This window comes from Mixophyes fleayi, chromosome 6, assembly GCF_038048845.1.
Source record: "Mixophyes fleayi isolate aMixFle1 chromosome 6, aMixFle1.hap1, whole genome shotgun sequence".
Lineage (NCBI taxonomy): Eukaryota > Metazoa > Chordata > Amphibia > Anura > Limnodynastidae > Mixophyes > Mixophyes fleayi.
The window spans coordinates 69,723,861-69,795,949 of NC_134407.1; the positions used below are offsets into that span (position 1 = coordinate 69,723,861).

The 72,089-nt window shown below is 42.6% G+C and overlaps 2 protein-coding genes across 5 annotated transcripts; both read left to right on the forward strand.

Annotated features, from left to right (window-relative positions):
• Window positions 1–17,489: 17,489 nt before the first annotated feature.
• PYCR1 (pyrroline-5-carboxylate reductase 1) lies at window positions 17,490–37,870 on the forward strand. Of its 2 annotated transcripts, none has more exons than XM_075216797.1 (8): window positions 17,490–17,656; window positions 23,538–23,649; window positions 23,749–23,819; window positions 25,709–25,888; window positions 28,965–29,186; window positions 29,484–29,576; window positions 29,661–29,824; window positions 37,245–37,870. In XM_075216797.1, exons 2-8 carry the CDS (start codon window positions 23,583–23,585, stop codon window positions 37,408–37,410), a joined length of 963 nt encoding a protein of 320 aa, XP_075072898.1. In that variant the 5' UTR covers window positions 17,490–17,656; window positions 23,538–23,582; the 3' UTR covers window positions 37,411–37,870. The 2 variants fall into 2 exon arrangements, with proteins under 2 accessions (XP_075072898.1, XP_075072897.1); XM_075216796.1 differs by having other exon boundaries at window positions 17,491–17,656; window positions 23,565–23,649.
• Window positions 37,871–41,342: 3,472 nt separating this feature from the next.
• On the forward strand, window positions 41,343–55,150 carry MAFG (MAF bZIP transcription factor G). 3 transcript variants are annotated; one of them, XM_075216800.1, is made up of 3 exons: window positions 41,343–41,761; window positions 48,877–48,940; window positions 49,035–55,150. In XM_075216800.1, the coding sequence occupies exons 2-3, from the start codon at window positions 48,902–48,904 to the stop codon at window positions 49,485–49,487; spliced, it is 492 nt and encodes a 163-aa protein (XP_075072901.1). In that variant the 5' UTR covers window positions 41,343–41,761; window positions 48,877–48,901; the 3' UTR covers window positions 49,488–55,150. The 3 variants fall into 3 exon arrangements, with proteins under 3 accessions (XP_075072901.1, XP_075072900.1, XP_075072899.1); XM_075216799.1 differs by having other exon boundaries at window positions 41,345–41,788; XM_075216798.1 differs by lacking the exon at window positions 41,343–41,761 and adding an exon at window positions 48,593–48,780.
• Window positions 55,151–72,089: the final 16,939 nt, after the last annotated feature.

Genomic DNA, 72,089 nt, shown 5'->3' on the forward strand with positions numbered 1-72,089 from the left:
CATATACAGAAAACAGTGACCGATGACACAACATGATACATAAAGAACAAAATATGGGGCCTGATTCATTAAGGATCTTAAGTTGAGAAACTTCATATTTCAGTCTCCTGGGCAAAACCATGTTACAATGCAAGGGGTGCAAATTAGTATTCTGTTTTGCACATAAGTTAAATACTTACTGTTTTTTCATGTAGCACACAAATATCAACTTTAAATTTCAGAGTACAAATAAGCTATCAAGTATTTGTGTGCTACATGAAAAAACAGTCAGTATTTAACTTATGTGCAAAACAGAATGCTAATTTGCACACCTTGCATTGTAACATGGTTTTGTCCAGGAGACTGAAATAAGAAGTTTCTCAAGTTAAGATCCTTAATGAATCGGGCCTATGAAGAACAAAAATTTATAAATATAAACACACATACATACACACACACACGGTAATGCAAATCAAATTATTTCTGGGACAATGAGTGAAAGTGATGGTAGAAATCAGCGAGAAGTAGGCCGAAGCTTAAGAAAACAGGGCTAGGGAATCAGGCCAAGAGGTAGAGAGAGGGTGATGGAATAGTAGAAGGAGCACACAAGGAAAGAGGGCTCTGCTCCTGAGAGCTTACATCCTAAAGGAAAGGGGTAGACACAAATAGGGTGGTACTAACTGGGAGAGAGCCGGGACAAGGGAGTTAGGAGGATGACTGAAAAACTTGAATAAAGAAATGAGTCTTAAGGGCACACCTGACGCTTTTGAAAGTAGATGCTAACCTGATGGAACGTGGAAGATTGTTCCACAGTTGGTGAGCAGCCCGGGCAAAGTCCTGGAGACGGGAGTGAGAGGAGGTGATCAGTGAAGCAGTGAGGCGGCGGTCACAGGCAGAGCGGAGGGGGTGGGTAGGAGTATAGATAGGGTTGAGATTGGAGATGTAGGGAGGGGAGGATTGATTAAGAGCTTTAAAGGTGAGGGTGAGTAGTTTAAATTTAATTCTGTAGGCCACGGGGAGCCAATGTAGTGACTGTTGGAGGGAAACGGCAGAGATAGAGCGGCGGGAGAGAAAAATGAAGCGGGCAGCAGCATTGAGGATAGATTTAAGAGGGACAAGGTGAGAATCAGGTAGGCCAGAGAGAAGAAGGTTACAGTAATGAAGGCGAGAGATTACAAGCGAGTGAACAAGGGTTTTCGTGGCTTCCGTGGTGAGAAAGGGGCATATCTTGGATATATTCCGAAGATGGAAGTAGCAGGATTTTGAGAGGGACAGAATGTGAGGTTTGAAGGAGAGGCAGAATTCAAGGATAACCCCAAGGCATCCGACTTGAGGGACAGAAACGAGGGTAGTGTTATTAACAGAAAGAGAGAGGAGGTGGGGTGGGAGAGTCCTGGAAGGGGGGAAAATGATAAGTTCAGTCTTGTTAATATTGAGTTTAAGGAAGCGTTGGAACATCCAAGATGAGATGGCCGAGAGACAGCAGACACGAGACAGAAGGGAAGGGGAGAGGTCAGGGGATGAAAGATAAATTTGGGTATCATCAGCATAGAGGTGGTACTGGAGGCCAAAGGAGCAGATGAGGACACCAAGGGAGGAGGTATAGAGGGAGAAAAGCAGGGGGCCAAGAATGGAACCTTGGGGAACGCCAACAGGTAAGGGAAGAGGGGGGGATGTGAAGTCATGTGTAGAGATTGAGAAGGAGCAGTTGGTAAGGTAAGAGGAAAACCAGGAGAGGTCGGTGTTAAAGAGGCCTATAGATTTGAGAGTTTGCAAAAGGAGTGCGTAGTCAACGGTATCGAAGGCAGCAGAGAGGTCAAGAAGGATAAGAAGGAAGTAGTGTCTTTTGGATTTAGCGAGGAGAAGGTCATTAGTGACCTTAGTGAGGGCAGTTTCAGTGGAGTGGAGGGGGCAAAAACTGGATTGGAGCGGGTCAAGGAGTGAGTGAGAAGAGAGAAAGGAGGTGAGACGGTTGTAGACAACCTGTTCAAGGAGTTTGGAGGCAAAAGGAAGAAGCGAAATAGGACGGTAAATAGAGAGAGGCAGGATAAAGGGATGGTTTCTTGAGTATGGGAGAGACAATAGCATGTTTAAGAGAGGAGGGGAAGATTTCAGAGGAGAGGGATAGGTTGAGGAGGTGGGCAAGGTGGGAGCAGGCCTCAAGAGAGTAGGGGCGGGGGAAGTGGGAGGGGATTGGATGCTGTGGGCAAGTGGAGGGGGGTGAGGAAGAGAGAAGGGTCTGCACTTCATCTGCAGATACCGGAGTGAAGGAAGAGAAGGAGGGTGAGTTAGCAAATGGGGAGGGGAGAAAGGCGATAGCAGCTGCAAAGTTGGGTGTGAAGGGGGACAGAGTGGGCATGAGTGGGGAGAGGGTGGGGTAAGAAGGGACTGCTGGGAGATGTCATGATGTATTAACTCAATCTTGGAGGTGACGTGGGTAGCAAAGTCAACAGCAGGGAGCGTGAGGGGGGATTGGGAGAGGAGGGATTTAAAGGTGGCATAAAGCTGACGGGGGTTGGAGAATTGGGAAGAAATAAGAGCCTTAAAGAAGGATTGTTTAGAGAGCGATAGGGCCGAACTATAAGACGCAAACATGAACTTGAAGTGGAGGAAGTCAGCATGAGTGCGTGACTTTCTCCAGAGCTGTTCTGCACTGCGGGAGCATTTTTGAAGATAGCGGGTAGCGGGGACTGACGAAGCTTGATGGTGACAGCCAGTGCAACAGAGTCAAGTGCACTAAGAGTAAGAGTGTGATTGTAAAAGGAGACAGCCTCATGGGGGCAAGAAAGCGTGGTGATGGGGGAGAGGAGCGAGCCCAGGGAGGAGGAGAATGTGGCAGGATCAACTGTGTCAAGATTATGCCTGGTGAGAGTAACCTTGGAGGATGGGGATGGTGAGAGGGGTGGAGAGATGCTAAAAGAGAGGAGATGGTGGTCCGAGAGAGGAAAAGGTGAATTAATGAGGCCGGAGACAGTACCGAGGTGTGAAAAAAACAGATCAAGGGAGTGGCCACTGCGGTGGGAGGGAGAGGAGGTCCATTGAGAGACACCATGGGAGGAGGAGAGGGAGAGAAGTTTTGGAGGCAGCCGGGCCTGACGGATTTTCTATTGGGATATTAAAGTCCCCCAAGATAAGGGAGGGAAGGTCAGAGGAGAGAAAGTGAGAGAGCCAGGTGGAAAAGTGATCAAGAAATTGAGAGACAGGACCAGGAGGACGGTAGATAACAGCAACACGGACGTGGACTGGGTGGAATAGACGGATAGAGTGTACCTCAAAGGAGGAAAAAGAGAGGGAGGAATCAGGGGGAAGGACCCGAAAAGAGCAGCAGGAGGAGAGAAGTATGCCGACGCCACCACCTTGCCGGTCCCCAGGTCTGGGTGTGTGGGAGGACAAGCCCACGAAAGAGAGAGCAGCAAGAGAGGTAGTGTCCTCAGAGGATAGCCAGGTTTCAGTGATGGCAAGCAGGTTGAAGGATCTAGAGATAAAGAGATCATGGATGGAGGTCAATTTGTTACAAACTGACCTGGCATTCCAGAGACCACAGGATAGAGGAAGAGAGGGAAGAGGAGAGATGTGGATGAGATTGTTGGGGTTGCTCTACTGCAAGGGTGAGTATGATATGGTGTGAGGGGCATGACAGGGAGAGAGGGTAGGAATTGGACGAGAAGCAGAAATAAGAGGTGACTTCTCAGCAGACAGGAGACAGGGGCAGGGGAGCAAGAGGTGGGGGAGGAGTGGAGATGGGGCAGATAAGGGGATTTATAAATGGGAGAGGCAGAAGGTAGGAGTGACAAGAGGGAGTAGATTACCTGGGGGAAAGAGAGGGAGGTGGTAGGTAGGAACAGACTGATGCTGAGTGAAGAGCAGCGAAGGGGACAAGAGGGAAAGGGTGTGACTGGGGAAAAGGAGGAGAGAGGGAAAGATGGTGGAGGGGGCAGCGAGTCAGATCAGGGGCACAGAAGAGAAGAGAGGAGCGAAATAGGGAGGGGGGTGGGAAGGAAGAGGGGCGAGTGAGGAGGAGAAAGAATATGGAAAGGTTGGGCAAGAGTAGCAATGGGATAGAGGGAGAGGACAGAAGTGAGAGAGGAGGAAATCACGATAAAGCTAGAGAAGGTGTAGAACAGACAGTTGAAAGTAATACAGAAATCAAGGATGGCAAGAGCTTACAAGTGTAGTGAGGAAATGGTGAGAACAGGAAAGGTGAATAAAGTGAGATAGTGCAGTGGTAGAAGGAGAGAAAAGAGGAAGAAGAGATATACAGTATGAGCCAGGGAATAGGAAGCAGTTAGGACAGTAGAGATACCAAAACAGATTAGACAGTGACAATAGGCATGATTGGAAGGCAATTGTATAATATAAGGCATAATACAAGGTGCACTGAGCTTGTTATGTTAGTCCACAGGACAAGAGAGAGCCAGATAAAAATTCAAGCTAAGTGGAGAAACAGTGTGGTTTAAAGGTGGGAATACAAGAAGCTTAAGTGGAATCAACAAGTCATATTAGAACTGCACCAGCCCAAAATGAGTGTGAGAAACAGATCAGCAGGGAGTGTCCAGGCAGTTGACAATGCAGGTGGTGGAGGACATCAGAGCTCACGCTGATTGTGGAATGTTGTCCTTATGTAGCAGTGTTTGCAGGTAGAAGGTTCACCTCCTGTTCTCCTCTTCTTCATCTCTTGTATATCTCTTACTATATTAAATTTGTTAATATACTTAACAACACTGTTTGTTTATGAGTTTAGGTTTTCCTTTGAGATATTTACTTTATTTTTGCACAGTACAATCGAGTTGTGCTTTTCTTAGTTTTTACAACACTCGTATGTATAAAATCCAGCATTCTGATACTTATTATAAGTAACTTATTACGGTGGGATAATGAGTTCAGGCAAATGCAGTGCAGAGTATGACTGCCCTCAATACTGGGGTGAGGAAAAGAAGTGCAAGTAACAGTGTCAGGTTCAGGAACCTAACAAACCAGTCACTCACCCTATAAATGCCCACCACTGCTCTGGAATCTAGGGGTGCTGCCTCAATAAATGGTCCAAGTAAATTGATTGGGGTCGCTCAGGTCTTCCAGATTTCCACTGTCAGGCGATGGAATGGACATATGTCTGTCTCATATGCCTTGGATATCGGGTATTACTCCTGACAGGTAGTGGAACTCTGGTTCCTTAGCTGGGACACCATATAACGCATACTAGCCCACACTCCTGGAATTTCTGGGACACTCCTGATTCCAGGTAGGTCTCCCGGACTCCCAGAAGGGCAGGCCATTTTCCCACATCCAGTCCACTTCCTAGTGAAGTGGGCAACATGGGGACCTCCATGACTTGATTTGTTGCTAACTATGATATAATTATGATGAAACGGTCCACAAAAGGCCTCTCAGAAATGGTGGGAAGTCAGAACCCCTCACAGCACGGCTGTCTATTGTTTAATATGCCACAGACGGGGAAATGCACAGCATGAGTGGGACAGCTGCCACTGCATAGACAGGTATGTCTGGTCATGACAAAAGCTTGTTGCGATGTGCCATGAAGAATCTGAGCCGTGATTACTGCATTCATGTAGACAAGTGAAGCTTGTACCAGGTAGAATGATTGTTCATGATCTACACCAACTGTATTATGAGGTAGGGTGTAGTACCTCAATGGCTGCCGTTAGGATGATCCCAATCCAATTGATTTAGCAGTTGTTCGTCGTGGTATTAATAGACATCCTCCCTCATAAACTCCTGATAGTAGGACTGAACTCCAGGGTAGTGCAAATTGTCCCCATGCTCACAGATTCCTTATTCCCTTGTTCCTGAAACTGATTAAATTATTTGTTGCTGAGCATAAAAACCAGGAAGACTGGATGTATGTAGTTTTCAAGTTAGAGCATGAAGCGGTTTTAAAATGCATCCATCTTTATTTTTTTTTATCATTGTTAACTTAATAGAGATGAATTGTTTCTTCATATTTTATACACAGATGAACTATTTGCTCTGCGAAAGTTGAAAAACATTATTAAAAATAATATCCTCACAAGCATTCTATATTTATTTCAAGCATTACCCATAAACATCCCTTCTAGGACCTTTGTTACGGTCCAGCAAATGGCCACATTATTTATCTGGTCTGATAAAAATAAATGGGGCTGGCTGGTGGGTTAAGGTGCACCAAATTTCAAGAAATACTTCTACGCTGCACAGCTAGCACAGTGTATTTAATGGCATTCTCCCCCCAGATCTTCAGTCTGGTTGAACATTAGTTTGCTTTACTTTCACCTCATCTACAGCAGGAATCATGTGGCTGCCATACTCTCATTGACTCCAGGGGGTATATTTACTAAACTGCGGGTTTGAAAAAATGGAGATGTTGCTTATAGCAACCAATCAGATTCGAGCTGTAATTTTTGTAGAATGTACTAAATAAATGATAACTAGAATGTGGTTGGTTGCTATAGGCAACATCTCCGCTTTTAAAACCCAGTTTAGTAAATATACCCCTAGAAGTTCCATCTTAATCAGTTATAAATTTATTCCTATGGTCTCATTGTAATAGACTTCACACCCTAGCTCCACCTCCGTCTCCTCTCATACCACTTTGGAATAACCTAGACTTTCCTCCGGGTCTATCAAGCCTTTCTTCACTGGGCTTCAGCTAATGTTAGATTTTTAAATGAACTAACATAAGCAGGAATATTTCCTATGTTTGTAAACCTTCAGGAATATTAAAAACTCCCATCTTCTGTTTTCCATCAGTATCTACAAATAAGACATTTTTTCAGACCTCTGCTACTAAAATTTTGAGCAATCACTCATCCAGATGCCCCATATTATCTCTGTATCGCTCATTGTTGGTATCTAATGAAAACTAGAAATATCCACATGAGTGTAACAGGGAAAAAGATTTTAATAAGGTCCTGAATGCAGAACAATCTTGGAATAAATGGACAGATTTGGCCAAATCCTCTATCAGTGTGCAGATTAATAAAAATGCATACAAATTGCTATGTTGTTGGTCCATACTAGATTACATAAATTGTATTCAAGTGTTTCTCCTTTGTTTTGGAGAGGTTGCCAAGAGCCAGGTTCTTTCCTCCATATCTGTTGGTCCTGTCCAGTCACACGGAAATTTTGATCTGAGGTTTAAACTCTTATTGTAACTATAACAGCTACAGATATTCAGTCTCAGATGAAATACACATTACTCCCTTTGCCGTTCCCTGACCTTCCAGAGCATCTGAATACATATATTAGGCATATTCTAAGTGCAGCCAACTGCTAGCTCTTACAAAAAAACAAAGCACACCAACCATTCAGGCCCTAAGGAAAAAAAGTTTTGTACTTATGAGATGGAACTTATGACTAGAAATTTGAGGAATTCATCCATTCCATTTTATAAAGCTTGGGCTACATGGCCTTAATTTAACATTATTCCACCCCAGTCTTCTAGCCCTAGCTTATCTTATTTTATCCCTTATCTTATCTTATTGTCCACCCTGAGCATAAAGTTCCCTTACACCGCTACACTGTCTGAGAGTGATCCCGTCCCTCTCACTTACTCACTTTCATAAAATAAATACCAGGCATCACAATGTTTTCCTTAGAATTTTTTCTATTTTTATTTATAAATGTTGTATACCAGAATGTTCTTCTGTTTGTCATATTACAAAAGATTGCATTTTGGTTTTATTAAGTGGCTTTAAATTATAATTTGATGTGGTCTGTGTCAGTGATTTTTTTGATCATCATGTATATCAGATCATGGATAACTTTCTCACCAAATATTACATGGATTTCAATAATATATTGTCAAACAATTTATTTTTAAAACAACAATAAAAAAATACATTTATTAACAATCATGTTCTCTTGCAATATTTGATATCACACTGTTAACAACAAAACAGTTAATAACAAGACATAGAAAATAAGTTGCACAAATACGTTTCAGAAATAAAATAGGAAATAAAACCAGAGTCACTAACTTACTAGTTTAAGACTTGGCGTGAGAGAAGTACACTTTGGAAAAAATGGCACACTCCAACCTATGTAGGTCTCCTCATAAACCTACCTACTGGGTAGGCAGCTGATTTTTTTTAACCTCCTCACACTGCTCTCACCCCCACCTTTGGAAATTTACTATGTCAACCCAATGTCAGGACAGACTGGTTCATAGAATGACACCGGGCTTTCGAAATGCATTATCTATTTCCTGAGATATATATGCTTGCTGTTTCAAAGGATAGGATTTCTCACCTCTGCTCTGCCTGGCTGGTCAGACTGTTTACACAAACTCTGTACCGCCTCAGAGATGTTACCTGTCTGGCCAGGTTACTTTCAAAAGACTCTTGACACTTGCACAAGTCAAACTCATATCATTCAACAAAGCACACTTGTTACATACAAAATACACATGGGCATACATGAATATTCAGAGGAAGTAATAATCAGTGATTAGATGCAATACATAACCGCCACAGTAGCATCACCTGATTTAACGCAGCCATTTTGTCACAGACCCAGTAGTGTGGGTGCAGAGTAGTGGCTGTTTGCCGCACACTGCTAGTACTAAGCAGCATCACTACACTTATAATATACAAAAACAAATGTAATGTATTAAGGTTATTTGCGACATTGCCATACATATTAACATTGCTATTAAAAATTAAGGATTACAACCAGTTTTCCACTATGAAAAGAATATAGGAATTAATATTATTTGCCCCTGGAATAGAAATAAGCTAAAATACCATTGTCAATATGGAATGAGACAATAAATTAATCATCATAGTGGTTTTTAAGACACTAATTATTCCAAGTGGTTCACACTTTCCTACCAACAGGAACACAGGCATAGATTTGCATGAAAATGGGAACAATCACAGAGCCTTTTTTTCTCACTTTTCTAAGATAAAAACAAATCTTTAGTAAAAGTGATACTTTTCTTTTGTTACATATATAAACAATAACATAGGTGTGAATGGTGATCATTATTTAATTTTGTTTCCACTGTCTAAGATTAATTTTGAATTTCTAATGAACCAATGAAAACACTTGTGATATGTGTGAACAAGATATATGAAGTACAGATACAATATATGTAAATAATGCGTGCTATCTGAATAATAAAAAAACTATACAAAGAATTCATGTATTATTGGAAAGAGGTATAATCCAACTATCAAATTGTAAATTTTTTCATCAATATTTTTATTGAACATTTTCAAAGATATATGGGGTACAGAAAAAAAAAGAGGGGAAGAGAGAGTTACAAACAAAGGAAAACACATTGGGGGTCCCCGCGCAGGGGGAAAGGAATCACTCGATTAAAATAAGGCACACTATATAAACAATGTACATTTAACATTTACTGATGAAAGAAAAAGAGAAAAGAAATGATACAGCAAGACATATCAACCTTCATTTTGACCACTCGAAGATGTTTCTACCATGGAAGGGGTATCACGGGGTTGGAGCTGATCGAGAGGCTGGGGGGATTCTATGAGGGCCGCTGGAGAGTGAGCTGCTGGGAAGTTGGGAATCTCTTGAGGAGCCCCAGGGCCATCTGTGATGTATTCATGCCACCTAAACCATCTCATTGATGGGAGCTGATGCAGATGAGGAATAGGGCGTATCTGTTGTTTCCATCTCAAAGCTATACTGTATCTTAGAGATGATTCAGGTAGTGGTGGGGGGGGGCCTGAGACTTCCAATTTTGTGCTATTGCTGCTCTAGCAGCTATCAATATATGGCCCAAGAGGTAGCGATCGTGCTTCGGAATGGAAGTCGGGTAGACATGGAGAAGAGCCAGGGCTGGGTCTAGGGCAACAGGAGTCTTTAAGACAGTTGAGATCAAAACAAATACCTCGCCCCACAGCGGCTGAATCACTGGGCAAGACCAGAAAACATGGAAAATATCGGCTATTTGGGTACATTGGCGCCAGCAAAATTTTGACTGATTTGGCCAGAACCTGTGTAGCCGCTCCGGGGTAAGGTACAGCCGGTTGAGAAGTTTGACCTGCATCTCTGTATGGTTAATGCATTTGGACATACGGTAGGAAGTTACATAAATTCTTTCCCATTGTTGCTCAGTGAGCCTTAAATTTACATCCGTTTCCCACTGGGTTTGTGCTCAAATTGTAAATTTGTAAATATTATCTCTTACCAACAGGAGAGACTGAATGACATTTTCCCAGTAGAACTCCAATATTTATGAATTACAGATATACTTTCTGCAAATAAGGAGTGCTATCTGAATAATAAACTGGAAATTGACTTAAAATACTCCTGTATTATTTGGTGGAGGTATAACTCAAACTAATTCAAATTGTTTATAATTTGTAATGACTATCTCTTACCAACAGGAGTTTTCAAATTATATTTTTCCTAGTAAGAACTCCAGTATCACTGATGAAAAATAGAAAATAAATAATTCTATCAATAAAATCATAATATAATACATACTTTGTTCGTCTTTATTAATACGAAAGGAAACTCTGAAAAGTCAGTGAAAGAATTAAATGAAAACAGAAGACCTTAAAAAGTTGTAGTATTTACAACTTTATTGAGAATTAACAATAATCAGTATATTTCACACACCTAAAACATATGTGAACCTGAATACTTTGTATCATGAAGGAAAGTGCACAAATAAAGGTAGCCCTAAGCCTGTCATACAACATATCTTAACCCCACCTACGGGCATGAACCTATTTCAATTAAATGAGCACTAATTTTACTCTTTCACCAAAATCTTAATCTTTGGGGCATATTTAATTAGCCATGGAGTGCCTCCGGAAAGGTTGTGAAGGCACTCCGCGACATTGTAACATTGCAGAGTTCTCCCTGCCCCTAAAAGGGGTGAGAGGAAAAATCTGTGATGTTGAGGTACCATAGTACCTGAAAATATGCGCAGCCGCTATGTTCGGTGGAACATCGTGGCTAATTGAATACGACCCTTTATTTTATATATATATATATATATATATATATTTAATAATGGTTCAATAATAAACTTGTACGTTTTAACTATTCAGTGGACTGGGGTGCCTTCTACTCAACTCTAGTCTTGTAGTATAAGTGGATGCCCAGAGTTGGTGAAACTCTAGAATTTTACTTGTGACAGAATTCTTATGAAGAAAATCAAGGACACGCATTGTCCCCCTAGATGGTAGTATGTACACCACCTGATTGGAACATAATTAAAGTGGAGCCATTTTGTGGCACTGGCTCTTGGAAGTCCCTGTTCCTCCTTATTTTTATTACTAATAGATCCAATGCAAACTGGATCTATTAGGAAATACAATAGCAGTAACTAATAGATCCATGTCACCATGAATCTAATAGTAATGCCAGGACTGCAATCATAAGGCCTCATGTAGATTCGGACGTAAGTCTGACTCGTAAGCGCTAAAAGCTCTTTTGGCCGCTGCAGATGCACAGGGATCCATCTCAGTCTGCTCTCAGAGAGGTATCTACCCCATGCACTTCTCCGCGCTTAGAGAGGTGGAACAGAATAGTTAGTGGCAAGGGCGGACATAGATTTTTTTCTTAGGGGACGGCGATTTAATGCCCAGCTCCCTTTCTCTCTTCTAGCAGGAGCGGACTGCACAATATATTCATGTGCCTGTTGGCAGAGACCAATTTTGTGTTTAAAACACAATCAGAGCAGCCGGACAGCATTCTCTATCTGCGTGTCAGCCAACGGGGACATGTATATTGTGTGCGGCTGCAGGCAGCCCGCACCTGTTGGGGTGGGAGGGAGCAATTACCCCCCACCCCCCCCATATCTGGCCACTAGCGGGTGGGCGAGCCTAGCAATGTATCCCCTTTAGTGCTACGCTGAGGGGGCAGTCTTCTCTACATCAGTAATTATATAAGTATATTTGTTCAGTATTAATTCCACTTTAGCCATAGTATCTGGAACATAGGTAAAATTATCTTCACTTGGCTAGGGAATAATACAGCTTAATAGCTTTTATATATATATATATATATATATATATATATATATATATATATATATATATAATTAAATCTTTTTATTTTCAAAAACAAAATGAGATATGAGGGCACAGAAAAGAACTAGGGATCAGTTAGGCTTTACAGTTAGGGAGCATACATATCCACAGGATGTCTACCAAGAGACATATAACTACAAGAGTAAAGGAGGTAACATCAAGGTCATCCATATAACTTGTAACATGTGAGCTCCTACAAGTAATTAATGATTTTGACCTGAGGTACCTTATGAATTATTAGAATGAGCCCTCCAAAGGCTACATGTTGTTGGGGTTTTCTATTTTGGAGAAGGGAAAAAGTGGGATAAGGAAGGGGGGATACATTTTTTTATATGTAAAGCAGAGACAGACAAACTATGGCTTGCCAGCTTTTGTGGAAATACAGCTTCCAGTTTGTTATGCCAGTTTCTGCTCCACAACAGTAGGAGAATAGGATAGCCTTCCCCTGCATTATAGTGTACAAAATTAATCCTCATTTATTTATTTTTTACAATACAGAAGTGGAAGTTGTTCAATCAATTTATAGGTTCATAGCAGGTGCTCGAAAGGGTGGGGTTATTTGGAGGCTTCTTGGGTACCTCTTGGTAAGTTAGCTCTTAATTTAAAAACACATATATGTATGGCCCAAATATAGGGACTCTCACTGTTTAGAGTTAAGACCATCCTATTAGCTAAAGTGCCGTGGATTGACGGGTGGCTTTCCATACATTTGCAATTGTGTGTGTAACACCCCCCTAGTGGTGTTTTAGTTAAACCTTTACCTCAGTGAATAGAGGAGGGGTCACCTAGAGGGTAAGATAGAAGTTTCTGAAAAGTTACATAAACTGGTTACCATGGTGATAACCCAGCCCAGCCTGTGAGACTAAGTGAGAGGAAGGAGGGGCTGTCATTAAGGGGGGATAGGAACTGAGAGAGGAGACATCAAGAGGAGAGTTGTAGCTGGGGACCTGGGGTGGAAGCTCCCAGGCTCCCCCAGCATTGCCTGGAAGTCTGAGCATGGTGACTGAGCCAGGGCAAGGAATGTGTGCCCTGGATGAGGGGGAGAACTCCATGCCACTATAGAGAACCCAAGAGAGAGGGGGACACTTTGCATGGAAGAGGCCCTGGAGTGAGGGCTGCTACAAGAGGCCTGGTAGCTGTAGTGTCAGATCCTGAGGCTGAGAGTACACAGAGTGACGTGTCAGAGCACAGGAGACATCATCCCCGCAGAGGAGGGGTGAGCTGCAGTTGAGAGGTACACAGAGTGTGTCAGAGCTGCATGGAGGAGAGGCTGCCTGCCTATTAGCATCCATGCATGTGCCCCTGCAGAAAGGGTATCTGCAGTGAGTATGGAGTGTAAGAGAGACCAATGATTTATGTTACATAACATCTGGATAACATTAAGAACTGTGCAGGAGGAGTAATGAGATATATTTGCAACCATATTCGTATTGCTCATTAAGAACTGTGCTGGAGAGAGTAAGGAGCTGTACATATATTTCTTTATTGCTGCAACCATTATGATTATCGTGCTGGAGGAAGAGTGTAAATAAAGAGTTGAGTTTGTTATAGAGATGGTCTGGCGCCCAAATTATTGTGACTTCTATTACACTGCACCAAAGTGACATTACCTGTGTCCCACTAACTACAAAGAAACACCTGCATGTGCAGGGACCCCCTGATCATTTACACCCATGCCCATCAGCTAGCCAGGGCTTGAGAAGGAGGTGCACTGTGTACCCTTTGCACCCCACACTACACACAGTGACAGGGGGTTACATAATGGCGCCCAACGTGGGGCTCGAGCACAACAGATGGAGAAAGTGCTTGCAGGACACAGGAACTGAGAGCAGTGTGCCCAGCCGGAGAAACACCCTTGGGACACCATGTCTGACCGTCTCTAGGTGCCCAACAGAGACCAAGGGTAATGAGGAGGTAAAGCAAGTTGTTTGCTGAGTAGTTCTGTCCAGGACAGTATATGGAGCAGCAGTGTGCTTGTTGCTGAGACTTGTAGTGCCACTTATCCCAGCTGAGTGGGAAGCAAAAGAAGAAAAGGTTCAACATGTGAGGTGCAATTACAATGCAGTCTGTATATTGCCTTTCCTGAGGATTTGGGGAAGCAAAGAGAGGCAGGCTGTGCAAGTGACGTCTGTATATTGCCCTTCCGGAGGATTAGGGGGAGCAAAGAAAGGCAGATCGTCCACGTTGGAGAGAAAGGGGGGGAAGACAACCCCGCTGGTCAAATGCCACCCCTGCATATATTGCTGAGATGTATTTGTTGGGAGGGGCCCACGAGAGCCACCTGTCTCTTTTTGACCCAGGAGGGGGGAGACATGGGCAGGCATGGGCAGGTGCTACATTGCTTTGGCATAAAGCCATATTTAAATGTACATTGAAAGAAAACAGGACACCTGTGACTCACATGTTTACATCCATTGGGGGTGTTGTGGGGTATGCAATGTGAAATGTGTTTTATATTGATACTGCCATTGTATTGCTATGTATGTATTCACTTTACACTGTGATTTTTCATGCAATAGTGATGTAGAAAAGTTTACATGTGTGTGGTCATATGTGAGTTAGGTGTGAGTGAGATTAGCTAGGCAGCCCCATTAGGTGTAGTTTAGGGTGCCCAGCTAATCGGGGGAGAATGTAACACCCCCCTAGTGGTGTTTTAGTTAAACCTTTACCTCAGTGAATAGAGGAGGGGTCACCTAGAGGGTAAGATAGAAGTTTCTGAAAAGTTACATAAACTGGTTACCATGGTGATAACCCAGCCCAGCCTGTGAGACTAAGTGAGAGGAAGGAGGGGCTGTCATTAAGGGGGGATAGGAACTGAGAGAGGAGACATCAAGAGGAGAGTTGTAGCTGGGGACCTGGGGTGGAAGCTCCCAGGCTCCCCCAGCATTGCCTGGAAGTCTGAGCATGGTGACTGAGCCAGGGCAAGGAATGTGTGCCCTGGATGAGGGGGAGAACTCCATGCCACTATAGAGAACCCAAGAGAGAGGGGGACACTTTGCATGGAAGAGGCCCTGGAGTGAGGGCTGCTACAAGAGGCCTGGTAGCTGTAGTGTCAGATCCTGAGGCTGAGAGTACACAGAGTGACGTGTCAGAGCACAGGAGACATCATCCCCGCAGAGGAGGGGTGAGCTGCAGTTGAGAGGTACACAGAGTGTGTCAGAGCTGCATGGAGGAGAGGCTGCCTGCCTATTAGCATCCATGCATGTGCCCCTGCAGAAAGGGTATCTGCAGTGAGTATGGAGTGTAAGAGAGACCAATGATTTATGTTACATAACATCTGGATAACATTAAGAACTGTGCAGGAGGAGTAATGAGATATATTTGCAACCATATTCGTATTGCTCATTAAGAACTGTGCTGGAGAGAGTAAGGAGCTGTACATATATTTCTTTATTGCTGCAACCATTATGATTATCGTGCTGGAGGAAGAGTGTAAATAAAGAGTTGAGTTTGTTATAGAGATGGTCTGGCGCCCAAATTATTGTGACTTCTATTACACTGCACCAAAGTGACATTACCTGTGTCCCACTAACTACAAAGAAACACCTGCATGTGCAGGGACCCCCTGATCATTTACACCCATGCCCATCAGCTAGCCAGGGCTTGAAAAGGAGGTGCACTGTGTACCCTTTGCACCCCACACTACACACAGTGACAGGGGGTTACATGTGCAAATGAGACTTTTGCATTTTTATGTACAAGTGGAAATGGCAGATCCTTTGCTGGTTATAACAGTGTCCTGGGGGATTTTTCTCCTTATTTATTTTTACTACAGTTAGGAGTGGCAGATCAGAAAGTGATGCAGTCTAGTTGGGGAAATGGGAGTGGCATGGAACCATGGAGGGGCGGGGTGGGTTTTTCGGCAACACCCATACCGACATAAGTTAGAGCGACATGACAATTACGATGAAAGCAACAAAGAGTAAATATAGACTTACTATATAATAGACACAGCCCATTCTCCAGAGGCTGTATGGGCGGCACATGTAAATTTCGGGTGGGGTACTATAAAACGATGCTGTAAATCACAACACTACTTACCCCGGCAGGATTGCAGCGAAGACCGCATCGCCGACTCACTGGAAACACAGGCAGCTTGAAACGCAGACTTTACTCACTTGCAGCAGCTGAAGAACTCAGTAGCGTTCGATGACGTCACACTGAAGAGACAGACTGTCATCCGAGCTCCAAAGGTAGTAATTTAAATAGGCGCTGTTTGTACACGGTTCTTTACTAAGCCATATACCTTGTAACGTTGTATATTGGTAAATTTCGACTGTGTAAAATCTATCCAGTCAGAATGCTATCAATTCTAATGGACAGAGTAAGATTGCCGGTTTTAAGGCAGCAAGTGGCCGCAATCCCGGAAGCTAAGCGAATATGCCCCATCACCATCATAATCAGCTATTTATATAGCGCCACTAATTCCACAGCACTGTAACAGAGAACTCACATCACAACGTTTTAGGATCTGGGGCAACACATGTGGTTATGCAAAGTCATATCTACCTACTCTCTACACAATATATCTCTCATATTAGCAACTTCCCCAAACTACTGTACTTTATTTGTCCCTCATAGTGAAATGTGAAGGGAAAATGGTTGTGGGTCAGGTCTGTCACATTAAGGGGCATATTCAATTATTTAGAAGTCCCGCGGTGTTAAAACTATTATAGTTAACACGGTAATTTGTAGCTGGATTTCAGCTTGCGGCTCAGGGAGCTGCGAGCTGAAATCCAGCGAGTAAATTACCGTATTAACTATTTTTCCGCGCACAATTTCCGCGAGATTTTTGGCTTTTTCCGAAATTGAATATGCCCCTTAGGGGCATATTCAATTCTCGGCGTTTTCCACCGCGGAAAAACTATTACCGATATTATGGTAATAGTAAGCGGATTTCAGCTTGCAGTTCCCTGAGCCGTGAGCTGAAATCCTGCAAGAAAAGTACCGTAATACCGGTATTTACGCGCATTTACCATAATGCAGGTAATAGTGTGCACGGCACGTAATTTTGACTACAACGCCAACAATTGAATATGCCTAGGCGTTCAATTACACTGCTGTGCTACGTGCATATCAATTTTGCTTCCATTGAAAAAAACAAACTTGAAATTGTCTCTCAACTGGAAAAAAACTATTTAGACAAACTGCTTGGTAACACCTTCAGCACCCTGCGATGCTTCCAAAAGGCTGCATACAGTTAGGTCACGGGGCAGCCTGCAGACCCAGGAAGGAAGTATTGATTTTCCTCTGTACGTACTTCATGGTCCTCAGTCTCACCATTACCATTCTACCCCCTAGGTGCGCGCCTGGAGCAGCTCTCACAATTTGTACAGCATCTATCTGGTGAAATACGGTAAAGGGGCGGGACCCCCTACTGTAAGCCACGCGTCCAATAGTAAGACCGCCCAGGGGTGGGACAAATGAGAGCAGGCGTGTCCACGTGGCGGGGACATTCGTATAGAGAGCACTAAGAGGGCGGGGCATGTGGGGATTTTTGTTCTCCTAACAAAGTGGTGTCCAATAGGAAGCGAGGGCGTGGTTTCTGCCTGCACCCGGTTAATCGGTACCTGCTGTATTGTGTGACCTGCAGGCCGAGGGTAACGTCAGAGGGAGAGTAAGGATTGTACCCTGCCCGGTGAAGGAGTGAGTGTGGAAGCAGCGATCAGGTAATAGGGGCTGGTGGGAGGACACGTGTCACAGAGTTACATCAGACACGAATCTGTGGAGTTACATCAGACACACATGCTGTAGTTACATCAGACAGCTGTAGAATGACGTAACTATGCTGCCCAATAGTGACGTCTCAGGATGACATCATGGTTACATCTAATAATACAGCCGTCAAATAGGCCTCTACCTGTTTCTAGTGCCATTTGAAGCTATTCTATTGTCATGCAGATATGTCACATTAGAAGAAAAGTCAGATTCCTGCATTTGTTACAGGTATAAAAAAAAGTCAAATCAGCAAAACAGGATGCACCCCTGTGTTCCCAATACTGCAGCTAGAATATAATAGCATAGACTCATGTAGTATGAGCAGCTGTTGGTGCTGGAAGATTAAAACGTCTTATGACATGCTTGACTTGGTATAAATAGCTGGATTGATGTTCAGTATCTCAGACAATGCTAAGTAGTATAGCAGATGAACCGATGATTCTGTCATTATGTCATCATTAACAGATGTGGCACATTTAACATCAGGACCAATGTGTCACATTTGAAGGGAGACTAACCTTGGGAGGTAAATCTGAACATATAATCTTGGAGGTGACAGATTTCACAACTGTATGACATAAATGAGACCTAATCCCCAAATCCCCACAGTTTTATTTTCACTCAGTGACTTGTGTGAAAGTGCAAATCTGATCTGATATGTATAGCCATATACTAGCTAGATCAGTAGGATTACATTGATAAAAACTTCTGTTGTCACAGAGTACGGGCCAGAAATACCACCTTAAAAAAGCTGACCTTTCTTTCTGCACAAAACATCTATAACTGCTGACTCATGTCTTTAAATCTGACACAAAAGTCTTAAAATATGACTGTGCACTTATTTCGTGTCTTAAAAATGATGTAAATTGGCACTTTTTTTTTATTATAATTATTTTGCAGAATCCCAGGGCCGTAACCAGGTTTGTGCGAAATGGGTGACAGCCCAGGGCGCAATGCTAAAAAGGGGTGCAGTTTATGGATATTTTAGGTTAATTTGGTTAAAATTGAAGGCTAGCGCAATGGCAGTTCTCCTTCTCACCCCGAGCGCTAGAATTTTAATTCACGGCTCTGCAGAAACCTCACAATAATAAATCCATTTTTAATTCTAGAGTCACAATGGAGAAAAAAAGCACACTTTCTATACAGTCTTTTCTCTAGCTTACAGACACTTTAACCTTGCACCCAGAGGTGGAACTAGCAAGCTGTGTGCCCCGGTGCAGGTAGGCAGGGAGGAGAGAAGGTGCCCCCGACCCTCTGCATCTGCCATGCAGCGAGCCCCATTATCTCCGTGGGCCCTGGTGCGCTGCACCAATGGTAGGTCCGCCACTGCTTGCACCTGTTTTTATTTTTTAAATGTTGTACTAAGTAATCTATTGATAGGAGGAAACACCTAGATCAATCAAACTTTTTTTTATCTATTTACCACAGCCCCTTGGGCAGTAAAGACATCGGTGGTATCCTTCTCTGGGGGCCCCCAGCGATGCTTCCTGTGACAGGGTGGACCGACTATGCCACCCTGTCTGTTGTTGCTGGGAACCGGCTGGGCTTAGTTTGCCACCGTTCCCTTCCGTTTTCCCAAATGCGCCCTCTATCCGCAGTAGGTGGGGCTTACAATGCTGCCACCACTGGACTCCTTACCAGCATCCAGAACCGGGTTCCTTCTGGGTAACTGTCACTGCTAGGGTACCTCCTTGCTGGTACACCTGGTCTGGTAGCCCTGACCTCTTCCTATGGATCAGGGGTGCTGTGGATGGATCCCCCTAGTCCAGGGGTAGGCAACCTGCGGCTCTCCAGGTGTTCTGAAACTACAAGTCCCAGCATGCTTTGCCAGTAGAAAACCAGCAGATAGGTGGCAAGAAATGCTGGGATTTGTAGTTTCACAACACCTGGAGAGCCGCAGGTTACCTACCCCTGCCCTAGTCTATCACACTGGCCAGAGCTGCTGGGTAGCGGGCAGAGCGTTGGTGCTGGAAAGCTGGGTCCAAACCTCAGACAGCTGGGAACGGATTAGATTTTGGGTCTAATCTGTAGGTCACAGGATTTTAAGCATGGAGAAGTTCTCAAGCGGGTCTTTGAAGCAAGTGATGTTTATTTGCTTTCACATTGGTTGAAGGTACCAGTGATCAGGTCAGATGGAACAAGAATGATACATTCAGTACAAATCAGTGCTGTTTTATACACTTTTGGACACAGCCTCACAAGGCAAGCCAGCCCCCTGAAGTCTGAGTTCATTTTAGTAACAGGATGCAATATGTTTACCCAAACATGGATTTAAATATAATTTACACTTAACAAAATTTACACTTTTCTGCAATATCCTAAATCCCATTGATCTGAGATTTCCTTTCACCTTAACCAGAACACAGGCAACGGCTCCCTGCCGTGCATTCAAGTGTTGGTCACTCACATTGAATACACTTATTTAGCATTTCCTGCTATCCGCAAAACAGACTCCCTCCTTACACAGGGGCGGATCTAGACAATAACTTTATCCGGGGCGATTTTAGGGGGGGCGATTTAGGCCCCGCCCCCTTTCTGATGTCTAATGCTGCCGGCGGCTGCACAGTATGTGCAGGTCCGCTCGGCAGTGACAGTGTGCTGCCCGGCTGCTCTGATTGTGTTTAAAACACAATCAGAGCAGCCGGGCAGCACACTGTCCCTGCTGAACAGACCTGCACAGTGTGCAGCTGTCGGCAGCAAGCCCCTGCTAGGGGGAGCGATCGCCCCCCCCTGGATCCGCCACTGTCCTCACATATGTCTAATTGGAGGTTTCCTCGAGCAAAGTTACAAAAACCACAAACAAGACATTTCCTCACCAAAATACACAAAATACTTCCTCAACAAATGCTTATTGCATCAGGAATGAATACATCAGAAATTAATGCCATTCCTATACAAAGTGCCACACAATATAGTAAAATCAGTACATTGCAATGATATAAATAATCGCCCTGTGCTATTTCCTTTAAATAAATGTATACCATAAGTTATTTATAAGTGGTCCATGGGGAAGTCTATTCATCATGGAAATCAGTGGCACAAGTACTGCCGCCATCCTCCGATTGGCAGGGGTTACTGCAGGAATATAATATATATATATGTTGATAGAAAAAACAAGTAGGGCGCCCAATGTGTAGTATCAGATAGAAATGGGAACGATATAATAAACTGCGTACCGTAAGGATTCCAGGATCATGTAGTATGGTAGGAGTTCCTCTTCAGAGGTAATACCTCCCCCTCGCCCACAGGATGACGACAATGTGGATATATAAAAACACATATAGTGTAGTATGGTTGTGTAATATAACACCAGTTGTGATGAATCCTCCACCACTATCAATAGTGGAAGCCCAAAAACCAAATGGCTTAATATTAAGTATACACCTCCAAATAGAAACAAAAAATCTGCGTACCAGAAATCCTGTCGTATAAGTAGCGTATGTGTGCTCAAGATCAACAGTCTCAGCTCAGAAGGTCAGTAATTTTCCCGCCATTCTACGGATTCCTTAACCGTTACATCCGGGTGTTGTAGTCACATGTAACTGACCTTCTGAGCTGAGACTGTTGATCTTGAGCACACATACGCTACTTATATGACAGGATTTCTGGTACGCAGATTTTTTGTTTCTATTTGGAGGTGTATACTTAATATTAAGCCATTTGGTTTTTGGGCTTCCACTATTGATAGTGGTGGAGGATTCATCACAATTGGTGTTATATTACACAACCATACTACACTATATGTGTTTTTATATATCCACATTGTCGTCATCCTGTGGGCGAGGGGGAGGTATTACCTCTGAAGAGGAACTCCTACCATACTACATGAGCCTGGAATCCTTACGGTACGCAGTTTATTATATCGTCCCCATTTCCATCTGATACTACACATTGGGCGCCCTACTTGTTTTTTCTATCAACAGTTACTCCAATTCCTCCGGATTAACCATCTGGACAGAAGTCACCTGCGGCTGCCGCTCTTAAATTGAGCAATATGTGTTTTTCTATTATGGGACTGATCATCTGGTACATTTTTATACCAATTATATAAATTGGTGGTTACAGTGTGGTTGCTAGCGCCTTATTATATTGATTTTGTGCATATATATATATATATATATATATATATATATATATATATATATATATATATATATATATATATAATTATAGAGTGAGTGAGTGTGTGTTACTGGAACTGGAAGCCTGAGTCCGGGCTTCTAGTTCCAGTGCACATGCACTAAATGGCTGGATATCATTCAGTCTGGCCACCTATATGTGTGGTCCAACTGAACAATTATTCTTAACTCTTTGGTCAAGGGGCAGGATTTCCCCATGTGTGACCACTTAAAAGAGGTGACCCCACACAAACGCCACAAGAACTTCATTGTTAAACTAGAAAATGTAAAATCTTATTCAAATAGTTTTACAGATCACGAAACATATGTTGACCATGGTTTTGGATGTAGAAGATGGGTCATTTCATTCAGTAATTCTCCTGTACATGCAATGTATATTTGTTGCCTCAGTCAAGTGGGAGGAATATCCAAATAAGCTCGGTGCCTGGCAGGGGATGAGCAGGACCTCTTCCAAAATGCAAATGTAGATGGAAACTTTTACCAGCTCACTGTGGTACTTCAGAATTAACAAATCTTTAAGTAATGATGAGAAAAATGATTTAATTTAATTATTGTGGTGTCTATTCCGTGTGGCAACATTCCATTGTCTGTCAAATGTCTTAATTGTTTATCATCTAATATCCACATTGGGGAGCAGATCTCGGCTTCAGTGTTACATTACTAGTGTATAAGTTGTTGCATTTAGTCTTAGATGGTAATAATAGTAGAAAGTATATAATTTGAGGCGCCATCACCATTGGTTATAATGGAAACGTAGTTTGGTATCTATGCAGCATGCATTGGAATCATTGGTCCTTATCATATTATGAATATTCTGTCTAACAGACATACCCGTTTTGGTTTCACATATGCCACAATCCCTCTGGTTACTGCATTTATATCCATGGCCTTTATAGCATCAAGCTCTTAACGTGCTCCAAGCAACATGGCAGCTTGCAACTGGTATTACTAGATGCAGATAGGAACAGAATTCCACACACATTTTACTCAACAGCTAAAGTAAGACAAAGTAAAAGAAAAACAACAACCTTTAAATATGGTATAAAGAAATAATGTGATCAGCTGCACGTGAAACCTTATGCATGGCATATCTTCAACATGGCTTACTGTACATAACATACCAGCTATGTACACTAAGTATATTCGCAGTGACAGGAGGCAGAAAGCAACACACCAGACAACATTCCACTCTGTTGGCAGAGATGTCCCTAACCCTCGTTCTAATCGTTGACCTGAGTTGCACTTGCCTTGAAAGTGCTGTATGTGCTTTTTAGCAGTGTTTGCTGTGTCTGCGTGCACACATCATGCTGGATGAGTGATTCAGGGTGGCCAATGTGAGCAGGTTATCAGGTAGTAAGATAAATGTTATTTCTTTACAGTCTCGGTGTGTCTGCACAATTAATCATTAATTGGTAATAAACAGTCTTAACAAGGAGCACACAGAAGAAACAATTATACTTTGATATTTATAAGTGGTACTTTGTATCACTTATAAAGATAAGATAACTTATAAGATAACTAGTACGATAAAACCATGGAAGGTATGTGTATATATACAGACACTGCACAAGTGATTACCTGTTTGTAAGTGGACGCTTTACAGTTTACTGTTGCTGATGTGCAGTGTTTTACTGCTGATTGTGTACAGTCGTACATTCTGTACACAGCTGTTTCACATTGTACTTTCTTTCAGCTGATCTGATTTGTGCTCATTGTCTAGATCAGACCAAGAACCATTATGAGTGTGGGATTCGTAGGTGCCGGGCAGCTCACCTATGCCCTTGTGAGGGGCTTCACGGCAGCAGGTATGTTTCAGTGGTGTTACTGATATAACACTATTTAGCTGTATGTATCTGGGCAACAGGCCAATCAATTACTATTAATGATCACGTCTCTTCTTGCAGGGGTATTGGCTGCACACAAGATCACCGCCAGCTCCCCTGACACGGATCTGCCCACTGTGGCTAGACTAAGGGTGAGATGCAGATTTTAAAATGCCCACCAAAGATATGACTGCTATGTATTGCAAGGTTTAAACTAGCATAATACATCACAAGTGATGGTAATATATGTATCAACTCCTGTAAATAATATCTTTATAAATGGTGAGTTCTGATGTCATCACTTTTGGTGTTCATTAGGAATACTTGTGTATTGTAAATAACTACGCTATGACTACTGTACATTTTTATGGATATTAAGTCACTTCAAGTATCTGGAACCTCTATAAAGACAGCTAGCATAAGGCCTCGTGTTTTTTAGTCTCAGACCTTATTGATGACTTCTAATATCCATGTGATTTATAGTAGGTGGTGCATTGTTGCATACATAATAAACAACTGAGGTTTAAGGTATAATATAATAGGTACATTTGTAATGTAATAATTGCAATATTTATTTCAAACATTTCCTGAATTATAAGGCATAACAAACATCCTAATGCAGATATAAGGCTATGTGCAGTATAATTTGTGTCCCTACAGTCTTCTGGGCCTAGATAGTTTATACTGGATATAGTGAGTCAATAACTTCTCAACCTTATATGATATCTGGTATCTAGGGAACTGGGAGATTAAGGGAATTAAGCTTCACTAATGCAGAATATGTGTGCTATGTCCATATGTCTCTTCATATGTAGCTAAAGTTTAAGGTGCTATCTATGAGTTGTTGTCAAAGTGAGTCTCATTAAATAATACCATCAATAATAACATTGCTGTGTGACTAACGGTTACCCCATGCTTACTTTTAGTTGCAAAGTGCACTTACATGTCTGTTGAACCCAAACGCTGGGTGGATGGAGATCTGACAAGTGTGATCACACACGGGACACAATTAGTGTAGTTGAATGATGAACACACATATGGTCAAATCTCCGTTATCATTCAAACAAAGTTTTTGCTAGTCCTGATTGACATCAGAACAATTAAATGATAATAGTAATTGGTAGTTGTCTTTGGGCCCATAAAATACTGTTATTTTTGGTCCTTTGTACATAAGACAAGCAGAATGGAGTGTATAGAGCACCTTAACAATTACACATCTATCTCTGTTGTCCTATTTGTCACTGCTAGCTAATAAATTTACAGCGCTCATTAAACTCCAGGGTTATTTCCAGGTGAAAGCATTTTATTGGTACAGTGAACAGAATAGATTGAGCAACAATACAGAAGTTGAGGTCATCTGCAGGTAACATCCAGTAGTACTGTCTGCACAAAGTTCAAGACACCGCTCACCTATATAAATCCGCGCAGTCAGCATAAAAATATGTTAAACAGGATTCGCCCAGTTCTAAATTATTTAATTGGTGCCTCAGAATCCGATACAAAAAAAATACAGATCCACCTCCTTATACCTTGACTTACATGGCCTTTTGTTCTTGTGTATTTTCTTGTCTTCTCTTGTTTGTGTTTTTTATTTTTTTTCCCCACTTGGAAAAGTTAAAGAATTGAAAATTAAAATACACCACCAACTTGCTCTAAAATTTATTTTCTTTAGCTATTATACATTGTTGATACAATGTATAATAGTTGTATTATTATTACTACAGGGTGGTGCGAGTACAGTGAGCTCAACTTTTGTTGAGGGGTTTCTCACTAGCAAAGGAGATAGCTGAGGAATGTTAAGCCTGGTGAAGGGATCGGGGAAGGGAAGCTGGCTGAGCGAAATGTGGTAGAGTGTGAGGCTGGATTTGGGGATTGTCAAGGAGTGTGAGGGTTGGTAAGTGGTCACAGAGGTTTGATAGGTCAGGTTAAGTGTTTGCAAAATAGTCTGGGGTATGATACAGTGTGGTAAATGTGTAAAGTTGACTTCAGCGTGATCTGATGATATGAGGGAGATTTAAATTTTTAAATATTCTATTTTCAGAAAATTGGTATAAATTTCACCACCAGTAACAAAGATACAGTGAAGAACAGTGATGTCCTTTTCCTGGCTGTAAAACCTCCAATTATACCCTTTGTTTTGGATGAGATTGGCTCTGACATCGAGGACCGTCATGTGGTCGTATCATGTGCCGCTGGTGTTACAATCAGCTCTATTGAGAAGGTAATAGTAGTTTGAGCAGCTCGGAGACCGCAATGACATAGTTGTCCGTGTCAGCTAATGGCTTTTGGATAAGGCCCTATACCAGTGGCGGTCACCCTGGTCCATATCGCATATTTTTTTATAGCAATGTTAGAAACAGGAGCTCTACACTCCGTTTCCATGGCAGCCCGATCCCCGGTGGTCTAGTGATTGGAGGAAGTGGGGCAGGACTCCAGTGTCCAAAATGCACTACTGCATATGCTCCTCAAACCAGAAGTTTGGCTTTCGCGCAGAGTCTTGCATTAGTGCCGCAGTGACCGAATGCATCTAGTAGCTGCTGCGTACATATTCCTTAGGACTGGGCTTAACTTTATTCACACTTTTGGGAGGATTTCCCATTAACCAGTGCTAGTCATAGGTACAGACTGGAGGCACCTAATAAGCATATTATACTTCATACTTATACTTAATGTAAGTATAAGAGAGTCTGTCCACCACAACAAGAAGTATATCCTGCATGGACGTGCAAAGACTGTGTCACAGAGGGTTACAGTGCATACCAACAACCTGCATGTATATATATGTGTATACAGTAACCTGTATATGCAAGACTGCAGAGATTGACTTTTTCAAATAGGCTTTTGCAACTAGCTGATGCGTATATAGTTAAATACAATAACCTTCCCCTCTAAAAATTACTTTGCACTTACGCTAAGTTGAGTTACTGCGGCATCGGTGGGCGCTAAGGAAATTTTACCATCAACCAACATACAAAAGTGGACGCTAGGTATTAAAAGGTTAAAGACCCCTGCCCTATACAGAATAATAAAACGCAAACTCAAATAAAACGCAAGGATGCACCTGCTCGCAGGTATAGGAAAATGACACATCATGTATATGTAATTATAATAGTCTCATAAGTACATATTAGATTAATATCAGAAAGTTAAAAGATAATAAAACGTAACTTTTATACAGGACTCTCCTGAGGTCATGTCTGGCGTAATCCAATTCTCTTGGACAAGCCTCTTGTCTGTCTTTAACTGGTCCTGTCTCTTGGCTCTTGTGCCACACACAGTGGCCTCACATTACACCCTCTACTGAGATGTACATGGGTCTGGAGCAGATTCCAAAAGACTTTGTGTGAACAGGTTGAAGATTAGCACTACCTAGCCTTCAACCATCACAACAAAGTTTCCATACCTTGACAGAACTGTAGGTTGACCGTGTATTTAAAGGTCAGCCACACGAGCCCTTTCTTCATAGGGTTCATCTGCATGTACGCTATATGGACAAAAGTATTTGGCCACACCTGTTAATTATTGAATTGAGGTGTTTCATTTAGACCCATTGCCAGAGGTGTATAAAACCGTCACAAAGCGGAAGACCATGTAAAATCACACAGTGGGATCAACGCCAGCTAAGGCGCATGGTGCGTAAAAGTCACCAACGCTCTGCTGATTCCACAGCTGAAGAGTTCCAAGCTTCCACCTGTTGGTGTAATGGTCAAGCATCCGAATACATTTGTCCATATATTGTATCTGCATTTCTGGTCACTAAACTGTGAACACAGCTCAGACTGGAAATACAACACGATACAGAGAAAGTCTAAGGCGCTCCCATCAGTGTCCTATTATTACAAGAAAAACTGGTATTATTTACAGGAAGTCTGCTGTGTACAGGAACACGTATACTTTCACAATCCTATGTCAAATATCTTCCATTCCTCCTGCAACTTTCACACATGTATTTTCATATTGTTACTAGTAGTTCTTGGCTATAAACCAACCTATATTTTAGGTTTATTTGTCCTTTACCGGCCAATACACAGCCTTGGGAAAAGTATTAGGGATGTTGCACATCCAGGATTTGGGTTGGGATTCATCACAATCTTAAGTTGGTCCTTTCCACCTGATTCCTTACTCCCTGCAATTGTAGTGCACAGGACAAAGATAGCTCGCTTCCAGGAGCTACAATAATTTATAACATTGGTTACTTAACCTGATACTGCTTTATTCTTAATATGCAAATAAGGATCTGATTTTGTTCGATAATTGTTCAAATCCTAAAATATGGGACTTGAAGCACCACTAGTATGTACACTTTCAGACCACAGTTCTTAAATAAGTGCACCTATGCGTGTGTGTATGTATGTGTGTGTATATATGCACTGACCTACTAAATTCTTAGTGTGTGTGGGGAAAAAAAACAAAAAGGGCTGAAATTTGGCATACTAAGATGTTTTTAATTTGTTAATTGTTAAAAATGTTTATAAAGATTTAAAAAAATATATATTTCTTGAAGGAGAAGTGACAGTTGGGAGTGGTTGGTGGTTGCCGGGAGTGACAGTGGAGAGTGGTTGGTGGTTGCTGGGGGTGACAGAGTGAGAGGAGTGTGATACTCAGGACCGCTGAGAGAGATCCCTGTGTCTGGATAGACATCTGGATAGATGTGGCGATGAAAATGAAGGATGAGGTGATGGAGAAGAATGATGAGGTGGTGACATGTGGACAAAACCACGTTAAAAAAGGGCGCTTACGTCGGGAAGTAACGCTCTTCCCCTGAGGAGGACTGGGCTATGGCCCAAATGCATGACAAGAACCTTTTTAACACCTTAAGTAGCTTGATTTGACTAGAATGTATGAGTATCATGCACGGGTTAACGTGTGTGTGTGTGTGTATATATATATATATATATATATATATATATATATATATATATATGTATGTATGTGCATCCCAGATCGGATAAGTTGTGCCCTGTTTTTTATATTTACAACCACATGATACATAACAAAGCATAAATCTCTAATCCAATAGGCATCATACTTCCGTTTTGATGTGTGTATACTCTTACATTCTGCACATTACATTTACAGTACATTGTTTTCTCTCCTTCATTTTTAACGTATTTAACTTTTTCTATACTCCCGAATGTGCCTCTTTTGCTCAATTCCTAATGTCTTCCTCTCCTACCTCGACTGCCTGACATGTCTTTCAGTCCTGTATTCTCACAACTCAGGATATGGTATTTTCCAGTTCTCTCTCTCTCTCTCTCTCCTCCCTCACACTTTGTAATCCTTCCCCATCTTCACAGAAACTGAGTACCTTTCACCCAGCTCCCAAAGTAATCCGCTGCATGACCAATACTCCTGTAATTGTGCGAGAAGGGGCCACAGTGTATGCCACAGGGACCCACGCAGATTTGGAGGACGCAAAGCTACTGGAACAGCTGATGCAGAGTGTGGGCTTCTGTATAGAGGTGGAGGAGGACCTCATTGACGCAGTGACAGGACTGAGCGGAAGTGGGCCTGCTTATGTGAGTCTAACCAGGAGACAAGAATGTGATCAAGAGTTCAATAAAAGTGTTGGGAAACATGATGACAGGGTTTAGTGGTCACTTTTACTTATTAGCAATATATATTGGCATATGCTCTGATCCATTTTTAGCAGGTGATTTTCATATGTAACAATAGCTCATTTTGGGGTACATGGAAAGATTTGGGTGAATTTATATTGTTCTGATTTACCCTTTAGGAGTGTTAGGGGGTATGTACACATTAATTGCAGAATACCATCATTCTATCATTTATACATGTGTTGGCGTTTCTCTCAGGCATTCACAGCCCTGGATGCACTTGCAGATGGAGGGGTGAAGATGGGTCTTCCCAGGCGTCTTGCAGTTCGCCTTGGAGCTCAGGCTATGCTGGTCAGTATGGGCTTCTCCCTGTTTTACAACAGTCTCTCTTTTTCTTAAAGAAAGTCAGGATGCTAGTGCTGTGATCTTTTACAGGGGGCTGCAAAAATGCTTCTGGAATCGGAGCAACACCCCGGTCAGCTGAAGGATAATGTGTGCTCACCAGGAGGGGCGACCATTCACGCTCTGCACTTCCTGGAAAGCGGAGGATTCCGCTCCCTACTCATCAATGCTGTGGAGGCATCATGTATCCGAACCAGGTAAGCATTCATCCAGTGTTATGAGGATAATGCTCCATGAGAGTCTCCTTAGTTAGATCTATTCCCAGAAGTGGGATTTACATTCTCATCTCAATATCCTGACTAAATTTACATCACAAGTTCTTGGGTTATTTTGCCCTGAGAACATACATTTGACCTAAAAGTTGGGTTTATTTTGGGGGGTTTTTTCTACAGGAAAACATAGGAAGAATACATTATTCATTACTTATAATCCTATTTACTTACATATTTCCATTTATTTATATGTCAAACTGAAATAACATCCATACAGAACTGTGCAACAACAGTGCCATCATGTGGCCAAACAGTCTGATAATAAATTAAGTATTTTTTTAATACCAAAAAGCTCAGCTATGTTGTTACTATAGCAACCAGATATGTGTTTCAATCGGGTTAATGCAATACAGACCAAATGTCTGGTTGCTATAGGTTACATTTGCTGCAGGTACTTATTAACATTTATCTATGCAGTTCTGATATGTTTTACAGTGCTTTACAGTCATTACAGACCATTTTATTTTTGTACCTCAGTCTGGTCCCCTCTGGACCTTTATAATGTAATTTCTCTATCACAGGCACAAACACATACACCATGCCTAATTAAGTCATAAGGCTTGTGAAGAAAACAGGAATAAGAGGAAAGCCATGCTAACATGCAGAGAACATTCAATATCAGCCAGATAGTCTTATCGCACACTTTGGGAACCGCCGGTCTAGCCTGTACCTTTATTTAGGCTGACAATCTGCCAGTAATATACTATTAATTAGAACAAAAAATAATATTTTTTTATTTATAAAGAAACATCTTCTGATGTGCTGTAGAGAGTAAGTAGAACATACGGGACACTACAACAATGACATCCATTTTAACATTACAGAAACAAAACACCATAGTAAGGAGAAACCTACACAAGAGGTGAGGGAACATGTGAGTGTGTGCTGTAAATCAAATTACTTTGTGATTCTCGGCCTTCTGTTAGTGGCGTCCCGGCCGTCTCCGTGACGACCGGGTTGTCAGTTCCGGCTCCCTCGTCCTGGTTGCCTAGGCAACAAACGGGACGCTTCAGGCTCCCTACTGCCGCGCGCGGCCAGCTGTCAAACAGCTGGGTGGGCGTGCGCAGGGCTGTTTAGGCTCAGCCAATTATAGCTGATTAGTTGAAAATGCAGCTGGGCGCTAAGCTCTTTCATTGGCAGCAGTGCCAGTAATTAATTATGCAAACCCTGGGAGTACTTGCAGGGCTTTGCCCTGATTGGCCCTTAGTACTATTAAAGGCAGTGAGGACTGAGCCTCACTGCTGGTTATAGCATTCTGTTTCAGTATTGCTGCCTGCTTCTGTGCTGTGTTGGTGTTTATCCATAGATTGCTTTCCCGCGTATGACCTCTGCCCGTTCCTGGACTCTGAATCTTTGCCTGTGACCCTGACCTTCTGCCTGTATCCGGATTCTGAACCTTTGCCTGTGGCCCTGACCCAGCTAGTACCTGACGTCTCCAACTGTGCTCTGTCCAGTCCGCAGATCTCTGGCCTGTCTGTACTCTGTGTATTACCTCCTGTACCTGTGCGCTGCCGTGTGAACATAAACTTGTACTACACTGAGTGTAAGTCCTGGGGGCATCCGAGTACCTGTGAGCATAACCAGTCTCTATGGGAAAGGCGGCTGCTATAGGTGAAGACCTCTTCTGCTATAGTTCTACAAGTTTATGCTGCACTGGTAGCCATAACATTATAACCGACCCAAGAAGATTGGAGGTAATTCTGTCATGGACGACAGCTAGCCGGTCCTGGCGAATCAGATCCAGGCCTTGTCACAAGTTGTACAGAGTTTATCTCATTGCTTGTCAGCACAAGAAGAGTCCTTCAGAAATCCGCAGGTTCAACAGGCCTCCTCTGGAGTCTTTACAGAGCTGAAACTGAACCTGCCCAATCGATTCTCTGGAAGCAGATCTACCTTCTGCAACTTTAAGGAGAGTTGCAAGTTATACTTTCGGCTGAGACCACGCTCCTCTGGCTATAAAAACACCAGAGAGTCTGTATCATAATCTCCTTACTCCAGGGCGATCCCCAGTCCTGGGCCTTCACCCTTCCACCAGCGAGTCCCTCCTTACAAACCGTGGCTGCCTTCTTCCAGGCCTTGGGTCTGCTGTATGACGACCCAGACAGAGTGGCCTCAGCTGAGTCCCATCTTTGGGCATTAAGGCAAGGATGTCACTCTGCTGAGGAGTATTGTGCAGAAATCCGGCGGTGGTCAACCGATAGTGAGTGGAACGATCCAGCGCTGCGGAGTCAGTTCTGCTTAGGCTTTACGGAACAAATCAAGGACTCCTTAGTTCAGTATCCTACGCCAACCTCACTTAAAAGTTTGATGCAACTTGTAACCAAAATTGATCGCCGAATCAAGGAGAGAAAAGCTGAAGGAGAGTCATTTATACCTCCTTGGTCACCACCAGGGCTGGTTCTACCTTTCTGGACACCCCTGAACCCATGCAGTTGGGCGCTTACCGTCTGCCTCCTGAAGAACATTCCAGATGGCGCTCTCTGGGTCTCTGCATGTATTGTGGTCAATCGGGCCACCTAGTTCGTTCCTGTCCTATCAAGTCGGGAAACACCTAAACCTAAGCGCTGATGAAGAGGTGTGCTTAGGTCTCCAAGTAATCTTTTCTCCAGAAAATTCCTTGTTAGTTCCCGAACGCTTAGTCTTCAGAGATTATTTTACAGAGGTGTCAGCCTTCCTCGATAGTGGTGCAGCAGGTAGCTTTCTGGATATCCACTTGATTCAGATGCTTGGTATTCCGGAAATCAAACTGGGTTCGAGCATTACCGCTTGCGGCTTGGATGGTAACCCCTTGGTTGGGGGCAGAATACTCGCTAAGACTCCATTGGTTCGCTTATCTGTAGGAGCCCTCCATACGGAGGAGCTCTCATTCTTCCTGATCACCTGTCTCTCCACTCCATTGATTCTGGGGTATCCTCGGCTTCAAAGTCATAATGCCCTTATAAACTGGAAAAAGGGTGAGATCGTCTGTTGGAGTGCAGAGTGCTCTTCCACATGCTTGACCCTACCTTTTAGAGTTCTACAGCCCAATCCGGAATTGTTACCTGCACCTTACCAGGACTTCGGTGATGTGTTCTGTAAAAAGGCTGAATCTCTCCCACCTCATCGGGACTTTGACTGTGCTATTGATCTCGTACCTGGCTCTAAATTGCCCAAAGGGCATCTGTATTCCTTATCTGTCCCAGAGACCCAAGCTATGGAACAGTATGTCGAGGAGAACCTGAAAAAAGGATTTATCCTCCCTTCCAAATCTCCAGTAAGAGCTGGATGTTTTTTCGTGGCCAAAAAGATGGCAGTCTGAGACCCTCCCTCCACGGCCTGAATAAAATCACGGTCAAAAACACATATCCCTTGGCATTAATTTCCATTTTATTTGACCAGCTCAAATCTGTCACCATCTTCTCAAAGATTGACCTCCAAGGTGCTTATAACCTTATACGCATCAGAGAGGGAGACGAGAGGAAGACGGCCTTCAATACTCACTACGGACATTATGAGTATCTGGTGATGCCGTTCGGGTTGTGCAACACCTCGGCAGTCTTCCAAGACCTAATCAACGACGTCTTACTTGAATTTCTGGGGAAAACAGTTTAGTTTATTTGGATGACATTTTAAATTACTCTCAATCCTCGTCTCAGCACCGCCAACAAGTTCAGGAGGTTTTGGAGAAATTGTGTCAACACCATCTTTATGCAAAATTGGAAAAATGCGAGTTCAAGGTCTCCACCTTCTTAGGATCTCATCATTTGGTTTCTCCACGGACCCCAGTAAAGTTCAAGCAATCCAGGACTGGGACCTCCCTACTAACTTGAAAGCAATTCAAAGATTCCTTGGCTTTGCTAACTACTAACTTTATTCCCTGGTTGCTCCTATCACCGCTCTCACCTGGAAGGGTGCTAACATGGCTAATTGGTCTCCAGAGGCATTGGCTAGCTTTTCTGTCCTTTTTAAAGCCGTCTTCACGTCTGCACCCATTCTTAGGCACCCAGACCCAGAACTCCAGTTTATTGTGGAAGTGGATGCCTCAGATGTAGGAGGAAGCGCCATTCTTTCTCAAAGAGATCCACAAAGTAAGAAATTGCATCCTTATGCATATCTCTCCTGGAAATTCTCGTCAGCTGAGATTAACTATGAGGTTGGTAATCCCGAACTGTTGGCCATCAAGTAGGCCCTTGAAGAGTGGCGGCATTGGCTAGAAGGAGCAACCCATGTCATACCAATCTTCACTGACCACAAAAACCTCCAGTATATTCAGACTGCCAAAACCCTAAATCTCCGGCAGGCCCGCTGGGCTTTGTTTTTAACTTCATCATCACATTTCATCCATGTTCAAAGAACATCAAAGCTGACTCTTTGTCCCGGAGCTTCATGGCATTTCCTCCTGACCCGCAACCTATTATTCCCTCGTCTTCCATTCATATCGGTCTAACTCAAGATCTTGGGGCCACACTCTGCCAGTTCCAGAAGACTGCTCCAGTTCAGACTCCAAATAAATTGTTTGTTCCGGTTCATCTGAGGAAGTCAGTCCTTGTTGAATGCCACGACAACCGCTCAGCAGGTCATCCAGGAATCAAAAGGACCATCAAAATACTTTCCCCTTGGCTTTGGTCACCCACCTTGTCTTCGGATGTGGAGAACAACGTCCGCGCCTGCCCAAAATGTGCCAGAAACAAATCCTCTAGGAACCGTCGTCCTGGTCAATTGCTACCCTTGCCTACTCCGAGCAAGCCTTGGACCAATCTTTCTATAGACTTTATTGTCGACCTCCCATGGTCCTCGGGGCATAACACAATCTGGGTGGTCGTTGACCGTTTCAGCAAAATGGCACACTTTGTAACATTTCCCAAGCTGACGGATGCCAGAAGCTTGGTCACTTTATTCATTGCACATATTTTCCATCTCCACGGCCTTCCGGAAGACATTGTCTCAGATTGAGGGTCCCAGTTTATAGCAGAGTTCTGGAGGTCTTTTTGCAACTCCTTCTGGATCAAAATCAGTTTGTCTTCAGCTTACCACCCACAATCAAATCGTCAGACGGAAAGAAACAACCAATCCCTGGAACAGTTCCTGCGCATATGTTTCCAAGTTTCATGACAACTTGTCCTCTCTCTTACCTTGGGCGGAGTTTGCATATAATAATTCTTGCCATTCTGCAACACATACAACCTCGGGTTCCACCCGAAAGTGAACTCCTTCTCCTCTGTTGTTTCCGCTGTGATTCGGGGACTCTTGCCTTTACATCTCGGCTAAAGTCCGTCTGGAAAAAGGTGCACTCCGCACTACGTCGAGCTTCTTACAAGTCTCAATCCTTTGCTGACCGTCATCGTGGTCCGTGTTTATTGAAAGTGGGGTGTCGAGTGGTTGTCTACACGGAACATCAAATTGAGGCAACCCTGTAGGAAAGTAGGACCCCAATTCATTGGACCCTTTACAATTGAGAAAAAGATTAACCCAGTGACATTCAGACTTAAGCAACTACCACCTTTAAAAATTCCCTGCACCTTCCATTGCTCTCCTCTTAAAAAAAAAAAAAGCTGTGTCCCCTAGCAAGCTCGATCAGCCTCCTTTAAATAGGCCTCGGCCTCTGCCTCTGCTTGTGAATGGTGATCATCATCATCATTTATTTATATAGCGCCAACATATTCCATAGCGCTTTAGATCATGAGTTCATCGTAAAAAGAATTCTGGACTCAAGAAAAGTTCAAGGTCAGGTCCAGTTCCTAGTGCACTGGAAGGGTTATGGCCCAGAAGAGCGATGTTGGATACCACAGAGGCGTCTCCACGTTGAGAGGCTCATTAAAGAAATTTTTTTTTTAAATTTCCCACGAAACCTGGATGTCTGGGTTCCTTGACCCCTCCTCAAGGTGGGGGGGTACTGTCAGCAGCCACGGGCACCGCCGCGACTCTCTGTCTTCTGTTAGTGGCGTCCCGGCCGTCACCATGACGACCGGGGTGTCACTTCCGGCTCCCTCGTCCTGGTTGCCTAGGCAACAACCGGAACGCTTCAAGCTCCCTGTGGCCGTGCCCAGCCAGCTGGGTGCGTGCAAGGCTGTTTAGGCTCAGCCAATTATGGCTGATTAGTTCAAAACGCAGCTGGGCACTCTGCTCTTTCATTGACAGCAGTGCCAGTAATTAATCATGCATACCCTGGGAGCTTTTGCTGGGCTTTGCCCTGATTGGCCCTTAGTACTATTTAAGGCAGTGCGGACTGAGCCTCACTGCTGGTTATAGCATTCTGTTTCAGTATTGCTGCCTGCTTCTGTGCTGTGTTGGTGTTTAAGCGTAGATTGCTTTACCGTGTATGACCTCTGCCCGTTCCTGGACTCTAAATCTTTGCCTGTGACCCTGACCTTCTGCCTGTACCCAGACTCTGAACCTTTGCCTGTGACCCAGATCTTCTGCCTGTACCCGGACTCCGAACCATTGCCTGTGGCCCTGACCCAGCTAGTACCTGACCTCTCCACCTGTGCTCTGTCCAGTTTGCAGATCTCTGGCCTGTCTGTACTCTGTGTATTACCTCCTGTACCTGTGCGCTGCCGTGTGACCATAAACTTGTACTACACTGAGTGTAAGTCCTGGGGGCATCCGAGTACCTGTGAGCATAACCAGTCTCTACGGGAAAGGCGGCTGCTATAGGTGAAGACCTCTTCTGCTAAAGTTCTACAAGTTTATGCTGCACTGGTTGTCATAACAGTGAGAAGTTAAACAGATCAGATGAGTGGAGCAAGTTACAATCGAGTCCGGTTATGTGCTTATGTGAAGAGCTTTGAGGCATCATTTAAAAGGTTGGCGACTGTGAAGGGCGCAACTATCAGCGCCAGAGCTGCTGTAGGCGGAGACTGAGACCAAGCGGAAGGTAACTGACATGGGTGCGCAGATGATGGTGTAGGCAGGAAACACAAGGAAAGAGGGCCCTGCCAATTAGCGTTTACAATCTAGACCAGCGTTTGTCAAACCCACTCCTCGTGGCCCCCTAACAGTGCATGATTTCCATATCTCCTTGCTGGAGCACAGGTGTATTCATTACAGCCTGACACATTCTAACAGATCCACAGGTGGTATAAATATTTCCATTGTCACCTGGAAAACATGCACTTGACTGGGTTTGAGAAACGCTAATCTAGAGGACAGAAGAATAATTTGCAATGCCATCACCAGTTTAAATATTTATAGGTCCAGTACAATAAAAGTGTAGGTATTGGTAACATAGTATGGCATTGGTAACATATCCCTTCCCTACTAATACACCTATGTGGCACTCATCATACTACCATGTTAAATATCAAACACCTTTTTCTAGCTTGTTACTGTCCCAGTTTGCTAAAAAGTTCTCTCACCTGCAAAACAGGGAGCTACAGATTTATGCAGACCAGGAGAAGATCCCAGCCGCTGCCATCAAAAAGACGACTCTGAGCAAAGTGCAACAAGAATCCCCCTTGGTTTCAACGGCTTCCCAGGGAAACAAAGTCAGTTTCTTCAACAACAAGTCAGCAGTGGGAGTAAAGAAATTCTAAGGTCACCCAGCGATCCAGACAAACCAAAGCTGTGGAGAGAGGGGTGATGTGTGTTTGAGGGGGGAAGGAGTCTTTGATTCTTACTATTGTTTCCATTATTTTTACTATTTTTATCACATCCCCAAAAAAATGTTATTTAAAACAGAAAATATTGTTACTATTTTTTACCTTACCAGTTTGTCCGTATCCAGCAATGCTAAAGACTTCAATCAATGAGCTAAAAAAAAAAACTTGTGATGCTTTACATGAAAAAGCTTCTACTAGGATTTACAAATACAGGTAGAATTTTTTTTTTACAGCTACAAATGCTTCAGGTTAGGTTGTGACTCAGAGGGGATATTTTTCCCTATGCACCCCTGATCCCCTGTCTTAAGTATTTTTAAAGAGAACCTGTCACATTTCTAATTTTATCAGGATGTAATGTGTAGTTTAATTGAATAAAGAATATGACTTTAATTTTCATGGTGTTATTTGTAGTCACATTTATTGAAAATAAGGCGGGGGGGTATTAAATGTTCATAAATAAACCCCGACCCAGCGCTTGTATCACTGCCTCTAGTAAATGAAATTTCTTGATGCTCTCTTTCAGATCAGCAATTCTATATAACATGTAAAAAAAACCTTTCACTAGTAAGCATTTAGAAAAGGGGTAAATGTATCAAGCTGAGAGTTTTTTGGCGGGTTCTAAAAACCAATCAGATTTTAGCTATCATTTATTTAGTACATTCTACAAAATAATAGCTAGAACCTGATTGGTTGCTATAGGCAACATCTCCACTTTTCAAACCTGCCGGAAAACTCTCAGCTTGATACATTTACCCCCTAAGCTTCTTACTGACTACTCCTATAAAGCCTTGTAAAAGGCACTGATTTAAAGATGTTCTTGCGATGTTATGCAAATTAGACTCCATACTAGCGGAACATCAGGGAGTCAAGTTCATTTATGGACAGGAATAGATTGGTGTACAACAGGGGTTGGCTTCATTAAAAAAAAGAAAAAATAACTTAAACCTTTTATTGAAACATGAGTAATAATCAAAAATACCTACATAAAGTTTATTTAATTCAAATGCATATATTTTGTATTTAAGATGATAAGCTCTCTTTAAATTAATTATCACATGAGATTTTCAAAAAAAAGAGTGGACATATTCAATGACTGAGTTCTGCCATGGAATAGTAGGAACATATACATACAACATAGCAACTTAGATATTGGGCATGGTAATGCAATTCAAACATGAAATTTAAACTTTGAATATTTTGACTGAAATTAACCTATTCTTTTCCTGCCTCCTGTACTAATAACAGAAGAAATTAAGAAAAGTGTAAAATTCCATCAAAGGAGGGGAAGGGGGGGGGGGGGGGGGGAGTACCAACGCAGGCTGAGTACACTGAACTTGTGCTTACTTAATGCGGCTCATGCAGACCTGCAGAAACACACATATACACGTATGTTGTGCACCTCTTTTGGGCAAATGCAAGTACACACTGGTGATGTACACCAGGCGTGTCTGCTGATTACAGGAGGACGCATCTCAAGATTTCTTTAAGGATATGTTACTCCCATTTTTTCGTCCAACTCTACATCAGACCTATAGCTGTTAAAGAGCCCTTAAACTGTATCCATCACCTACACCCCTGGAGCCTGCCATTTCAAGGCTTCTGAATATTGGTTCAGTCTATCGATTCTCTAGATACCAGTGACATCACTAGTTTATCATCTTATGACAACAGAGCCTGTTGCTAATCACTATCAAGTGACATAGACTGACCTATTGCTGTGCAGATTGCTTGGGAACCATCCCGCATGTTGAGGCCTTGGATGATGTGGAAATGCACAATTGACATTCTATGTAACTTCTAAAAATGCCAGCAGATCAACAGCAATACATAACTGTTTGGACATACTAAAGGACACCTGCTCTAACTAGCTGAAAATTCTCTGCAGCAGCTATCACTTGCCACTGAACCCTAGGAGCTAGCATATTGTTTACTGTGTAGTGTCATCCATCAGTGGGACACCACAACACATACCACATCAAGGAACTGGCCACTTTTGACAGCAGTGCCTGTACTCGTAAACGTACAACCCCTAGCTTTAATCAAACATTGCTAACGTAGCTGGGGCCTACACATCCCCTGGTGTAGAGGGAGGAAGACACTGAACTTGCTGGGACACTTAAGTTGGCCCCCCTTCCCCAAGTAGCAGTTGGTTTATTGTCTTTCACCGACTCCCTTTGGAGTGATCAGGCAAGACAATAAGTGGCCCCCAGCCTAGCAACCAATCAGGTGTAAGTTTAGAGTTACTAATCTCTGCAAGAATAAAGACAGCAATTCTTGTGAATACATTTCATTCACTCAATGTTGCAGTGGAATTGTCTATCTTTTATATTATTTACATTGTATGCCACTGGCATTTGTGAAATATAACAAATATGGATTTGGGAAAAAAAAAAAGGGCTGAACCACAAATAGATGAACATAATAGTACGGAGGTGCTCAAACCCAGTGCCTAAGAACTACCAACAGGCCATGTTTTCAGATATCTGTAGAAACAGGTGGGATAATTACTGATCCAGAGAAATAAATTGACTCACCTGTGCATGATTAAAGAAATCCTGAAACCATGAACTGGTGGCAGCTCTTGAGGCCAGACTTTGAGCACCTCTGTCATAATGTATATGTTGTTTTTCCATATATTCCTATCAAGTATACTTGTCACTGGCAAACAGTGGAAATGGACACTTTGGGCCTAATTTAGAGTTGGATGCAATCTACACTGAAATTGTAAGTGTAAATTGCATCCTGTAATTTACACAGAATTTAGAGTGGCACAAATCTTTAGATCTGTGCGACTTAGAATACTGTGCAAATTGCACAAACACACCTCTCTATCTGCCTTATGGGCTGGAGTGCAAGTGTATCATGCACAGCACCCTGAAAAGCAGATAATTAAATTTAAAAAAAAAATAAAAAATTGTTCTCCCTCCTCTCCGAACAGCACAAGGGTTTGTTATGCAGTTTGGGAGGGGGTGCACACTTTTTTTTTCTTTAATTATTTTTTACTTTGTTTTTCAAACATCAAGGTCTCTTGCACGAGCTGAAAGAATCCGCAAAAGATACATCTCCTAGAGACCTATTTGCGATTGCTTTCAACTCAAAATAGCATGTAATGGGCATGAACACACCTTTACATTGGTGGACTCGCCCACTACCTCCCCCGTTCTACCTCTCTAAGCGCAGAGAGGTGCAACCGGGAGATCCGTCTCTGTCGGCGGAATATAAACTGAAACGAATCTTTGGCTAAAATTGTTTTTTGCGCTGAACAAAAGGACTTGTGTCCGACTCAGGGGCAGGCTGGGCATGTGCCCTTCAGGCCGGTCCCATAGTGGGCTATCTTGGGCTGGGTCAGTGGGTCACCTACATGTTGTTCCCTTTAAAATAGGCTGCTGAGTCAAGTCTCCCCCCCCCCCCCCCCCCCTAGTAAAGCTGCCTTGCAGGGACAAAACCCAACCCAACGCTCCATTCACTGGGACCCGTGGAAACGTTTTAAAAGATGATCATCTGTTCTCTTTAACTTTCCAAACTACTGGGAAAATGTGAGAATGTAATTGGTCGCTATGGATAACACCATCTGTTCCCTCTATACCAGTTTTCATTATTGGTATAGTAATGCCTTATCCAGGAAAGCATCAACATCATGCATGGCTACAGAAATGCCACCCTGACTGCTCAGTGAGTGGGTAACCAATACTCCTATACATCACTGCTCACTACACTAGATCAGTCCCCTCCATGCTGGCAGCAAGCCTTCAACGCCTCTATCACTGTAATGCTTGTGCGTCTCCGTTCCTGCATTTAATCTGAACATTGCCGCTTGGAGCCTGAGAAGAAGTGTGGCTGTAGGGACCAATAGGAAACCGCAAGCTCCGTGCCGGCAGATTCCTATTGGTCCATGTAGCCACCCCCTTCCCGGTAGCGTCACATAACCACAGCTTTCGGCCGGTGCTGCGACGAATGGAGAGGCCCCGGGACACCCGGCACCGGAGAGACAGGCGTTGGATACCCGGGAATGAGGCGCACACTCTCATCTTCTCCGCACTGTGACGTCACAAGCCACGCCCACCACCCGATCGCGTTTCATGAATGGAGTCACGTGACCCAAACATCGGGTGACGTCTTCGACGGCGTGAGGTGTCGGCGTCTCTGTCCACGCGACCAGGTCAACGTCTTCAGGTCCGGTGCATCACATGACCATCTCCGGTGGCTGCCGGTGTGACGTGATCCACCCCGGGCTCCTCCCTCATTTGATGCATTACGTCACCACAACGACGATGTCATGAGGAAGGTGAAGGGGCGGAGTTGTGATTGACAGGTGCCTGTCGGGCATAGTGCGGGGGAGGGAGGGGGTTGTTTACCTGTCTCTGTATATCCATCTCATTATGTGGAAGGGCTTCCTGTCATTGCTGCCATTAGAGCTCTGACTCCGTCATGTGGCTGCGTCTCATACCCATTACTCGGTGTCTATTCTGCTTTCGTGTCCCCCAGACCCTTCCTCAATCTACCTGTGTGACCCCCAAACCCTTACTCGGCGTTGTGTGCCACCTTACTCAGTTCCTATCTGATTGTGTACCTCTAAAGCCTTACTATGTTTCTACTTGTGCTCCCCCCCCCAAAAAAAAATATATTAAACAGCATTCAACTTGTGTGCCCCCAACTTTTATTTCTCCTTTCATTCGCTTTGTGTCCTGTCTCATATTCTTTATCACACTTTATTCTACTTGTGTCCCCCATTAAATCTTCCTTCACTCTTCATTCTATCTTTGTGACCCATTATACCAGTCTTGATTTATACTATGTGTGTGTTCCCGAAATACCCACTCCCCCTTTCTTCTACTTGTTTCCCTCCAATCCTGTCCCACTTCATTCTAGTATGTGCCTCTAAATGTCCCCTCACCCCTACTTCAATCTACTTGTGTGTCTACTCTGCATTGTCAATATGTTATGTTGGTTTCTTATTATATAATATAATTATATTTTGGGGTTCATTTACAATAAGTAGAGTACAAAAACATTTATTCTTCTGTACCTACTGCTCTTTGCATAAATGTGCCAATTTGGATGGGAGTGTGGACTGTGTCTGTAAACTAACTATGCACTATGGACCTCATTTAGAGTCGGACGCAAAGTCTGTTTTAGGCGCATCCAACAAAAAAACACTACCACGCGTGTGCAGAAATCCCCAAATCCGCCTGCATCTTGGACGCAATTAACACTTGCGACAGCTTGCGACTCACTACAAGAGAATGAGAGGAACGCAGAATTGTGAAGGCGTGATCATGTAAATAAATCCTAGTCGCAGTGAGGCGCAGACGCAACACACGTCAAAACAGGGCTAAAGCTGTGCGGCAGGAATTAGGTGGCGCAAGCGTTAGCTAGCTGCAGGAACTGCTCGCAGCTTGATAGAGTATTAAGAGTGGGACGCAACTGGGGTTGCTTGTCACTCGTAATACCCTACCAAGCTGCGTCACACTCCCACTCCTACACTTCTTACACGGACTTTGTGTCCGACTCTAAATGAGGTCCTATAAGTGCAAAGTCATGTTTAAGCACTGCTTACCTATGTCCTTCAAAGCTGATTAGATTTACTGCACTTTTATGTTTAATGGCTTGTTTAAATTTGCTTTTGTAATTAAACTTAGGGGCTAAGAGGGCTGTATCGCATGAACATTTTGTGTTGGATAACTACTAATCCTATTGATATCCAGTGGGCAGAATTGCACGCCAATGCTGTAGGTTACCACCGCCTTGACACGAAGCATAATACCTTGTGCACATAGGTTTAATCTTGGTAATCAAATGCTGGTGCAAGGAGGGGCACATTCTGGTTTTAACACCACTTAGCTGATGTACATGAACTTTTTTATGTCTGATTCATTTCCTCTAATTGACTGTTCTTGACATTCAGTAGTGAAAGAAATAGTGCTTGACTATATGAGTAGTTTTGTCTTTTGCTGCTACGTTTTCTTAAAACCATACGCTAAGTGCAGCAAGAATGCATTGACAACAAGTGTTTACACTGAGCATATATGCTCTATGCTGCGTTTACCCAACTCCTCCCATCCTCAGGTTTGGGGACCAAAATCTAGACCTTCTGCTTTTTGCAAAAAGCAACCTGTATTTCCGTGTACTTGGATCACTGTTGTAGGGCTGTCAGATAGCTTTCTGTGTCCGATGCACTGGCAGAGATGACAGACAGAGTGGCCTGCGATTCATTTAGGAGATGGGTGTCATTACTGTCAGTGCACATAATTCCACAGCTTGCAGACAAATCCCCTACAGTTGGGAGAAACATTTCCCTACACATACCAGATTCCAGACTTGCAATTCAGTATGTGTTGTCCTTTCCCATCAAATTTGTTTCATTTGGATTTTGGTCAAGCTGCCTGTAAAGTGTGACTGCCTGATGATCTTGTGAGCAGTCATTAAAGATTACAGTTGATAGCTAGTATAGACACATATTTCCTCCAAAAGACTCAATTTTTACTCTTAAAGCTCTGGTGTTATTTACTGTTGCAGTGATGGTTGACCTGATATACGTTAAGAGCTGCATGTGTGTCCGTTCAACCATCAAAAGCAGCCCAAAAACGACCCTGGCATGTTCACATAACTCATTCCAAAATGCCCCTCACTTGCTCCACAATTCCACCACACTTGCCATAAAGTGTACCCATATGCTCTCAGACCCCCAAAAACTATAAGATGCTTCATGTACAGCAGAACACCCCCACATTCCTCTCAAAAATACCCTCATTCCCCACTGCCCCGCCCCACCCCACATGCCCATTAGACCTTCCTACATGCACATTAAACCTCCCCACATGCCTTTTACGCTTCCTCCACAGTTCTCACACTTCCTTACTTTTAAAGATGGAGCCCGCAGAGGAAGGAGGTATCTCATATTGCATTTCCTCTTCCTCCTCCTCTGGTATGCTTGCTGAATTGTGCAGAGGAAGTCACATGATGCAGATGTTGGTTGCTCCCGGTTAGTCTTATGGAGTGAGATCTGGAGCTACCGACTGGGGTCCGCAGATAATGAATGCCTAATTAAGACTTTATATGAGTAAATGGAGCACACAGACTCATACTGAGATCTAGCTGCTGTGCAAGTGTGTTGTAGAAGCACAATGGACCTGCACATATATTTATTCCAAGTCAATAGGACATAGAGAAAAATATTAAAGACTTTTTTTATCTTCTGATAACCTTAATTTATGGGCTGGTACTTGACCTTCTGCAACTTTTATTACACACATAGGGCTTGATTCATGTTCGGCCATATCTGGCATGATATAGCTCTGTGCAGGCCCGTTACGCCAATGAACACAATTACATGTAGTTCATGTCCGCAAGCAACTGACACTACTGCCTACGACTTCAGAAGCAGAACGGGGGAGGGAAGGGACGGACTAACGTAGGCCATGTACAGTAAGGTTGACAAGAATATTCCCAAGGCGCATAAAGTGATGTGCAGGTCTAATCTAAGAAAATATCACAGTTTCAACAAAATGAAAATGGCAAAACAATTATAATTGAAAAAGGCAATCTAGTAAATAAATCAGTGGCACTGAGTACATGGTTTATGCAGGTGTCCATACAACTCTATGGAGCAATGCTCTGATAGGCATAAAATATACAGGTGAATGAATGAATGATTCAAAAGTTCAGTAAACATCTAGATGCTTATAGTGAGAACAAATACATAAATCCATAAGATTAATTCAATAGGGATCATGCAGTAAGTGAGGAAGCTGGTAAGGATAGCATGTAATCTAGAAAAGTCTCTCCGCAGGGGTGGATGCTTAATATAAAGTTTGGAAGTGCTATTTTACACACATAAAGTCTTTGTTGTTGGTGAAGTTGGTTAAGTGTGAGTACAATCCTGGTGAATATGGTGCCTCTCTATACAGTATTAGCCTTCCAGCTCACAGTGGGGTTGAGTATAGAGCTGCTAATTCAAACACAAAATAGTGTTTGATGTTGATGTGATTAGTACATTGTGGGTATACTCCTTATAAGTATTGTGCATCTCTATACAGGATTGTCGTTTCAGCTCCATATAGGTGCTAGTAATGTAAAGTCTGGAGGTGTAAATCTGACAGAGAGCTACGCGCTCTATTTTCCGTTGGCGGTAGTGGGACGGGGTTTATGGAACTTACGCCTATGATGGATTCTTCCCCAAGTCTCCCGGTCCTGTTGTGTCCCTCTGTCATGGCCGGATTAAGACACTGTAGGCCCCTGGGCTAGGGGTACTGGGGGCCCCCCAGTAATATCGTATTGGGCATACATCACTTGACAAATGCTTATTTTAATATACCTATTTTAATTTATCTATGGGTTAATGTACCTTATGTATGTTCAACAATTTGTAGGAGTGCAGTAGTTTGAACATAAACGATGGTTTATTAAGGTTAAAACAATGCTAACTGGTTTTAGCATAGGTAAATAATAAATGGTTGTTACAATTATAACCAGTTAGCATTGTCTTAATAAACCACCATTTGTTTTCAAACTATTACATTCCTACAAATTGTTGAACATACATAAGGTACATTAATCCATAGATATTGGGGTATAATAGGGAGCGCTGGAATACATTTTACTTACCTGCTTGCTGTCTTCTTCCTCTAGCGGCACCTCTTCCTTCTTGCTGTCAGTGAGGGCATGGCGCTCCCTGCACTACTTAGTGTGGTCAGGTGACATGAGATCAGATCACAGTCTTACGTTTGACCCCCTCACTAAGCAGTACAGGGCGCGCCATGCCTGCACTCACAGCGATTGCTGCAGTATGAAAAAAAATAAAATATATATATATATATAACATTGCCAGCAGATCTTTCTTAGGGGCTCCCCAGTTGCCAAGGCCCCTGGGCTATAGCCCATAAAGCCCCGCGGTTAATCCGGCCCTGCCCTCTGTCAGTGCTGGGGTGTGTGCTGAGCCGCCGGAAATAGCGGTCCTAAATGCGTCCACTGCTTGACAGTTCTGCTAATACTGCGAAAATAGTCTTAAACTGGTGAATAGAGTTAGAAAGCGAGTGAGGTCTGAAAATACAAGCGGTTCAACTCTAGAGTAGGTGTGATAACCAACACGTTTCACTCTCAAAAGGGCTTCATCAGGGATGTTTGAACATGTACAATAAGGGTGTTCCAGTGCAGATGCAGCCAAATCTCTTGCACCCACTACAGGGCAGGTGTAAATGCCGACTGATAGTGATGACTGAGACGGCATAGTCTGAGTTAAAAAGTACACGTATGTGTGCCACTAGCTATCACAGAACTGTATGCAACTAAGACATACTTTTAAAACGCATTGTATGTAGAGTACACATTGAAAGCATCTTTATGTCATTAATGTAGAAAAACATTATGAAAAATAAAAATTATATTTGAAAATAAACGTTTATACTGTTAAGGGTTATTTTATGCTTAAATAAAAGTTTTATGCAACCTTTTATTGTACTTACGCATGTGCATATAATGGAGTCTGTTCTACAGCAAGTACTGTTTAAGCACAGCGTATTTCCACCCAGATTCAAGTCGATACGTATCTTGAGATACGCTTGGGTTTGAATACGGCCAGAACTACGCACAAGTTGCATGCTCTTTTTAAAGTTAGGACATGAATCGGGCCCATAGTTTATTCTCTCTAGCTTCACACTGTGCTATTAATCCATACATTTATATTATCGTCTTGGATCCCTAATTCCGGGAATGTGTTTGAGTACTTCCAAAGAATTTCAGATTTATTTTTTTACGCTGAATTGTTTCAGTTTATGAAATAAGAGGAGGTATTTCCCCATCTCGCTTCATTGTTAAAGATAGCTCAAAATATAATAGATTGATTACTAGGGCTGAAAGGATCAATCCCACATAGGTTTTTATTTCTTTAAATATCAAGTTAAGTATCTATTATAGCATGCATCTCATAGTCATTTTTGTTAGCTGTCCTCTTACAAATCATTATCACCTTTATCATAACCTCTATGGAGGGGAGACCAGTATGGCTGCCAGTCACACACAGACTCGCAGGCCTCGTCATGTCATGGCAGAGGGGAAAGAAGGATTTAAATTCCAGAGTGCAGACAGAGCTCAGAGGGCTGTTCCAAAGCTTCTCTGCTCACAATATCATGTGACTGTGTTTGCCATGGAAGCCACGTGACACTGTAAATTGCAGAATTATAAATTATTAATAGCAGTCTGAAGAAACAAACCCCAAGTAAACATGGTTATTACTAAGCTTTTTCTTATAGCCTGCCATAGTAATTTATGGGGGATGGGGTGTCAAAAAGCACACCTAATTGTTTCATGAGTTTGCTGCTTTCGTTTGTTTCTATAAACCCATTACCTACCTTCTTTGCTATTTAAACTACACCTGTCTTTTATTGCTGTAATGACTGGAGATGGAATCCATTGTTTGTGGTAGTGGTGGGGGGGGACGCACCTCCGTATGTACCGGTTATTTGCATGAGGAGTAGTTTTGCAAATTTGGGGAAGCCATATTCATCATTGCTAATTTTATAGCTGCACAAAGTAGCTGTGACTTAAACATTTAAGCAAGTAGGAGAGGGGCATGTATCATAAAAAATCTATGTCCGTAATCTATCTCTGTAACCTATTACCTCGTTTTTTTGTTTTTTTATTGTGAAGTGGAGTTAGCTTTTAAATGACAAGGACTCTATAGTTATGTTTCAGTTTAACCTGACAACAATTTTTCAGATTACCTTCTCTACATGTAGGTTGCCAGTCTGAGCGGAGCATAGTAACTGAATTGTTGAGTCATGCGTTGTTTGAAAGTCATTTATTTACATATAAAGTAACATGAATGAGGTAAAGGCTATTCTTCTTTCAGAAATCCTCTGTATGTCATCATAGTGAATCATATCAAATAATATCAACTTGTTTTCTCATTTTAGTCTTTAGCAGAAGAAAACGTGATTGAAAGAAATACCTAGGTGTATATATTTTCTGACGTTCTGTTTCAACTCCTAGTTTGAAACTGTGTATAATGAAACTAATGTTCTCTGGATAGTGTGTGTGTGTGTATATGTGTGTGTGTATATATATATATATATATATATATATATATAATATCACACATACACACACAGGATGCTGTGTGCTGTTGTCTGATACCCATACTCTGCTGACTCAGCATGAATCGCCTGCTCTGTTCTTCATCCCCTCCCAGCTTATTTTTAAAGTTAGGTTCCCTGGGAATTGTTATTGGTTTGTGCCCTCTCAAAGGGCAAAGTCCTTATTTAAGAGTGAGGTAGAGACCAGGACGTCTGGGCACATTGACAGCAATAGGTAAGGGAGCAGGTCATGTTTGGGAATAGTGAAGAGATAATTCCTCTTTACCTGGTTGTGGTGGTCATTCTCACACATTAATCTTTCTCTCTATAGTTTGCTGACACACAGTTCCCAGGGCATGACGACTCTCAGCAAGGGAAACAGCAAAGCTCTGAAGGTAGGAATCCCTGACCATAATTTTCTACTACACTCAGCTGTCACAGTATAAATTCTTCAAGTGTCTTAGTTACTCCACCTGTGTTTATTTGCAGGTGAAGAGGGAGCCAGGGGAGAATGGCACAAGTCTTACGGATGAGGAACTTGTCACCATGTCTGTTCGGGAGCTGAATCAACATCTTCGCGGTTTGTCCAAGGAAGAAATTATACAGCTCAAGCAGCGCCGACGCACACTTAAGAATCGAGGCTATGCAGCGAGTTGCCGAGTGAAGCGCGTTACTCAAAAGGAGGAGCTGGAGAAGCAGAAGGCAGAATTGCAGCAGGAAGTGGAGAAACTTGCATCTGAGAATGCCAGTATTCGCCTGGAACTGGACTCTCTGAGGTCAAAGTATGAAGCTCTGCAGAACTTTGCCCGGACTGTAGCACGGAGCCCCATCAACCCTCCGAGGGGACCATTTTCACCTGGCATAAGGCCTCTTATTCCCGGCAAAGTGGCCGCTACTAGCGTCATCACCATAGTCAAATCTAAAGCAGAGGCACGGTCTTAGGGCTGTGACAATCTTGAATGCACTACTCACCTTCCCAAACTTTTTCCAAAGCACAAGTACCCAAAGATTTCCTTGACTGCAGAAGGGATTTCTCAGTTCCAGCTTGTGAAGTAAGGGAGGCTGGGGATTAAAATCAATATGTTATAGTAGAAGTTTGGGTTTTGGGTGCTGTGGCAGGGAACATGACATGTCAGCATTTATATCTTTGCAGCAAGTGGGAAGTGACAAATGGTGAGTGGTCACTCACCACGCAATCTCTAAGCACTTAGTTCAGCCATCGGCCATAAAGAATGCAAGAGGAGGAGCTGCAAATCCATCAATGTCTACGCATTTGTAACCATCAACTTTAATTTCCACCCGCGAAAAAACCATTTGGATTTATTTGTGTCTAGAGTTTCCTGTCTTGTCGAGCTGTTAACCTTTATTTATAAGTGTATAGTGTGAAGTAGGTTGTGCCATTTGTCACAGGTCAGTATGTGCAGTTGAAACAATGGAGTATGCAGTGTTGTGGGTCAGTCTATATACTGTGATGTCAGGTGGTTCTGCTTATTTGTGGAATTGTGACCGATGACTTCTAGAGTGTTTGTGTCTTCTTAGGTTTCACATGTGTTGTGTAACTTGTAATTCCAGACTGTGCTGCAGCTTTCAGATTGTATTATTTTGTGGTGTGAGATTGTGCATCTTATGAGACAATATGCCGTTCTGTAACGTCATTGTGTTCTTTTGTGCTCAGTGCGGAGTTGTCACATGGGTTAAAGATTGTTATGGATGTTTTCGGTATGGTAGTGGTATCCTTTGAAGTTGGTGTTTCTGTGCCAAGCATTAGACAGCAAGATCTGTTCATCCTGGAAGGCTTTTAAAGTGCATTATTAGGAATAGCGGTCTGTGAGGATATATCCACTCCAGTTAGTCATGAATTCGGCATGTTGCCTCAATACAAATCTTAGGCATGAATCCTCACAGGTACCCCCAACTTGAGTACAGTGACTTTGGTGCCAAATTCATAATGAAAGCAAGATACCTTATCATTGCTCATTGAACCTTTACTTTTTTTCCACTTGCAAAAAACAGTATATTTTAGTGTTATAGGATATATCCTAAAAACTACATATCATTTGGTGTTTATCTTGTTTTTATTTTAAACAGGGCAGTGGGAAGGGTGATAAAGGACAGATCCCAAGAGTCCCAGGGGATATATGAGAGGGTGCAGGATGCCAGGAGAAGGGAACAAGATGCTGAGAGAGAAAGGGACAAGATCCTAGAGGAGGGGACAGGGTGCCAGGAGAGGGCAGAGGGTGTTGTGTCAGAGAAAGGGTTGCAGGGCACTGAGTGTCAGTGGAAAAGGAGATGGATTTTTTTACCTCCTCTCCCTTCTCACGTTTGATATCATTTTTTGTTTTCTTTTGTTTTTTTGCTTTTTATATACTGCCCCCCACCTCCAATGTAATGGAGAAGGGAACACCCTTGTGCTTTACTGGCAATCCCAAACCCTCCAACTACCCACTTATTTGTTTCCTATAAGTGCAGCACATTTATGTAGCGTTTCATTATCATTGCTGTTTGCAGTGGTCTCATGGCCTAATGGAAACCTCAGCCTGTTTGGGGAAGCTATTTTGAATTCCTAGGGATCACTCCTCGAACATTAAAGCCACTGTGATTAACGGTAATAATGAAAGGGTCGTTATTTTTAACCGATCAAATTTTTATTGGACAGAACAAAACTGATCATGTCGCTCGGTCATTCAGTCACCAGGCTGACAGTTTTGTGGCCACTATGATGTAGATGTAGAAGGTTTCCTGAAATATGCTCTCTGAGCATTCTGGAATGTATTGGTTATTCTGCTGTATAAATATATACAGCATCATATTCTACACTGATTTTAGTAGAGTCACATACTATGTTAGTTTGTTACTTGGCTTAAAGCGTCTTTGTTACTTACACTCTGGAGCAGCCTTTTTGTGAGCTGAACCAATACTAATAACAAAACTTTATCAACAATGACATCACTGAGGCAAAATGCACAAGGTGCCTCCGTGCTGTAACTATTTTCTAATTAATTGACAGGCTGCTTTCCCAAGATTATTGGCTCAGCCCAGGGGCGGATCTAGAAAAATTTTCTACCCGGGGCGATTTAGGCCCCGCCCCCTTTCTGCCATCTAAGGCTGCCGGCGGCTGCACACTATGTGCAGGTCCGTTCCGCAGTGACAATGTGCTGCCTGGCTGCTGTGATTGTGTTTAAAACACAATTAGAGCAGCCGGGCAGCACATTGTCACTGCCGAGCGGACCTGCACATAGTGTGCAGTCGCCGGCAGCAAGCCCCTGCTAGGGGGGGGGCGATTGCCCCGATCGCCCCCCCTGGATCCGCCACTGGCTCAGCCCACAAAATGGCTGCCTCCACTGTATGTAGGTGACTGGAATATAGTAGTAGTTGTAGGTTTTGTTTATTTCTGAAGCTTCAATGAAAGACAAAGCAGCACATTATTTGCGGTATGAACACATTGTATATTGGAATGTGTGTCCGGCGCCTCTTTGTCAGGAGGTCAATATGTTGGCTTACGTTGTAACACGGTACAAATACCACAAATGTGCTGCAACCAATAGGATTATAATTGTGTCTGTGCAAGCCAGGAAGAGAGCCCTCCATACCCTGTTTTCATGTCTGCATTTATTTTGTCTACCTCGTATGTGCCTATTTTATGTATGCCCTGTTTTCCACACTATCTGGCGCTGCAGAGCATTGTGACACCTTACAAATCAACAAAAATAATAATAAAATGCCAGACTAATAGCCAATACCTGATTGCTGACCGTGGGTTGTAGCATGTTGTCTCTGCATACCGTGTTACAGAATACACTTTTCTAGTTGCTGCTACCAGTTGTACATGTTACATTGTATTTAATGATGGTTGGGTTTTTTTTGGGGAGGGGGGGGGTGTTCGTCAATTTTTAATATCATAATGCTCTTTTTTTTTTTTTTTTTTTTTATTTATAACATAAAGCGTGTTGAAAAACACATGCAATAGCAGTAGCAAATATTTGGTACCATACATTAATTGTGTGCATTCAGATGATGTTTGATATTTATTTCCACTGGAAAGGGTATGTTTGTATATGGCTAAAATCTTTCTTTTTGAAGTAGGATGTGTGCAGTACAACTCAAGCAAAGATGATGGCTTGTTATATACAGTCGGGCATTCCCCATATAATGGAATGCATGTTGTGTTCTTATTCATAATGTGCATATATAAATTATCCCCCTATTTGCAAAAGCTGCACTTACACCTACTGAAACCAATGTACTAACATGCTCCTCCACCTAGCCAGATCCCCAGGGGCCGTTCTTCCCTGGCCTTCATAGTCCATCAAACGGTTACTTAGATATGTCACAGACAGACAATGTACAGGTTATCTTTGTGCTTCCTCCAGTGAACCTATTTTTACTAAATATGACCGTTCTGTAGGATTAATAAAAAAACTGTGACTCCCCATGTTAGGTAGGTAAGACTACTGGTAGCGGTTACCACATGGCCTAGTGTGCATTAAAATGGCTCCGATTGCCGCTTTTATTTTGTTGACCCTTGCAATTCATCTGATCACTCTTCATGACATTCTGGAGTATATGCAAATTGCCATTATAAAAAGGCAGCATACTTTGTGAAATATAATATTTGTGTCATCCTAAAAACTTTTGGCCATGACTATAGTTTCAGGCTCAGGGCGCGCTCAATTAAATTGCATATTTTACCACAATAACAGACAAGTAGAATTAGCTAGCTGTGCCTTCTTCCTGGATAATCATGGCTGTGTTGAATCTATATCAGATTGTTCACCTGTAAGTGTCAGATTATCAGTTATGAGCTCATCAGCTGGAGAGAATTAAATACACTGCATGGTTTGAGTGTACAAATAAACTCTGCTTTATTAGTTACAAGTCCCTATCTATATAGCAAAAATCACGTATTACAGAAAACTACGCCCCAAAAGGTTTTAACCACTCATGTTCCCTTCACACAGATGTTAGTATATTTTCTCATTATCACACAAGAATATTCCACAGGGGGGGGGAATAGGCTTATCTCCTGTCTGGTATGTCCAAGGTTATAAGCATAGCCTTGCAAATAATGAATTACTCCTACAAAACAGGTGTATCTAATTGTATTTAAGCTATAACAGAACAAAATGGCTATAAGACAACAAGATGGCGTCAGCTTAGCAAAATCACATTTCTCAGCTGTGACAGCCTACTCTCCTGAAGCCTTGTAGGGAGATCTATAGGATTACATTTGTGGCCCAGTAAGCCAGTACACAGTCACATAAATTCTGAATACAATAATTACACAGGGTTTAGTGCAAGACAGAAGGAAGCCTTGTCCATCTCATAGCTCAGTTTCTGATTTGTAAACCTGCCTGTGTTTACAGTTGTCAACTATACCCTGCTATGAGGGCAGCCTGTGTGATTTTGACTCACTAAATACAAGCAGACTTTGAATGCTTAACAAAACCAGATCGATGAGAGATTTTACTTCCATAATACACTGTTTGCTGTAATCTGACATACACTTTGGGGTGCCCTATAAACTTATACACACATAGAAGGTTTCTTCTTCATGCTTACATTGTCTTTGTTGAGGCTTATGCACAGCTAACTTTGTCATATTCTTTTCACTTGTATCATTACCTCAGCCTTTAGTGGACACGTTGGCATTAGCCCGTGACTTGGACTCACTAGATCAGACAGGTAAGACTGTCAGCAGCCTTGCACTTGCCATTACCTTAGTTTCCATGGACAGATCTTAAAGGGGATGCTCACATTTGCACAATCCCTCCTAAAGAGAGGGACCAGATTTATGACTGTTTAATTCACTGCAGCTTCACTCATTGCTGTTTTAACAAATACTTCTATTGAAGGGGTATGGACAGATTCAGTCCTCCAGTGCTGTGTGAGCAGGGATTCCAGCTTCAGGTAGCGGGAGTCCACTATGGAAACCCCTGCATTTGCTTGATAGTTTATATTAAGGAGCGGCTGTCTAATAAGGGGCTTACTGTAAAACAGTAACAAAATGTACACGTTATGTTAGCTAAGTAATGAGAATGGAAACCTTAGTTGCTGTCTACAGGGTTTAGCGATATACATTTTCTGCGGTGATAATTAAACCTGTATCTCTGTGGAGAGTACAAGCAAAAGTAGGAGCCTGATGACATTATGATCCATGAACGAAATTGTAAATGTGTTGAGTAAAACAATGTGGCCCCTATTCAGCGTGCTGCAGATCAGTAAGGCTTGTTTATTCCGACCGGCCACACTCGCCTTCTGTCATTAGGTGTGTCTTCTTATCACTGATACAGGTTGTTTCAGTAAACATATACTTGTATTTATTGCTAAATTATTGTAGCATTTGTAGATAACATGAGAGATGTATATGATGTTAATTTATTCATCTATATTTGGGATACCCCTTTCCAACATTCCTGGCTTTTTCCTATACAGGTTACTGTAGCAGTCTTTCAGAGATCTACCTGGAATAAGAGAAATTGAGGCTTCTGGCATGTTGGAAACTCTTGAGGATTTGGGTTTACCCCTGTTGTATATTATATGTATGTTTGATATAAGGTCTATTTTATATTATATATTGCCAATAAACATCTTTTAAAAAGCTGTAATTGTGTATAATGAGTGTGATCCTGTAGTTTTCCACGTTCAACCCAAATTACAATGTAATGTTAAATAAAAGCTCTAATGTTTTTTTCTTAATTACAGGCAAATAAAAATCAGGCAATAATTGGTTACTACCTTGGGGTTCTGCTGTGGTGCAAACAGATCTGGGGGTAAATGTATCAAGGTCTGATTTTTTCAGCGAGTTAAAATCGCGATTTTAGTCCCCAAGGTGCCAGATGTATTAAACTGTGATTTTTACTCTGATCTTAAAAATCGCTGGTCATCTCTGGCGATTTGCTGCAATGTCAAACACTCCTGTGTTTAGCTAACTATCCTATGTTTAGGTTAAAAATCCCATAGGCAACACGCTGCTTGCTAGCGTGGCCACTATTAACCCTAGTGCTGCCAGCCTACTGCTGGTTGCGTGAAAATCGGGGAAAAATTTGCGTGGGGTTCCCCTGATTTTCACTCAACCAGCATTAGGCAAACCAGCCTCGGGAGGGTGGCACTATAGCAGGGGGACACACGGCAGGGGACCCCCTACCATAATGACAAACCAACCCCAGGCTGTTCAGCGCTGGGCTGGATTCCCTAGGGAGTGTGGTCCACCGAAAAATACGAACGGGCCCCCCCTCTAGGAATAACCATCCCACTGCTGAAAGCACTAGGGCTGTGGGTAGTAGGGTAATAACGGCAAAATTTATGTGGAAAAAAAACAAATGGACGTCATTTTGTTTTGTAGAACTACAATTCCCAGCCATGCCAGGGTGCCCTAAACAGTCTGGGCATGCTGATTCTTGTATAACTACAAGCCCTAGCATACCCATGGCAGCCAGGGCATGCTTGCACTTGGAGAATTACAAGTGCCAACATGCCCTGACACCCATGGCTGGCTGAGACATGTAGTACCACAAAGCAAAATGTTTGCAAAACCACAACACCTTGTTTACAACCACACACTTTTAATAAAAATAATAAAACCCCAATAAATACACTAAACACCCTCATTCATACCACGTACATGTATTAAAAATAATAAACCCCAAAATACTTACCAATCTGATTTCTTCCTCTTTTGTCAGCAGCTTTTAATCCCAAAATGCTTGAACTATGTCCCAAATAATTTGTAATTCCAAGTGTCCCTGCTTGTAAATATCTTCTGTTCTTCTTGGCCAAAAACACCCCTTGTTGCTTGTAGTTTTCTTTTCTTTAGCCCAGGAGGGGCCCCATATTTGTAATCCAAATCCAGAACATGCTTGAAAAAAAATAAATAAACCCAGTTTACAGACGCAAACTTCTGCATGTACAGTGTTCCAGCAGACCGAAGCTAATGAATAGAATCCAGCCGCGAGGTCTATTTATAGTCTATGGGGAATAGACCATGACAGCGTGGGAAATCCCCATAGACCCCCCCCCCACCCATAGAAAACCCCATTGCCCCCAGAACCCCCCACCACCACGCACACACACACACACGAGTAGGAGGGAGGATGCACCAAAGGGGCGTGGCCACATAATGTTGGGGGCATGGTCAACATGGGATGGGGCTGCACTTCCTTAGACATGACATGTTGGGGGAGATTCCATTACTGGTGGTGTGGCATGCAGATATTGAGCAGTGCACATTGACTGCAATTGTAGAAATCTATACTAATTTTCCAGGATGCCAGGAAAACCGGGAGATTTCTGTCAAATCTCCACCATGAAGTGTCTCCAGACGTTCCGGAGACACTTCGTGGCTAATTGAATTCCCCCCATTATGTATTCAAATGGTGTTACGCTCACCACGCCACCCACCAGACACATCTCGCCACCCCCAGGCACATTATGACCCCCTCCCCCAGCCCACCTGTACTTACCTACATGCTTCTGACGTCAAAGTAGAAAACATCCTGCAGAGTGAGCAGGGAAGCTCTCAGGAAATCTCTCGTGATTTGGAGCTCCTGGCTCGCTGGACAGTGTGTGATGACACAACACAGAAACCACAACACACTGATCACACCTATCAAAACAGGGGGGAAAAAACATACAGGTAAACCAAACCCCCATGCCCGGTATTAATTTAAATTTTTTACTAAAACAGATCCACCAACACACAAGATCTTTTTGTGCCATGGAACCCCAAAGTAATATTTAGCAGTAGGACCTCGAACTTCCAACCTCCACTGTAGACAGCACCACACAATGACAGCACATTATCAAGGCAGATAGCCCTACACTACCCACTGCACAATAATTGATTACATAAGTAATCACCTCTTTTACTATAATACACATAAACCCTAGAACAATCCATCTACCTGTGTAGAATTAAAATGTTTCAACCAATTAAAAATACATACAATTTTCTGGGAGAGGTCCACAAGTTGTATAGTGCAGCTCCAAATCAGAGCTTCATCATGAAAACGATTCAGAGCAAATCCAAGCAAATGTTATTCAAAAGCAACAATTAGAGGAATGATATTTCAGTACCTGCCAAATAACTGTCAAATCCATCATAAAGAATTGGAGGGAAAAAAGCACACCTGGGAATTTGACTAGAACAGGCTGTCCTCCAAAACAGCAATCTACAGAGAAAGGCTCTTGTTATAAAGGCTACCAAGAGGCTCATCACCTGGAGGTTTCCAGAAAGAATGTGGGATATCCTAATACCAAGTGGATTTAGATTGTATTGTCCGATTATACAAACATTGAAATGTTTATCCTCAATGCTAGGCACTATTTTTGGAGTAAGCCTAACAATGCACATTTTCCCAAGAACGCTATCCTACTGTGAAGCATGGTGATAGGAGCATAATGCTGTGGGGATGTTTCTCTGCTTGAGGGACTTGAAAACTTATCAAAAAGAGTAAATAATGGCAGATGGGAATCGGTCGAACACCTATAATACCCATTTGATTGTAAATTCATTAAATCTCATTCAAACTCATTGCCTTTCGCTGTTCTCCCTATTAACACCAATGGACTGAATTCCCCTCATAAAAGATGGTTACTATTTTCTACAATTCACAAACTACATGGTGATATTGTTCTTTTGCAGGAAATTCATTTCCAAACTGCGAAACCCCCTTATGGCCATTATGATCCGTAACACTGTACCTTTTTCTTTAACAGACTCCAAGGGGGACCCAGAGGCCAAATACTTTGTCTTATCTGGTTGTGGCCAGGTCTCGGGTTTAGTGGCCATTTTGAAATGTGCTCCAGAGCGGAGAAGGTTCATTTTAAGTATTCATCTGTTATGGCTACCAGTGCGGCATAAACTTGTAGAACTTTAGCAGAAGAGGTCTTCACCTATAGCAGCCGCCTTTCCTGTAGAGACTGGTTATGCTCACAGGTACTAGGATGCCCCCTGGACTTACACTCCTTGTAGTACAAGTTTATGTTCACACGGCAGCGCACAGGTACAGGAGGTAATACACAGAGTACAGACAGGCCAGAGATCTGCGGACCGGACAGAGCACAGGTGGAGATGTCGGGTACAAGCAGGGTCTGGGTCACCGGCAATGGTTCAGAGTCCGGGTAGAGGCAAAAGGTCAGGGTCACAGGAAATGGTTCAGTGTCCAGGAACAGGCAGAGGTCATACACAGATATATCAATCCAAGGTTCAACACCAAAATAGCACAGGAGCAGGCAGCAGTACTAAGACAGGATGCTATAACCAGCAGTGAGGCTCAGTCTTCACTGCTGCCTTAAGTAGTACTAACAGCCAATCATGGAAGAGCCCTGAAAGTATACCCAGGACTTGCCTAATTAATAAATGGCACCACTGACCAATGAGGAAGCAGAGTGCCCAGCTGCCTAATCCTCTAAACAGCCATGAATGGCTGGACCTTCACAGACCTGTGCGCGCACGCCCAGCTGTTTGACAGCGGCGGCAGGGAATCTCAAGCGTCCCTGTTGTTGCCCAGCCAACTGGGACGAAGGCGCCGGAAGTGATGTCCCGGTCGTCATAGCGACGGCTACTAACATCTTTAAATCTCCCCCCTAGACATAGTGGCACCAGGGGTGGAGAAGTGGCTGAGGGGGCAGGGGGGTACACTCCTTCCTGCCACTAGCAACAATGTTAAAGGTGTTAAACCTCTCCAGGCTGATTCACATGAAGGCTGCATGAATCAACCTGGATTGGTTAAAAGGGCAAGAGGCTGGATAACATCCTGCCAGGTTTCGTACTTTAAACTGGATAAAAAGGGCTCTGTTGACCATGTAAGATATATACCATCTGTACTTCTGGATTTTTACTAGTACCTCTAACTGGTGTGTAACAGTCCTTATATTGACCCGTGAGTAATAAACCATAACTGCTTCAATCTTCTGCCTGATGCTTATTGCCTGTTGTATCTTGTGACCAATAGATCAGAGCATACAATCTAGGCCGTCCCCTGGCTGTTCTACATGGAACTCTGTGTCAACGCTCTACCCGCTCCCCAGCAGTCCTGATCCTTAGTAAGCAGTCAGGAGGTACCAGCCAGCACACAGCAAAGAGGCTGTCCCGGGTATCAGGACTGAAGGTTTACCTACTGGTATTGGTGCGTCTAAACTGAGGGACCCCCGCAAGGAGCTTTGGGTTTTGCTGCAAAGAGATGTGCAGATCGCGGCCCTCCCAGTTAGCCACCAGTGAGGTAATTGGTGAACAAGCGTGGTCTGCAATCCGAGGTCAAACCATGCGGGCAATGGAAGTACCCAAGGAGCAGACAAAAGTCGAGTCAGGAAGCCAGGAGTCAAACCAGGAGATATGTAAAAACCAGAGGGAGATCCAAAAGCAGGTCAGGCAGAACTGGGTCAAAGTCCAGATAATCAGGCAGGATGCTTGGGAGCAAACAGGAGCATTGGGAGACCTAGATACTCTGGCACTCTCGTGGTATCAGAGGCCTCTTTAAATAGTGTAGGGATTGGTGGCAGGAATTCGGTGGGCAGGACACCAACAGAAGCGTCCCGTTGCTTATGCGACGGAGACTTGAGTGACCAGCACATGTGTGTGCTGATGCCAGGCACGGAGAATAGAAAGTATCTCGTCTCTAGGTGACAGGATGCGATTGTGCAGAGAAGGAAGGCGATCATCCCGAGCACGGAGTGGACGTGTGGGAACAGTGGCCGACAGAGGCGCTGCAGCAGCTATACCAGCTACCCAAAAGTAAGTGGTTCCAGGGGCCGATGAAGTAGACTTTTGATGACAGTCCTATCTTCCTACAACTATTGCGCAGTTGGCGAGTGTCTGGGGGCAGAGGATACCAGTAGGAATGGTCAGTAACAGTACCTTACTGATGGTGAAAAAGGAACCCAAATACATTGTGTAAGATCCCCCCCAGACTGGGTAGAAAGGAAGTCCATCCGGTCAAACTGGTAAAAATTAAACCATGATATCACCATTGAAAACATTAACGCCCCCTAACACTGGTCAGGCCTGCTTCTTCCACCACTTTTTCACTGACTCAACTAATTTACATAAGGGATGGATTGTATTGTGTGGAGAGTTTAACACCATCAACTCACAAAAATTAGACCGATCTTGTTCACAATAATCTAATAACAACTCAGGCACAAAGGCACTTGCTAAACACGAGTCCGGTCTCTTTGACACATGGATATGTAAATACCTGTCCTCAAGATATTACACCTACACCTACAAGATATTACACCTTGTTCTCCCACCCGCATCAATCCTACTACAGAATTGACCTGATATCAGGCTGTAGTCAAATTATCCAGACTCTCACAGGCTAACCCAAAAGGAAACCAACCTGGAGACTAAACTCCTAAAGCTACTCCAGTTTTAATAAATTATTAACATACGTTTACAGGAATACTTTGAGAATAACATGTCCGAAGATATACATCTACCTACAATCTGGGAGTCCCATTAGGCCATTATTAGAGGAGTCATTATAAATTTTTCATCTCAATGCAAAACTAACCTTCTTATCAAGAGATATTCAAAATCTTGAAAATATTCACAAATGTTTTAAAACACTCACAACACCGCTAACAATGGACAAATGAACATAGCTATTCAAGAATTCTTAGAATCCTGTAACTTGCCCCAAGTTAGTCACTCAATGAGCACAAATCTTAGTAGTACTATTACAGAAGAGGAGCTATAACTAGCTCTGAAATCCCTCAAAGCGAGGGCCTGATTTACCATTAGTCAACCTAGGCAATTGCCTAGGGCCCAGCGGTCCCCAGAGGGCCCTCCCAGGGCTAGCAGTGAGACCAACCAGCATTTTACAGGCTGTTTGTACTGAGCCGTTAGCAGCTAAAATACGGGTCAACCCTGACATAAAAGGTATTCAATTAGGCTCTCATCAGTACAAAATCTTGCTCTTTGCAGATGACGGAATGCTTACCTCCAACCCACACACTTCCCTCCCAAACTTATTTCGGGAACTTGACATCTACAACACCCTCTCGGATTATAAAGTCAATAACACTAAATCAGAGGATTTAACATTCCAATTATCCACACACACAATCAATTCTGAATTTCTATTGAAACAACAAATCCATCCAATATTTAGGTATCTCTATAACTAATATTTGAATCAACTATTTCAATTAAACTTCCTCCTTATAAATGACGCGATCCAAAGGGATTTGAAAGTATGGTTTTTTTTAGCGGCTTCCACTGTGCAGGTCGTGGCCCTCTGGAGAGTATGGTAGAGCTTAGCGGACTACAGCTATACAAGATGGTAGCCCGAGCTAGGTAGTAGGAGAGGCTCTGAAGTAACAGGAAAGTCACTGGAGAATAGAGACTGTTCTGTGGTCAGCGGATGATGAGCACAATAATGAGAATACTTCCAGGTATTACCACTGGAGTGTATATATATATATATATATATATATATATATATATATATCAGATGACAGGTGCAGGAGTAAGCAACACTAGAGGTGTACTACAGCTGATAAGTATGCTATCAATATGGAGATAAGGTATTCCAGATGGCAGTTCAGAGGTAGATAGCATGGAGATGAACTGCGGCTGACAGTATTACCACTGACGTGGAGATGAGATATCAGATGATAGATGCAGAGGTAAGTAATGCTGGAGATGCACTGCTGCTGGTAATTATTACCACTGACGTGGAGACAAGGTTATCCAGACAGCAGGTACAATAACTAGTGACATGGAGATGCACTGCGGCTGGTAGGTATACCACTGACGTGGAGACAAGGTTATCCAGACAGCAGGTACAATAACTAGTGACATGGAGATGCACTGCGGCTGGTAAGTATTACCACTGACGCGGAGAAAAGGTTATCCAGACAGCAGGTACAATAACTAGTGACACGGAGATGCACTGCGGCTGGTAAGTATTACCACTGACATGGAGGCGAGGTTATCCAGACAGCAGGTACAATAACTAGTGACATGGAGATGCACTGCGGCTGGTAGGTATACCACTGACGTGGAGACGAGGTTATCCAGACAGCAGGTACAATAACTAGTGACATGGAGATGCACTGCGGCTGGTAGGTATACCACTGACGTGGAGACGAGGTTATCCAGACAGCAGGTACAATAACTAGTGACATGGAGATGTACTGCGACTGGTAAGTATTACCACTGACGTGGAGACGAGGTTATCCAGACAGCAGGTACAATAACTAGTGACATGGAGATGCACTGCGGCTGGTAGGTATACCACTGACGTGGAGACGAGGTTATCCAGACAGCAGGTACAATAACTAGTGACATGGAGATGTACTGCGACTGGTAAGTATTACCACTGACGTGGAGACGAGGTTATCCAGACAGCAGGTACAATAACTAGTGACATGGAGATGCACTGCGGCTGGTAGGTATACCACTGACGTGGAGACGAGGTTATCCAGACAGCAGGTACAATAACTAGTGACATGGAGATGCACTGCGGCTGGTAGGTATACCACTGACGTGGAGACGAGGTTATCCAGACAGCAGGTACAATAACTAGTGACATGGAGATGCACCGCGGCTGGTAGGTATACCACTGACGTGGAGACGAGGTTATCCAGACAGCAGGTACAATAACTAGTGACATGGAGATGCACTGCGGCTGGTAGGTATACCACTGACGTGGAGACGAGGTTATCCAGACAGCAGGTACAATAACTAGTGACATGGAGATGTACTGAGGCTGGTAAGTATTACCACTGACGTGGAGACGAGGTTATCCAGACAGCAGGTACAATAACTAGTGACATGGAGATGCACTGCGGCTGGTAGGTATACCACTGACGTGGAGACAAGGTTATCCAGACACAAACCAAACAGAGTTCCTGCGCTGAGCTTTAGGAAAGCATTTAGTATTAAAGCAGCTGAATAAGAAAAATTAGGGTAAATGGCAACCCTATGAAATAGAAAATTCAACACAAACAAACCTTACAGCGCTAAATAAATAGGAGTACAAGAGGAAATAGTTGAATTGTGTATTGATTATAAAGCTATACAAGAAGAATCGGCATTCAACAATATATATTTCAACTTTGGAAATAAAATACAGGAGACCGGTATAGAAAATAAATAAATAAAATAAATAATTAAAATGCAAACGAGCTGGGTCTACCACATATAAAATGTGCTCACATAATAAGAGTTATCAGAACACGCAAGCAGCTATTCATTACTGACTAGACGAATCAACTGAAAACTCTCTCCATATATTCTTTAGAAACTCAAGTGTACTAAATACACTACGATACAAAGTATCTGCATATCGTTAATGTCCTTGTCTCGATTGCATCTATTCTGTGAACACATTTTATATGTGGTAGACCCAGCTCGTTTGCATTTTAATTATTTATTTATTTTATTTATTTATTTATTTTCCATTGTCTATTTTTGGTGAGACCGGTCTCCTGTATTTTATTTCCAAAGTTTAAACATATATTGTTTAATGCCGATTCTTCTTGTATAGCTTTATAATCAATACACAATTCAACTATTTCCTCTTGTACTCCTATTTATTTAGCGCTGTAAGGTTTGTTTGTGAAGGTTATCCAGATGGCAGGTACAATAGCAGGTAACGAAGGAATGTACTGCAGCTGACAGGTATTACCACTAATGTGGAGATGAGGTTTATCCAGGCTGCAGGTACGATACCAGGTAACATGGAGATGTCTGCAGCTGACAGGTATTACCACTAATGTAGAGATGAAGTATCCAGGCTGCAGGTACGATACAAGGTAACGTGGAGATGTCTGCGGCTGACAGGTATTACCACTAATGTGGAGATGAGGTTTGCCCAGGCTGCAGGTACGATACAAGGTAACGTGGAGATGTCTGCGGCTGACAGGTATTACCACTAATGTGGAGATGAGGTTTGTCCAGGCTGCAGGTACGATACAAGGTAACGTGGAGATGTCTGCGGCTGACAGGTATTACCACTAATGTGGAGATGAGGTTTATCCAGGTTGCAGGTGCGATACCAGGTAATGTAGAGATGTCTGCGGCTGACAGGTATTACCACTAATGTGGAGATGAGGTTTGTCCAGGCTGCAGGTACGATACAAGGTAACATGGAGATGTCTGCGGCTGACAGGTATTACCACTAATGTGGAGATGAAGTTATACAGGTTGCAGGTGCGATACAAGGTAACGTGGAGATGTCTGCGGCTGACAGGTATTACCACTAATGTGGAGATGAGGTTTGTCCAGGCTGCAGGTACGATACAAGGTAACGTGGAGATGTCTGCGGCTGACAGGTGCGGTAGCTGGTACACTAGAGACGTACTTCAGCTGAAAGGTAACACGATCCAGGAAGTGAGAACTCCTTAGTTACCTAGGCAGAATGAAGACCAAGAACAGGCAAGGGAAATAGGTCAGGGGTGCCTTAAATAGGGAGAGGCAATTAGTGAACCAATGAGAAGAGGGAGAAGGTTTTAACAGTCCTCCATTCTGCACATGCGCAGAAGCATAGCTAAGATGGTGGACGGCCACGGTGTTGCACAGACGCCAGCAGAGCAGTGAGTGAACTGGATCTTGGCCTAGAGGAACCAGAGGTCCACTGAGTAACAAAGTACAGCCGATTATTACATACGCAGGCGCCCTGGATCCAGAATACAGTCATTCAATCCTGAAGTCTGTGGTCAAGAAGACTGACTGTTGGTCCCAGAGCTCCTGCTTATATACAGTTGGTGTTACATTGAAAACAATAGAGATGATTTGGCATGTTTCCATAGGTTCAGGCTTCAGGACAGTCCAGTGAAATGCAGGTCATTGGCCAGTTCAAACGATGCCCTCCAGGGGTGGGGGGCAGCTCTCCAACAGATGCATACTAATCTTCCTACCGAAAAGCTGGTTTAAATTGGTCTATTGCATTACACACACAATACCATTCTGATCATTTATTCCCTATAATCCATAACTCGCATAGGTGCGATCTCTTAGCCGATAGAAACGGAGGTCTCAGGATAAATAGGGGATTAGAGTGATACTAGATATGATATGTTTCCTGTATCCTGAACCTTAGATCTCACTAAAGTGTATTTAACATTATTATATTTAGCTATAAACTCTATTACATTTATAAATGACTATGTGTTGGAACTATTTTAAGGTGAACTAATCACAAGTGAATGTGTAAGTGTAAATGTTGTAAGTGTTCATACGTGTGGTGGTTAAATACGCCGTTCCACATCGTACTGTGCTATTCGCATATTTTCAGACAAAGACAATCAGATTGACGGATATTAATTTGAAACGACTATATCCAATTATTTGACTTCGACAGCTCCATCCTTTGATAGTGCACAACGCTATCACCTAATTATACTTTCTATTTCAGGATTGTAATGTAGTTCTTTGATACCTGTACTTCTCACCATCATTGCAGTCTCATTTTCGGTGTTTACCTCAGTAAAATGTTTTACACACTTCAACACAGTAGGAACACATCTGACACATAAGCCAATCACAAAGATGACACCAAGTATAAGAATAAGGAGCTTACCTATACTGTAGCTCCTTACCCATATACCTGAAAGTGTCATCATACATCTCGGTGATATTGTCTATCAATTTAGCCAGGACTTGAATATACCTAAAATTTAAAGTTCCCAAGCGATCCTGGTGGGATCTAATGCAACCATAACTTGGTAACCAGTACTTTCACTAATTAACTTAGTAGCTACATGTTCTTCACCAGGAATCATATATCTTTTTCCACGATGTTCATACTGTCTGTGTATGTATGGTGGTGATGTAGTCCTATGAATAACAATCATTTCGTCATGTGTAATGGTCATGACCTCGGGAACCAATTTACCTAGAAATCATAAACCCTTGGAACTCGGAGTTAACCAGGAATAAGCCTTTCTCCCACAAACATAGTACACATCATCTGGGAGGACATAAGGTACAGTATGATCATTGATAATATCACACAAAGTTTTGACAAAACTACCCAAGCCTAGTTTCTCCATTTGTTCAAGACAGGTGTCGGCATGGATAACATTTTGACAATAACCTAGAGGAACTTTCGCAATGGATACTCTCCTGTGTCTGTTAATACGTCCTAGTCTATGATGTCCATCACTATTCCTGGTTATTGGTAATCTTGAGAGTCTCCCATCAATACTGGTGTGGCGAGCCATTGTCTGATCAGGTAGGTCAGCTTCCCAATTCTCCAGTCTCTTTACATGTGAGATATTTAGACACAACAAAGACCGATCTAACGAGTATTGGCGAAGCTTTAGACTAGGGGACCTAGTGATATTATACCTCCCTTCTATGGACCTCTCTCCCCGTAATTCGAGGACCTCAGAGATATTTAGTGGGAACGGCACTAGTCCTATATTATGCTGTCCCTGAGGCACATGAGAGCACACCCAACACTCGGGTTTGGTTTAAGACCTTACCCACTAGGGAGTGATAATCCTTGAGAAAAACCGACTGTCATACATTTACTCCCAGATCCTTTCTCCGTCATCTGTCCTCCATCACAAAAATGGGATGTCCTAAAAACAATAAAAATGAGAAAAATCCTGGAACAAGAAAAATATAAAAACCGCCACTCCATTGCTGGGATAATAGTCTGTGCAATGTCCTTGGCTCAGGTGTCTTAGCTGCAGTCTTTAGGTCTCCCAAAACAGGTTCACAAGTGACAGATCTGTGTTGTCAGTCTCGACTTTGTCTTGTACCTTCTCTGGGTTGTTGACTTTCCTGCAGTGAGTAGAATGGACCCAAGTGTCTCTTTCTACTACCTTCAGAGATGTGGTACTGGTCATCAATACTTGGTACGGGCCTTTCCAACGGTCTGTTAAACAACCTGAGCGTAAGAAATTGTGGATCATAACATATTCCCCATATTCCCCAGGTTCAACGTCGTGGCAGTTTATTTCTGGCATACCAGGTGACAGAATTTTCAGTTTCTGTTGCTGTAGTTTTAGCTGTTTGCTCATTTTTATGATATATTGCACAGTCACTTCATTATTGCACTTCAAATCGTCCTGTGGACCTATGATCAAATGAGGTTGTCTGCCAAAAAGTATCTCAAAGAGGGACAGATTAAGAGGAGGTCTGGGAGTGGTTCTGATGCTATGGAGGACTAGTGGCAAAGCTTCTGGCCACACCAACCCAGTTTCAGCCATTATCTTATCAGTTTGTTCTTAATGGTACCGTTCACCCTTTGCACCTTACCACTGGCTTGTGGTCGGTAAGGAGTGTGGAGTCTGCTATTGATTCCCATAAGTTTACACAAGTTCTGAAATATATCACCAGTAAAATGAGTACCCCTATCACTTCTAGGTATACCATATCTCCATACAAAATCCATGAATAATTTTCTTAGCAGTAAAAACAGCAGTATTAGTGGCAACTGGAAATGCCTCTATCCAATTAGAAAATACATCAGTACAAACTAATACATATTTGAGATTCCTGCAAGGTGGTAATTGCATGTAGTCAATTTGTATTATTTGAAAAGGTCCGTCTGTAGGAGGGATATGGGATGGCTCAGTTGGTATTGTCTTCCCGACATTTTTCCTCAAACAAGTAAGACAAGACAGTGCTTTCTTAATGGCTTGAGAATAAAAGCCTGGTGCACACCAGTATGCTCTAACCAGCTTACACATACCTTCTTTACCCAGATGAGTCAGACCATGTGCCAGGCCTGGCTAATATGCCCTGGGAGCCACGGGCCTACCTTGTCCATCTCTCCAGAGTCCAGAGGACTCTTGACCACATCCCTTCGCCTTCCAGACTGCCTTTTCCTGTAGGCAACTCAAATCTTGCATTTCAATTAATTTCGGTGTGTCTATTGTCTGAAAAACCATCATTTTGTCAGTTGATACATTTACAGGTAACCCTGCTGCCCATTGGGCAGCTTCATCCGCCCTGCTATTGCCCACTGACACCGAGTCTTCCCCGTATCTGTGGGCTTTGCATTTTATGACGGCTACTGCCTTAGGTAACTTTATCGCTCTCAAGAGTCCTTTTTTTTTTTTTTTTTTAAATCTTATTGGTTATTTTCCTTACATACAGATACAGGAAATCAGAAATGACATATCTGTTACATATTCCAATGTTTTCAAAAAACAATTAAAGTATTCATTACAACTTGGCTTTAAAGGCCAACATCAAATATTAATAACGTCTTACCAATTGCGTTATTTAGGATTCATGAAAACATTGTAAATAATCTTGTACATTTACAAATACGGATATAGCTGGTTGATATGATCTACAATCAAAATTTGAATGCAACTGAAATAAAATAAAATAAAATGAGAGGGGAAGGAAGGGGTGGGGGGTAGTTGTTTATTTTAGCAAGCTCTATGGCTTAGTATATTGTGAGGAAATGTAATGATCAGATCTTTCCCTAATTAGTGAAAATTTGCATCTACAGAATATCTAGGAGGTTCCGGTTAACCGTGTATATATTTATCTTTATCTTTATCTCCCTAGCTTAATTGCCTGAGTAAATACCAGGTAGTGTACTCATACAATTTAAAGATGTTCTGCTGGACTGAAGGTTCCAGTGATTCGATATATATTCCCCATTTTTTCTGGAACCTTATACCACCTTTTTCTATATCTGGGAGAGTGGCTCTCCTATCTAAGTATATGATATCTACTATCTCTATTTTGAGCATTCTCAGAGCCAGGGAAACCAAAGAGTCCTTTTATGTGATGTGAATGTGCTACTGGTGTGCCTGCTGCTATCATAAAGTTCTTAAAATGCAGAAGTGCCCCGAAATCATATACTACCCCGAAGGCGTACCTAGAGTCAGTGTATATATTAGCTGATTTACCCTCTGCCATCTCACACGCTCTCCTAAGTGCCACTAGTTTGGCCACTTGGGCTGAGTGAGGTGGCCCAAAGGTACAGCCTCTATAACATCTTCGTCATCTACAACAGTGTAACCGATGCATTGTTCTCCTGTGTCTATTTGTCTATGACAACTCCCATCCGTGTAAAACGTAAAATCAACATTTTCCAAGGGTGTGTCACGTATATGTCAGGTCTCGCAGTAAAGGTCTGGTTCAGATACTTCATACAATCATGTGTATCAGTATACCTGTAAAACTCATCTTCAACTAGAATCTCTTCTCCTTCCACCCTCCAAGAGTGGGGGTCAGCGCACCAACAGATGTATACTAATCTTGCTGCTGAAAAGCAGGTTTAAACTGGTCTATTTGCATTACACATACAATACCATTCAGATCATTTATTCCCTCTAATCCATAACTCACATACAGAAGGTGCGATCTCTTAGCCAATAGAAATAAAGGTCTGAGGATAAATAGGGGATTAGGTGGCTAAGTGGTTAGCACTTCTACCTCACAGCACTGGAGTCATGAGTTCAATTCCCGACCATGGCCTTATCTGTGAGGAGTTTGTATGTTCTCCCTGTGTTTGCGTGGGTTTCCTCCGGGTGCTCCGGTTTCCTCCCACACTCCAAAAACATTCTAGTATGTTAATTGGCTGCTATCAAAAATTGACCCTAGTCTCTCTCTGTGTCTGTCTGTGTGTGCATGTAAGCTCCAATGGGGCAGGGACTGATGTGCATGAGTTCTCTGTACAGCACTGCGGAATAAGTGGCGCTATATAAATGATGATGATGATATGTTTCCTGTATCCTGAACCTTAGATTTCACTAAAGTGTATTTAACATTATTATATTTAACTATAAACTCTATTACATTTGATTATAAATGACTATGTGTTGGAACTATTTTAAGGTGAACTAATTACAAGTGAATGTGTAAGTGTAAATGTGTGGAGAAGTGTTCGTACGTGTGGTGGTTAAATACGCCCTTCCATGCCGTAGCTTGCTATTCGCATATTTTCAGACAAAGACAATCAGATTGATGGATATTAATTTGAAAGGACTATATCCAATTATTTGACTTTGATAGCATCCTAATAGTAATTACTCAGGTCTCCTTGTCTTCTCTCTTCTCCTATCCTGCTCCTCCCCTCTCTTCCCCAATTTTGTTTGTCTTCCCCCTAGCTGTCTGCTTTGTCTTTTTGACATATTGGAAAATTTCTAATATGCTGGACTGTTCTATTACTGACTCTTGATGCTGTCATTGTGTGCTATGTGGTCTGAGCATATTACAAAATAATGAATATATAAAAAAAATACAAGCAGAAAAAAGGGGTGTTTGGGAATGCAGAGACATTCATGGATTCATTTGGGGACGATGGGAGGGGTTAAAAAATTTTTAGAATGAATTTCATATTATAAAATTCCATTCATTTATATTTACACTTTGACATTTGTGTGCGTGTATATATATATATATATATATATATATATATATATATATATATATTTATATTTACAATTAGGAAGTCCTTTGAAGAAACAAAGAATTAGAAATGGGGTACAAAACAGATGGAACCCAGAGCCACCTTGACTGCACGCTGGGCAGTTGCACGGGGGCCCCACGAGTATAGGGGCTCCATAGACTTGCCAACTTTTCGGTATATTATACTGGGAGATTTATTCAGAACCTTCAAACGCTCTTTGTTAAACCATTTAGGTGGATTAATGTCCTCAGTATCAGCTGTTATCTGTACATACGATCTTGCTGTTGTAAATACATATCTTGACCTTGACTTAAACAATGTATATGTACTAATTGTACTGTACAATTAGTACGTGTATGTTGTGTTCGTCAAAATATTACCGGAACTTTATTACAAAATTATGTGTGTTGATTTTGTCTTGCTTATGTACAATTTGTACATAACCAAGACAAAATCAACACATATAATTTTTGAAGTCGTTGTTAAATATGTTTTTTGTTAAGGCCTCATAAAGCCTTTGTTCACCCATTTTTGTAACTTGCATAGATATTATAGTTGCTTAAAAGAGGTTATTAATTTTCCGCTGAAATGCAGTTTTGCAAGATGTAAGCCCACGGCCTTGAGGTGTAGCTAACAAGACATAGATAAGAATAATTGGCACATCTGGCCTGAGAAGGGGAGAGGAAGCTAGAAAATTCAAGAATACGTGAGATAGTTAATGCGCAGCGCATCCCTTAGACTATTGTATGCTTATAACATAGGATTCACATATATTCAGAATGCTATCAAAACTTGTAACTTTGAGATATTAAACAGAAAGTATTTCATGCATACAGAACATTGGTCTGTGCCTATTCTCTCCAGCTGTTATTGAAGTGCTTCCAGATATACTTGACACCACTAGGCAAACTCTGAACAGATTTTAGATCTGATACCATAAAGCTATAATACATTTCTTCCAATATTTGTAACAGTCAATGTCGGTTGCCTCCCCCTGCTACTTTCTAAATGTAAATAATGGAAGAAATTGAACGGAGCACAATGAAGTTTGAAGGCTATGACGCGACAGTGCCTTTGTTTTAGTTTTCTTTAAATACCATTTTTATGTTGAATTTCTTGTTTTTCAACTTCAAGGCTCATGTTATGTTGTCCAAACATTTGGGTGGATTAATGTCTGCTGTACAGCATGTTTTTTAAAGTTTGAACACTG

What these genes read in the sequence shown, in the direction of transcription:
- MAFG (XM_075216800.1), top strand. Translation starts at nt 48,902, where the DNA reads ATGACGACTCTCAGCAAGGGAAACAGCAAAGCTCTGAAG. An exon ending in GAAACAGCAAAGCTCTGAAG is followed by an intron (nt 48,941 to 49,034) that starts GTAGGAATCCCT and finishes GTTTATTTGCAG; the next exon opens with GTGAAGAGGGAGCCAGGGGA.
- PYCR1 (XM_075216797.1), top strand. Translation starts at nt 23,583, where the DNA reads ATGAGTGTGGGATTCGTAGGTGCCGGGCAGCTCACCTATGCCCTTGTG. An exon ending in GAGGGGCTTCACGGCAGCAG is followed by an intron (nt 23,650 to 23,748) that starts GTATGTTTCAGT and finishes CTCTTCTTGCAG; the next exon opens with GGGTATTGGCTGCACACAAG. An exon ending in CCACTGTGGCTAGACTAAGG is followed by an intron (nt 23,820 to 25,708) that starts GTGAGATGCAGA and finishes TTCTATTTTCAG; the next exon opens with AAAATTGGTATAAATTTCAC.